Source organism: Nerophis ophidion, unplaced genomic scaffold, assembly GCF_033978795.1.
Source record: "Nerophis ophidion isolate RoL-2023_Sa unplaced genomic scaffold, RoL_Noph_v1.0 HiC_scaffold_92, whole genome shotgun sequence".
Lineage (NCBI taxonomy): Eukaryota > Metazoa > Chordata > Actinopteri > Syngnathiformes > Syngnathidae > Nerophis > Nerophis ophidion.
This window is the reverse complement of record NW_026907014.1, coordinates 21,974-94,062: the sequence shown is the minus strand read 5'-3', so window position 1 is coordinate 94,062 and position 72,089 is coordinate 21,974. Positions and strand designations below refer to the sequence as shown.

Sequence of the window (72,089 nt, the reverse complement as noted above, 5' to 3'; positions counted from 1 at the left end):
ACACATGTTGGAATGTACAACATAATAACACCTGTTGGAATGTACAACATAATAACACCTGTTGGAATGTACAACATAATAACACCTGTTGGAATGTACAACATAATAACACCTGTTGGAATGTACAACATAATAACACCTGTTGGAATGTACAACATAATAACACCTGTTGGGATGTACAACATAATAACACCTGTTGGAATGTACAACATAATAACACCTGTTGGAATGTACAACGTAATAACACCTGTTGGAATGTACAACATAATAACACCTGTTGGAATGTACAACATAATAACACCTGTTGGAATGTACAACATAATAACACCTGTTGGAATGTACAACATAATAACACCTGTTGGAATGTACAACATAATAACACCTGTTGGAATGTACAACATAATAACACCTGTTGGTCAGCTTGGTCAGCTGTGCTGATTGATTTAGTTTCAGTTAAGGTATCCATAAACTTAAGTTGAAAAACTTATTGGGGTGTTACCATTTAGTGGTCAATTGTACAGAATATGTACTGAACTGTGCAATCTACTAATAAAAGTTTCAATCAATCAATCAATAGTGCGTAATCAGAGCGCATGTGTAAAAAAAAAAAAAAATTCCCAGTCCACAACTATCCTCATTCACAACACGTTCTCTTAGATTTCCATGTTATGATACATGTTCACATTATTTATTGACTGTATCTAAAAAGTATTTAAAAAAATATGGTATCATTTAAATGAAGATATGAAATAATCCTAAATGAAATTCAATGACTTGGTTTATATTATTGGATATACTCGGTCATAAAATCAGTGTCAGTTGAGTTGGTCCATAGATTTCCTGTAGGGAATTTTAATGTCCAGCAGATGTCAGTATTTAGTGACACAGGATCAATACAGTTTATAAATGTGTCAAAAGGCTGTGCAACGCCTCATCAACCCATCACTAACAATCACACAGGTCAGGTAATGTCAAGACTTTAATCTACACTGGACATAGGCAGTCTTCTTTACTGTCAAAGACTTTTTGACAAATCAATCAAACAGAACCCCCGGTCAAATGACAAATTCAGTATTACTTCTCAACAGACATTTATTTAATCTTGTTGTTTGTGGTCTAGACATTTGACACAGGAATTTAACTTTTCCACACACCATCCTGAATCACGGTTTCAATCGTAGTCCATGTTAACTACCAAACCGTAACTTAAAAGGGTTGGTTGAACAACTATAAGGACTAGCAGGTGATTGCTAATGTTGCTAATAGGCACAGTACTCATGGACTAAGTTTTGGGGAAATTCCTATTGAAATCAATGGGACATCCTTCAAAGTTCCACTTATTCCATCTGATTCCAACTGTTCCAACTTCAAAATTTTCAGACTCTTCAGGAATCGTGTGTTTGATTTCAACAACGCTAAAATAATTTCGGGATTTCAGTTCATCATCAGCATTGGAGCAATCACACGCAATTCCTTCAGGAATTGCCTCATCTAGTTTTTAATGTTTAATAAAAAAAATAAAATAAATAATGACAAATAAAGATACAACAATACAACTTTTCGAGGTTTTAACCTATTCAAACCATTCCACCTTCGAACTTTCTTCAGCCTCACAATACTTGTGCTATAGTTGTAGGAAATGTCTCAAAACCTCTTCAGAAGTGCCGACAAAATCCAAAAAGGGCAGAAAATGCATATTTTTGGAAAACTTTTTTTCTCGAAAATGTCGTAAGGGGGGGGGGGGGCCTTACGCAAAAATTCACAAAAACGAACTTTCTTCCGTCGCACAATACTTGTGCTATAGTTGTAGGAAATGTCTCAAAACCTCTTCAGAAGTGCCGATAAAACCCAAAAAGGGCAGAAAATGCATAATTTTGGAAAAAAGAAATTCTCGAGAATGTCGTAAGGGGGGGGCCTTACGCAAAAATTCCCAAAAACGAACTTGATTCAGCCGCACAATACTTGTGCTATAGCTTTTTCTGGCGACTACTCCTTCCACATTTTTCAACGCGTTTTAACTGTTCCACCGTCGAAGCTTTCTTCTGCATAAGAAGTGGAAAAATTCTCTGTTTTCCCGAAATTCCGTATTACAATTTGTCATTTCAACATGTTATTACTTCAATAATTCTCCACCGATTGAAAAATTGTCCAAGACATCAATAAATTTAGATTAGATAGTACTTTATTTATTCTTTCAGGAGAGTAAATGCCTTGGCAGAAGACACCTCCTGCCAAAGATGCCTATACCGCAGGATTTTTAATTTTTCAAATGATCATCAAATGTTGCCGTTGACATCAGCGATGCTGTTTGGAACAGAAATGATATATTAAGTAAGTAGAAAGAAAACACAAGGAGCCCGGGCAACAGCCCATGCATGCTGTGCCCTCCGGGCAACAGCAGCGAAGGTCTGCCCGGCCGCAGACTGGCTGCGTAGTCCTTATAGCTGTTCAACCAACCTTTTTAAGTTACGGTTGGGTAGTTAACATGGGCGCCAATTGCCTCGTACCTTGGTAGCTGTTTAGCCAACCCTTTTAAGTTACGGTTTTAAGAAGTACCAAGTGTTGAAACCGTGGGTCAGAATGGTGTGTGTAAAAGCAAAATGCCTGTGTCAGTCTCCCAGCATTGGAGCATTTGTACACAATTCCCTCAGGAATGGCCTCATTTACTTTTAAATGTTTAATAAAAAAGGAGAATACCTACAAATAAAGGTACAACAATACAATGTTTCCACATTTTTTAACCTATTACACCATTTTGGAAAGTCCAGGATTTTCCAAAATTCTTGCTTCTACAAAGCCTTCTTAGCAGCGACTACTCTTTTCAACATGTTACAACTTTAAGAGTCCAAGGGTTTTGCTATTAATAGAACATTGACGGTCTACTTAACTGTCTGGGCAGCATATCAAAATCACCGGTCGGGGGTAAAACCAATATTGAATGTCACATTTTAATAGAGCATTCATAAAAAAGTTTGCTTTCACAATTTTATTATAAGTGAGACTGACACGGGCATTTAGCTTTTCCACACACCATCCTGACTCACGGTTTCAACGTTTGGTACTTGTTAAAACTGTAACTTAAAATGGTTTGCTGAACTGCTATCAAGGTTCGATGCAATCGGCGCCCCTGTTAACTACCCAACCGTAACTTAAAAAGGTTGGTTGAACAGCTATAACGACTATGCGGCCAGACTCCCAGGTGACTGGGCATTTCATTGCTACTGTTGCCCAGAGGGCACAGTATGCATGGGCTGCCTGTGTAATATCTCAAATCCTGGCTATTCTGAATGATAATTAGTGGGAGACCCGACAACACTGATGCATCGACAGTAAACAGTAAAAAAATGTATGATTTATTTTTTAACACTTTAATGAGTAGGACACTTTTCGATCCCCAATTATTTTAGTGTGATTTGTTTTGAAGTGTCATTGCTCCAAAAATAATAATGAATCAAAATCCAAAATGAAGGCTTCAATTATTATATCATCTCAAATATTCCACCTCAAAAAGTTATTGGATGAAAATATTGCATATTTTCTGTTTTTTCCATTTTTTCCCTAATGTTGATCTAGAGATTTAAAACATGAATAATAATGAAAACAATACTAATAATACTGAATAATGACACATTTTTAATATATTTTTTTGACCAAAACCCTAACTGAGTGGAGGCCTAAATGTATATTTTTGATACATATATTGTATTGGTTTTTCAAATCAAAAATATGAAAATGGCCCCCGCTTGCTTTGATTTTTCAGTGGAAAAAGTTTGGACACCCCTGCCATATGGTCTCCACATCAAAGGTCCATTTCCCTACGAAGACCATGCATCCTGCCCATCAACCAATGGCCTCAGCAGCCAAGTTTGATCACTCTATGGAGGCTGTACACCCCTCCCATCCCCACACCGCTGGCCCATCACCAAATGTCCACACCTATGGTCCTTCACCCGGCGTACACAATAGCTTGCTACCTGAATCCACCTGAGAATAAAAAGGCAGCTTTCCTGGCACCAGACAGGAGAGATGCAGGCAACCCATCTATTGAGGACACTATCTGTTATCAACCACAGGCAGAAAAATCATGGACGCCATGTGATGGAAAAAATGTGGGCAGAAAAAGAAGGAATTGAAGAAGTCCTCTTGAAAATAGGTAAGTAGCATTCATGATGTCATTGTTTTGTTGACTTCAACTTTGAACACATTTTCTCCTTCTGCTATTGTTTGTGCTCTTTTTTCCCTTTCAGATCCGGTCCAAGTCAGAGTACTTCAAACTCTCTGCGACTTGGTTGGAGACAAATACAGCGACGGCCCTCCTCAACAATCGGGCCAGCAAGAGCTCTTTCCTGAGAGCGGCGTATTCATATCATTGTTCCGCCTTGCTGCCATGAGACATGCTGCAGAGCCCAAATGTATGCCTTTATTTGGACCTCTTTTTTCTACGTGTCAAAATGCTGTCCCTTTTTGACGCCCTGGAAACAAACCTGCAGGAACACCAAAGCGCATCCTTAAGCGGAAAAAAGTGGAAGGAATCCTTAGTAAGTTTTCCCAAACAGAGGGTGTTTTCAGGCCAAAATTGGGTCACAATAATGAAATAGAAGTTCAATATGAGAAATGTTGATCCCTTTTCGATTACAGCAGACTGGAAGCATAACTGAATGTTACATCATTACAATTTGTTATCCACTCCAAACTAGCGTTATGATGAGCAATATAGTCTGATGTCCATCAACTTGAAGTGTGGTTGTGTGTATTAATGGTTTTGCGTAAATGAAGGCTTTAAAGGGCAATAAAAAAGCATTAAATGAGGCATTTAAAAAAGGGAATATGATTGTAGGACATGGCGGACAGTCAATATGTCAAACGGTAAAGGAAAATGAACTTAAGAAGGTTACAGTCGTTTCTTTTTTGAACTGCATACAAGAGGTATTGTAAGGTGGGAACACGACAAAAGCACTGCTTCAATCAAGCAAAATGAAACATCAACTTTTCCATTCTTTGGTCACTGTAGGCGTGTAGTCCTTAACTGTGACACCATGTCAGGATAATGGAGAAGCTGAGCCGACACGGAGTCGTTTATTTCAATCATCTCCACTTCAACACATATGAGCTAACTTGCCTAACATTAGCAACTGTTGTGACGCAATTCCCTCAAGTGATCTACGCTAGCCTAGGATGGACAAAAGAGGCCATTTTCACAGCAGACCACAACTATTTCATTCTCTGACATTCCCACAATAAATGAATACAAGTTCCTTCAGCTGCCGGACACTTGATACATACTTGCTGTTTACTGTAAACATTTGAAACAACAGAGAGGGTGTAAATACAAGAAATGCAATATGTTTCATTGCTATAGCTTTTTTCAAATGCATTTGATTGGCATTTTTACCAATATTATTCTGTATTTTTCTCAAATGTTTAAATCCATCATCCATTTCCAAACACATGCATCATTTGCAATCCTAGTATGATGTTCATTTATTTTTCCATAAAACCTTTGAACTATTTGAAAACAAATTGTATCCTGATTAAAATGGTTTGTGGCTGTTATAAGTCATCATTTCAGAGAATATATATATATATATATATATATATATACTTACAGCATGTTTCAAACAGACACAACTAAATAAATGGCTAATGGGTATATTATATTGATCATCTGATGCAGAATGGGATGTTTGTTTAGAGGCTTTAAGTGCAGTTCTCCTTTAATATTTTGGATAGTCGAACCTTTTAATGAGCGATTGTCTACGGCCACGCACACAGTCAAAACACCAGATGCTACTCCACAAAAATAAATCAATAAAAATACATTCTCCAATGAAACAGCTTTGTAATCCAATTCTAATACACTAGATAGTAACAGTTCATGTCAACTTTTCAACTCATTTACTTGTCTAATGCTTGCAACTGTGTGTATACAGATCATTGGAAGCTTTTGATGATGTAAAAAAAACAACTAAATGCAGTCGCACATGGGCATTACATTTTTTGAAGTAGCAACAAAATGGCATTAAAAAGCATTACATTTGATTTGCATTATTATTGTTATTGCATTGCATAGATTTGATACAGTAGAAGCATTTAAGTCTCACCTTAAAACTCATCTGTATACTCTAGCCTTTAAATAGACCTCCTTTTTAGACCAGTTGATCTGCCGCTTCTTTTCTTTCTCCTATGTCCCCCCCTCCACAGGGGGTCCGGTCCGATGACCATGGATGAAGTACTGGCTGTCCAGAGTCGAGACCCAGGATGGACCGCTCGCCTGTATCGGTTGGGGACATCTCTACGCTGCTGATCCGCTTGAGATGGTTTCCTGTGGACGGGACTCTCGCTGCTGTCTTGGATCCGCTTGAACTGAACTCTCGCGGCTGTGTTGGAGCCACTATGGATTGAACTTTCACAGTATCATGTTAGACCCGCTCCACATCCATTGCTTTCGGTCCTCTCCAAGGTTTCTCATAGTCAGCATTGTCACTGGCGTCCCACTGGATGTGAATTCTCCCTGCCCACTGGGTGTGAGTTTTCCTTGCCCTTTTGTGGGTTCTTCCGAGGATGTTGTAGTCGTAATGATTTGTGCAGTCCTTTGAGACATTGGTGATTTGGGGCTATATAAATAAACATTGATTGATTGATAGCTGTAGAAACTGATGTGGCAAAATGACGAATGGCTGATGATTATGTTCTTGCCTTGCAGCGTATGTCCTGAGATGCAGTACCCTTCCTGATTGGGACGATATTGAGGAGGTCAAGCTCAAGAAAGCTTTGGTAAACAAAAGTCAGGCCAGAGAGGGTTTGAAGTAGGCCCTTGTACCTGTCAAGTTCATTCTATGGTAGGATGTTCAATATTTTGGTCTAGGTTTGCGCAGTATATGTTGTCAAAAATGGCCCTATGATGTAGCTTTTAGTACCAGGTTATACTGTGATAATGCATATTGAGCTGTGCTGTGCCAAGCAAATTTGGCAGTGATGCAACCTCACTAACAAGCTAGCGGCTAATATCCTTTTACAGTTCAAAGTTGTTTCCAAATCCCCCAAAAAATGACGCAGTACGTTACTGCTTACATAATCAGGTATATTAGTAGCTTTTGTAACCAATTTCAACATGTTTCAATGATCATTTGTGTAGCAAATGTTCTATTGTTATGGCAGGAGGCTGTTCTATTGTTTACAACAGTGTTTCTTAATCCTAGGGCTGGGGCCCACTGTTTGGCTGCGAGTACCCCTTGGAAGCCGCCAATAAATATCTGTTTCTTAGCTGTGGTCCGTCCATATGGGCCGCAATGGTACTCGCTTGTAATCCACTTTAGTGTAGAAGGACTCATTCAGTGTTTATATTTCATTTGGCCCCAGACCCCTCTGTAGTGGAACATTCTGAGACCCCTCTGTGGTGGAAAAGTTGGTCGTGCCCCAAGGTTAAAAATGTTAAGAATCCCTGCTTTTCAATGTGTGATTATTTTTTGGTATGTAGACCAGTTCCAGACAGCACGGTTACAATTTTATAAATGTATTTCAGTTTTTGCTTGGAATATTTCAAAAATGGAAATGTTGTCATTTACTCACCTTCTTACTGAGATGAAGTCAAGTGTTTTTTGAACTAAGGTACCTGCTTTGCTCAACAAGGAGTTCAAAAAACTACACCTGACTTTTTCACAATAACAAAGTGAGTACTTCAGGTCAAATTCATTTATTTTTGTATTTGTTTTCTTTTCTCTATATTGTTTTCTATGTTGTTTTAAGTATTGTAAATGACAATATGTACATGATGTATGTACTAATTTACTACATTTACATTTTGTTATTTCATCTATTTTTAAATTATATTTTAAAATAAAGTGATACACCTTTCAATATTTGAGTATTTGTTTAGTGCTATTTCTAATGAAGTCAGATGAATATTTAAATTGCACTCTCAATTTGTTCTCATGATTCTCAAATTTGAGATATGATAATAAATTGAAGAGAAATAATCAAGACATGAAAAAGACATACATAAGATCTCTTTTATTGCTCACACATCTCATTTCTTTCTCTTTTGATCATCCTTCCAAATAAATGAGACATGATTGAGAACAATGGAGCTCTCGTCAGTGTATCCCACTTCTCAAATATTGCTCAAAGGGTTGTCTCAAATCAACCTCCTTTGTCTCAGTGACGTCTTGTCTCTTTTTAGCTTCTTTATTGCTCCTAAGGGTCCCTTAGGAGCAATAAAGGAGAAGCAATTGATCACAAAATGAGACAGATATGAGAAGCTCAAAATGTTCTCAAGATACGAGATTAAGCAACAGATGAGCAAGCACATTTTTGCTGTGGCCACGCTCCCTCCACCCCAGTGGACGATGGTGTGGAACAGCGCAGAGACCACCACAGTGTCTATGTTTCTTTTAGTTGTTATTCATAGCTGGATGTAGAAGTGTCTGCTTGTATCCGCTGCTGTAATGTCTTTCATGTCCTTTGTCTTCTTTGATGTTTACCTCTTACACACATGTGAGAGGGATGTGTACTATGGCTATGAGTTGTTGTTGTTTTTCCCCTTGGCCTCAGTCTGGACCCCCCTTCTCCAGGGCCCAGGTTTAGACCATTTTTTTTTTAGTATATTTTATTTTATATTAATATTCTATTTTTTTCACCCATTCCCAACCTCATTATACTTTACAGAGCCAGGAGTCCTCGATTACATTTATGTATGGAACACAATCTTATTGTCACAAGACCCAGGGTAGACTAGGGGTTGAGTCTGCTGACTTTGAATGAAAAGTACCGAGTTCAAACCTCACTCTGGTTGATAGTATTTTTTTTTTTACCTCATCATACTTTACTAAGGCCGGGAGTCGTCGATTACATTTGTGTATGGACTAAAATCCTACCTTTACAAGACTGAAAGTAGCCCAGTGGTTAAGACTGTTGCATGGGAACAAACTGTACAGAGTTCAAACCCCCCTCCGGTCAGCAGTATTTTTTCCACCTCATCTTACTCCAGTGAGTCAGGGGTCGTAGATAACATTTGTGTATGGAAATAAATCCTCTCTTCAAAGGACCAGGGATAGCCCGGTGTTTAAGACTGCTGACTCTGAATGACAGGTACTGGGTTCGAATCCCACTCATGTTGACAAAATTTAGTTTAAGCTTGTCATACTTTACTGAGCCAGGAGTCCTCGATTACATTTGTGTATAGAACATAATCTCCTCTTTACGAGACCCAGGATAGACCAGGTGTTAAGACATCTGACTCGGAATGAAAAGTACTGGGTTCAAGTCCCACTCAGGTTGACTGCATTTTGTTCTACCTCATCAAACTTTACTGGGCCATCAGTCCTCGATTACATTTGTGTATGAAAAAAAAAATATCTCATCAAGACCCAGGATAGCGCAGTGGTTAAGACCGCTGACTCTGAATGACAGGTACTGGGTTCGAATCCCACTCATGTTGACCAAATTTTGTTTAAGCTTGTCATACTTTACTGAGCCAGGAGTCCTCGATTACATTTGTGTATAGAACACAATTTTCTCTTCAAGAGACCCAGGATAGACCAGGGGTTAAGACATCTGACTAGGAATGAAAAGTACTGGGTTCAAGTCCCACTCGGGTTGACTGTATTTTGTTTTACCTCATCAAACTTTACTGGGCCACAGTCCTCGATTACATTTGTGTATGAAAATAAATTGTCTCATCAAGACCCAGGATAGCCCAGTGGTTAAGACTGCTGACTCTGAATGACAGGTACTGGGTTCGAATCCCACTCATGTTGACAAAATATTGTTTAAGCTTGTCATACTTTACTGAGCCAGGAGTCCTCGATTACATTTGTGTATAGAACACAATCTTGTCTTCACAAGACCCAGGATAGACCAGGGGTTGAGACATCTGACTCGGAATGGAAGGTACTGGGTTCAAATCCCACTCAGGTTGACTGTATTTTGTTCTACCTCATCGAACTTTACCGGGCCATCAGTCCTCGATTACATTTGTATATGAAAATAAATTGTCTCATCAAGATCCAGGATAGCCCAGTGGTTAAGACTGCTGACTCTGAATGACAGGTACTGGGTTCGAATCCCACTTATGTTGACAAAATTTAGTTTAAGCTTGTCATACTTTACTGAGCCAGGAGTCCTCGATTACATTTGTGTATAGAACACAATCTTCTCTCCACAAGACCCAGGATAGACCAGGGGTTAAGACATCTGACTTGGAATGAAAAGTACTGGGTTCAAGTCCCACTCAGGTTGACTGTATTTTGTTCTACCTCATCAAACTTTAGTGGGCCATCAGTCCTCGATTACATTTGTGTATGAAAAAAAATTGTGTCATCAAGACCCAGGATAGCCCAGTGGTTGAGACTGCTGACTCTGGTTGAAGAGTGTGGGGTTCGACTCCTGCCTGGGTCGATGTGTAATTTAAAAGATCAGCTGGAGGCTGCAAGTTGACAAATATTGTAACTGTGTCATTTCTCCCATGTAATGTTAAAATAATAATTTAATTTACTTTTTTTTTTTTCCAATTACAATTAACCTATTTTATTTTATTTGTACCCAGGAGAGCTCATTGGTCAACGCTCTTTATTTATCCTATTCCCACCCACCTCAGGAGTTACACTCACTCGCACACACTCCTACACACACGCGCACTCATTCTCTCTCACACACACACACACACACAGGTAACCCCTGAGGTGTCATCATTGACTATTTGACATTTTATTTTGGATTATTATTAGCTTTAATGTTGACTTAATTTTTCAACTATATGTTAGTCAAAGAAGTAGCACATAACATTAGTCTGTGTGGGGGAGAAGAAGCAGCCCACAATGTATGTCGTCTTGACGCCATACTGCCAAATTACTGACTCCATGTATGGGATTTGAACTCACTACTCCTGTATTAGGAGCCCACAGTGTTGATCATTGAGCTATCCTGGGTCCCAACAAAGTTTGGTTTTCGCTCATATACAAATTTTATCAGTGAACTATGATCAGGCAAAACAAAGAACAAGAACTTCCCAGATGTGGATTTGAACCCAGTAGTACTGCGTGTGAGGCAGCAGTGTTAACCATTGAGCTATCACAGGTCCCACTAAGTATTGTTTTTCACTCATATACAAATGTAATCAGTGAACTATGATCAAGGCAAAACAAAAAACTAGCTCTTCCTACAAATGGATTTGAACCCAGTAGTTCTGCATGAGAGGCAGCAGTCTTAACCATTGAGCTATCCTGAGTCTTGTTGGAAGTGTAGTCTGGCTCCTTCATTAATGGAATCGTGACATCTGTCCCAGTAAACTACGATTGAGGTGGAGCTCAATTTTGAACTGAAGTTACATATCAAACCAATTGGGATTCAAACCCAGTACCCCCATATTTGAAGCTCACAGTGTTGACCATTGAGGTATCCTGGGTTCCATCAAGACATGATTTTCACTCATATACAAATGCAATCATTTAACAATGATAGAGATGAAACAAAAAACAAGACCTCCCATCTTGTGGATTTGAACCCAGTAGTACCGTGTGAGAGGCAGCAGTCTTAACCATTGAGCATTTTGGGTTCTACTACTTCATGATCTGGATCAATATACCAATGTTACATACCTGTTGTTGAGTAGTTGGTGTGTGCCATGTCTCTCAGGTGTGACATACCTGTTGTTGGTTTGTGCCATGTCTCTCAGGTGTGACATACCCGTTGTTGGTGTGTGCCATGTCTCTCAGGTGTGACATACCTGTTGTTGGTGTGTGCCATGTCTCTCAGGTGTGACATACCTGTTGTTGGTGTGTGCCATGTCTCTCAGGTGTGACATACCTGTTGTTGTCATACCTGCCAGCTTGTCTGCAGCAATAAACAAGTCATCAATTGAGTCCACAACATGTTTGATGTTTATTCCTCTCATGTTGAAGTAGTTCCCATCTGCAGTTCGCCCACTGCACTCTATCGCCACCATGTGGTCATACCTGCAACAACTTCATAGTTCTTTGAAACTATCGCCACCATGTGGTCATACCTGCATCAATTTCATAGTTCTTTGAAACTATCGCCACCATGTGGTCATACCTGCAACAACTTCATAGTTCTTTGAAACTATCGCCACCATGTGGTCATACCTGCAACAACTTCATAGTTCTTTGAACCTAAAATCTATTGAGATATATATCGTATATATGGAGCGGAAAACACAACCCAAAATTCAAAGTTTCTTCATGCGACGTAGCCGGCCTACTTCACCACAGTCTGTAGTCTATTGCCCCCCCCCAGGCAAAGATGAGATGGAGATGTGATGGTGACGACTAACACATTTTCTGGGGGGGAAATCACTGCATAGATAACATTTGTGTATGGAAAGAAATCTATTCTTTACAAGACCAAGGATAGCTCAGTGGTTAAGACTGCGGACTCTGAATGAGAGGTACAGGTTTCGAATGCCAATCTAGTTGACATCATTTTGTTCAAACTCATCATACTTTACTGAGCCAGGAGTCCTCAATTACATTTGTGTATGGAACACAATCATAGCTTCACAAGACCCAGGACAGTCCAGTGGTTAAGACTTCTCACTTGGAATTAAGCGCACTGGGTTCAAATCCAGCTCTAATTGATTTTTTTTTTTTTTCCCCCAAGATGGCGCTGCTGTAGTGGCTGCTGTTGGCAGGAGCTCCGTGCTCTTGTGTCATCATTTTGTGTTTCCCTCTTGTTTTCATGTCTTATTATATTTTTTTGCCTTTTGGTCCGGGACCCTTTGGGACTGTGTGACAAGGGGTGGCACTTTCGTGACCTCTGTGGTGCTTTTTGTGGACTTCTGGATCTTCCTCCCGGGAGCCTTTTGACCATGGAGACCAGCTGCTGGGTGTCTGCCACACCGGAGTCGCTTTGGAGGGACTGGAGGAGATGCGGATGAAGGGACAGGTCTGCGGAGCAAGCTCTGAGCGCTGGGACGGAGAGGCTTGGCGGTGTCTTGGCTGGGTGAGCAGGTGTCGTACACCTCAGTCTCCTTGGACGTATCCTCGCTCATCCATGCGGACTGGACACTGGCCGAGAGTTGGTTGGCGGCTTAGAGTGGAGTCAGTTCTCTTGGTTGCTTTGTTGGGTCTGCTCCTGTTTCTGGCCACGCTCCCTCCACCCCAGTGGACGATGGCGTGGAACAGCGCAGAGACCACCACAGTGTCTATGTTTCTTTTAGTTGTTATTCATAGCTGGATGTAGAAGTGTCTGCTTGTATCCGCTGCTTTAATGTCATTCATGTCCTTTGTCTTCTTTGATGTTTACCTCTTACACACATGTGAGAGGGATGTGTACTATGGCTATGAGTTGTTGTTGTTTTTTCCCTTGGCCTCAGTCTGGACCCCTTCTCCAGGGCCCAGGTTTAGACCATTTTTATTTTAGTATATTTTATTTTATTTTATTTTAATCTTCTATTTTTTTCACCCATTCCCAACCTCATTATACTTTACAGAGCCAGGAGTCCTCGATTACATTTATGTATGGAACACAATCTTATTGTCACAAGACCCAGGGTAGACTAGGGGTTGAGTCTGCTGACTTTGAATGAAAAGTGCTGAGTTCAAACCTCACTCTGGTTGATAGTATTTTTTTTTTTACCTCATCATACTTTACGAAGGCCGGGAGTCATCGATTACATTTGTGTATGGACTAAAATCCTACCTTTATAAGACTGAAAGTAGCCCAGTGGTTAAGACTGTTGCATGAAAACAAACTGTACACAGTTCAAACCCCACTCCGGTCAGCAGTATTTTTTCCACCTCATCTTACTCCAGTGAGTCAGGGGTCGTAGATAACATTTGTGTATGGAAAGAAATCCATTCTTCACAGGACCAGGGATAGCTCGGTGGTTAAGACTGCTAACTCTGAATGACAGGTACTGGGTTCGAATCCCACTCATGTTGACAAAATTTTGTTTAAGCTTGTCATACTTTACTGAGCCAGGAGTCCTCGATTACATTTGTGTATAGAACACAATCTTCACTTCACAAGACCCAGGATAGACCAGGGGTTAAGACATCTGACTCGGAATGAAAAGTACTGGGTTCAAGTCACACTCAGGTTGACTGTATTTTGTTCTACCTCATCAAACTTTACTGGGCCATCAGTCCTCGATTACATTTGTGTATGAAAAAAAATATATCTCATCAAGACCCAGGATAGCTCAGTGGTTAAGACTGCTGACTCTGAATGACAGGTACTGGGTTCAAATCCCACTCATGTTGACAAAATTTTGTTTAAGCTTGTCATACTTTACTGAGCCAGGAGTCCTCGATTACATTTGTGTATAGAACACAATCTTCTCTTCACAAGACCCAGGATAGACCAGGGGTTAAGACATCTGACTCGGAATGAAAAGTACTGGGTTCAAGTCCCACTCAGGTTAACTGTATTTTGTTCTACCTCATCAAACTTTACTGGGCCATCAGTCCTCGATTACATTTGTGTATGAAAAAAAAAATATCTCATCAAGACCCAGGATAGCCCAGTGGTTAAGACTGCTGACTCTGAATGACAGGTACTGGGTTCGAATCCCACTCATGTTGACAAAATTTTGTTTAAGCTTGTCATACTTTACTGAGCCAGGAGTCCTCGATTACATTTGTGTATAGAACACAATCTTCTCTTCACAAGACCCAGGATAGACCAGGGGTTAAGACATCTGACTTGGAATGAAAAGTACTGGGTTCAAATCTCACTCAGGTTGTGTGTCTTTTGTTCTACCTCATCAAACTTTACTGGGCCACAGTCCTCGATTACATTTGTGTATGAAAAAAAATTGTGTCATCAAGACCCAGGATATCCCAGTGGTTAAGACTGTTGACTCAGGTTGAAGAGTGTGGGGTTCGACTCCTGCTTGGGTCGATGTGTAATTTAAAAGATCAGCTGGAGGCTGCAAGTTGACAAATATTGTAACTGTGTCATTTCTCTCATGTAATGTTAAAATAATAATTTAATTTACTTTTTTTTTATCCAATTACAATTAACCTATTTTATTTTATTTGTACCCAGGAGAGCTCATTGGTCAACGCTCTTTATTTATCCTATTCCCACCCACCTCAGGAGTTACACTCACTCGCACACACTCCTACACACACACACACACACGCGCACTCATTCTCACACACACACACACACACACACACACAGGTAACCCCTGAGGTGTCATCATTGACTATTTGACATTTTATTTTGGATTATTATTAGCTTTAGTGTTGACTTAATTTTTCAACTATATGTTAGTCAAAGAAGTAGCACATAACATTAGTCTGTGTGGGGGAGAAGAAGCAGCCCACAATGTATGTCGTCTTGACGCCATACTGCCAAATTACTGACTCCATGTATGGGATTTGAACTCACGACTCCTGTATTAGGAGCCCACAGTGTTGACCATTGAGCTATCCTGGGTCCCAACAAAGTTTGGTTCTCGCTCATATACAAATGTTATCAGTGAACTATGATCAAGGCAAAACAATAAACTAACGCCTCCTAACAATGGATTTGAACCCAGTAGTTCTGCATGAGAGGCAGCAGTGTTAACCATTGAGCTATCCTGAGTCTTGTTGGAAGTGTAGTCTGGCTCATTCATTAATGGAATCGTGACATCTGTCCCAGTAAACTACGATTGAGGTGGAGCTCAATTTTGAACTGAAGTTACATATCAAACCAATTGGGATTCAAACCCAGTACCCCCATATTTGAAGATCACAGTGTTGACCATTGAGGTATCCTGGGTTCCAGCAAGACAGGATTTTCACTAATATACAAATGCAATCATTTAACAATGATAGAGATGAAACAAAAAACAAGATCTTGTGGATTTGAACCCAGTAGTACCGTGTGAGAGGCAGCAGCCTTAACCATTGAGCATTTTGGGTTCTACTACTTCCTGATCTGGATCAATATACCAATGTTACATACCTGTTGTTGAGTAGTAGGTGTTTGCCATGTCTCTCAGGTGTGACATACCTGTTGTTGGTGTGTGCCATGTCTCTCAGGTGTGACATACCTGTTGTTGGTGTGTGCCATGTCTCTCAGGTGTGACATACCTGTTGTTGGTGTGTGCCACGTCTCTCAGGTGTGACATACCTGTTGTTGGTGTGTGCCACGTCTCTCAGGTGTGACATACCTGTTGTTGGTGTGTGCCACGTCTCTCAGGTGTGACATACCTGTTGTTGGTGTGTGCCACGTCTCTCAGGTGTGACATACCTGTTGTTGGTGTGTGCCACGTCTCTCAGGTGTGACATACCTGTTGTTGGTGTGTGCCATGTCTCTCAGGTGTGACATACCTGTTGTTGGTGTGTGCCACGTCTCTCAGGTGTGACATACCTGTTGTTGGTGTGTGCCACGTCTCTCAGGTGTGACATACCTGTTGTTGGTGTGTGCCACGTCTCTCAGGTGTGACATACCTGTTGTTGGTGTGTGCCACGTCTCTCAGGTGTGACATACCTGTTGTTGGTGTGTGCCACGTCTCTCAGGTGTGACATACCTATTGTTGGTGTGTGCCACGTCTCTCAGGTGTGACATACCTGTTGTTGGTGTGTGCCATGTCTCTCAGGTGTGACATACCTGTTGTTGGTGTGTGCCACGTCTCTCAGGTGTGACATACCTGTTGTTGGTGTGTGCCACGTCTCTCAGGTGTGACATACCTGTTGTTGGTGTGTGCCATGTCTCTCAGGTGTGACATACCTGTTGTTGGTGTGTGCCATGTCTCTCAGGTGTGACATACCTGTTGTTGGTGTGTGCCACGTCTCTCAGGTGTGACATACCTGTTGTTGGTGTGTGCCACGTCTCTCAGGTGTGACATACCTGTTGTTGGTGTGTGCCATGTCTCTCAGGTGTGACATACCTGTTGTTGGTGTGTGCCATGTCTCTCAGGTGTGACATACCTGTTGTTGGTGTGTGCCATGTCTCTCAGGTTTGACATACCTGTTGTTGGTGTACCAAAAAGTTCTATCTTGGTTTCATCTGACCACATGACATTCTCCCAATCCATGTATCCATTTTGTTATAAACTCAACTCGTCGTATTTGGAGAATACTAAGTTGCATCCCAAGAACACCATACCTACTGTGAAGCATGGGGGTGGAAACATCATGCTTTGGGGCTGTTTTTCTGCTAAGGGGACAGGACGATTGATCCGTGTTAAGGAAAGAATGAATGGGGCCATGTATCGTGAGATTTGGAGCCAAAACCTCCTTCCATCAGTGAGAGCTTTGAATGGTTGACCAAATACTTATTTTCTACCGTAATTTACAAATAAATTATTTAAAATTCCTACAATGTGAATTCCTGGATTTTTTTTCCACATTCCGTCTCTCACAGTTGAAGTGTACCTATGATGAAAATGACAGACCTCTGTCATCATTTGAAGTGGGAGAACTTGCTGACTAAATACTTTTTTGCCCCACTGTATGTATACATTTTACAGGACTCTCATCGTCTGCCTCAGAGACCCAAGTAGTTTTTAGTGTATTATGCAAATGAGCCATGTTAGTCATTGTAGGAGCCAGATCATGTGTGTATGTCACGTGGTGTTTGTGGATGTGTACACAAGGAACAGAAGCATGTGTCACGTGACATAGGTGGCCGTCACCATAAAGAAGGTTTTTTTACCTGTACTCAAGAGGGAGAGAGGAAAGAGTAGAGCTCGGTAGCCATCATTTCTGCTCGGTTGGTAGAGTGGCCGTGCCAGCAACCTGAGGGTTCCAGGTTCGATCCCCGCTTCTGCCAACCTAGTCACTGCTGTTGTGTCCTCGGGCAAGACACTTTACCCACCTGCTCCCAGTGCCACCCACACTGGTTTCAAAATGTAACTTAGATATCGGGCTACACAATGTAAAGCGCTTCGAGTCACAAGAGAAAAGCGCTATATAAATATAATTAACTTCACATTAAATCAAATAATTTACTGTATTGTGAATTGTGATTGAAAAGTATGCCAAGAATAAACGTGTGGAATGTTTATTAAAAATATGTATCATGGAATAAAAACAGTATTTTCCAATAGATGTCCTTTACTTGACATTCTGTCTTGTCAGTCTCCCGCTACGTGTCTTGAAGCCTGCAACAAAAAGTAAGTTTACCACACTTACAGTATAATCTACAAAAGGTTTATGTGTATCAAAACACATGCAAACTTGTTAGCACACGCAAAGCTGATCTAAATATTTGTCGATTAATGAGCAAAATAAGGAGTGCAATCCATCCCATCCATCCATTTTCTACCGCTTATTCCCTCCATTTAACATATTTGTCTTAATGATGTATGCAGAATATATGTTGATTATCAGAATGCCCACAATACTGGGAGGAGAAAATGCAAATACAAATCACTCAACATGAACAGTGAGATTTATCAATGCTGAAAGTGTCCTGCAGGCAGTATCGTGCCTCTTAAAAAGTCTGAAATCTGCGTGCAAACTGACATAGTTGCACACAGGGCTGTGAGAAAGGAGGCCATCACGCTGCAAAGACAACTGACATAGTTGCACACAGGGCTGTGAGAAAGGAGGCCATCACGCTGCAAAGACAACTGACATAGTTGCACACAGGGCTGTGAGAAAGGAGGCCATCACGCTGCAAAGACAACTGACATAGTTGCACACAGGGCTGTGAGAAAGGAGGCCATCACGCTGCAAAGACAACTGGCATAGTTGCACACAGGGCTGTGAGAAAGGAGGCCATCACGCTGCAAAGACAACTGACATAGTTGCACACAGGGCTGTGAGAAAGGAGGCCATCACGCTGCAAAGACAACTGACATAGTTGCACACAGGGCTGTGAGAAAGGAGGCCATCACGCTGCAAAGACAACTGACATAGTTGCACACAGGGCTGTGAGAAAGGAGGCCATCACGCTGCAAAGACAACTGACATAGTTGCACACAGGGCTGTGAGAAAGGAGGCCGTCACGCTGCAAAGACAACTGGCATAGTTGCACACAGGGCTGTGAGAAAGGAGGCCATCACGCTGCAAAGACAACTGACATAGTTGCACACAGGGCTGTGAGAAAGGAGGCCATCACGCTGCAAAGACAACTGACATAGTTGCACACAGGGCTGTGAGAAAGGAGGCCATCACGCTGCAAAGACAACTGACATAGTTGCACACAGGGCTGTGAGAAAGGAGGCCATCACGCTGCAAAGACAACTGACATAGTTGCACACAGGGCTGTGAGAAAGGAGGCCATCACGCTGCAAAGACAACTGACATAGTTGCACACAGGGCTGTGAGAAAGGAGGCCATCACGCTGCAAAGACAACTGACATAGTTGCACACAGGGCTGTGAGAAAGGAGGCCATCACGCTGCAAAGACAACTGACATAGTTGCACACAGGGCTGTGAGAAAGGAGGCCATCATGCTGCAAAGACAACTGACATAGTTGCACACAGGGCTGTGAGAAAGGAGGCCATCACGCTGCAAAGACAACTGGCATAGTTGCACACAGGGCTGTGAGAAAGGAGGCCATCACGCTGCAAAGACAACTGACATAGTTGCACACAGGGCTGTGAGAAAGGAGGCCATCACGCTGCAAAGACAACTGAACAGAGAAGCCTTTGTTCTACGTGTGCATGTCATATTTGGACTGTTAGAAATAAAAAGAAGAAGATATATATTCAGCAATATCATTTTATAGCTGCTGGACAACTTAAAGGGCCGATTAAACCAAAGTCTATTAATTTATGTTGTTTTTTAATGGTATTCCTTTTTTGATTTAGAAAATATGCACCGTATTTTTCGGACTATAAGTAGCAGTTTTTTTTTTCATAGTTTGGCCGGGGGTGCGACTTATATTCAGGAGCGACTTATGTGTGAAATTATTAACACATTACCGTAAAATATCAATATTATTTATCTCATTGATGTAAGAGACTAGACGTATAAGATTTCATGGGATTTATGGATTAGGAGTGAGAGATAGTTTGTTAAAGGTATAACATGTTCTATATGTTCTAGTTATTTGAATGACTCTTACCATAATATGTTAGCTTAACATAGCAGTTGCTTATTTATGCCTCATATAACCTACACTTATTCAGCCTGTTCTTCACTATTCTTGATTTATTTTAAATTGCCTTTCAAATGTCTATTCTCGGTGTTGGCTTTTATCAAATAAATTTCCCCCCAAAAATGCGACTTATACTCCAGTGCGACTTGTATGTTTTTTTTCCTTCTTTATTATGCATTTTCGGCAGGTGCGACTTATACTCCGAAAAATATGGTATTGAACAAATATATAAACGCAACACTTTTGTTTTTGCTCCCATTTATCATGAATTGAACTTAAAGATCTGAAACTTTTACTATACAGAAAATATATATTCCTCTCAAAAATTACTTACTGGGTGACATGTCCGGTGAGTATGCTGGTCATGCAAGAACTGGGATGTTTTTAGCTTCCAGATCCTTGCAACATGAGTTAGTAAATGTTATTTATAAAGGTGATGGCCTCGGGTGATTAGTACAACAATGGGGCTCAGGGTCTCGTGACGGTATCTCTGCGCATGGAAAATGCCATCAATAAAATGCACGTGGTTTCGCTGTCAATAATAACATACCAAAACCTCTGTATTGTGCCAGACGCCATTGAGTGTGAGCATTTGCCCACTCAAGTTGGTTAAGAAGACAAACTGCAGTTAGGTCGAGACCCCGATGAGGACCACGAGCATGCAGATGAGCTTTCTTGAGACAGATTGATTGATTGATACTTTTATTAGTAGATTGCACAGTTCAGTACATATTCCGTACAATTGACCACTAATTGGTAACACCCCAATACGTTTTTCAACTTGTTTAAGTCGGGGTCCACGTTAATCAATTCATGGTAGTTTCTTACAGTTTGTGCAGAAATGCTATGGTTAAGCAAACCAATTGTTGTAGCAGCTGTCCGGGTGGCAGGTCTCAGCCAATCAATATGGTCTGCGGCTGTGAGGCCAGTTGGATGTATTGCCAAATTCTCTGAAACACCGTTGGAGGCGGCTTATACTAAACGGCCTGGGCTACTGGGTGTGAAGTTGGAGAAGATGCAGGTGGAGGCCCCCTTGGTGTCCTGGGTTGTAGATTACCTGACTGACAGACCACAGTATATGCCACTGCAGGACTGTGTGTCTGACAGGCTGGTCAGCAACACCGGGGCCCCGGAGGCTACAGTACTCTTCCCCCTTCCTCTACACCATTTACACCACCCATTTCCACTATCAATCAGAGTCCTGCCACCTTCAGAAGTTTTCTGATGACTCTGCGATAGTGGGGTGTATTGAGGAAGGTGATGACGAGGAATACAGGACACTGGTGGAGGACTTTGTCACATGGTGTGGAAAGAACCACCTCCAGCTCAATGTTACGGAGACCAAGGAGCTGGTTGTGGACCTGGGAAGGAGGAGGAGTACTCTGGCGACCCCTCTTTCCATCAAGGGGGTGGATGTGGACATGGTAGAGGATTATAAATACCTCGGAGTACACATGGACAACAAGCTGAATGGGTCAAAACACGCTGAGGCCCTCTACAAGAAGGGACAGAGCCGAATCTATATTTCCTTTGGAGGCTAGGATCCTTCAACGTCTGTACAAAGATGTTGAAGATGTTCTACGAGTCGCTGGTGGCAGGCGCCCTCTTGTACGCCGTGGCCTGCTGGGGCAGTGGGCTGAGAGTGAGGGACACATACAGACTGGACAAGTTGGTAGAGAAGGCCAGTAACAAGATGGGAGTGGAGCTGGACTCTCTGGCGGTGGTGTCAGAGAGAAGTCTAGCAAAACTCCTAGCCATTATGGACAACACCTCCCACCCACTACACTCGGACCTTGCAGAGAGAATGAGCACATTCAGTGGAAGGCTCAGACTCCCAAAATGCAACACGGAACGACACAGGAGGTCCTTCACACCGACAGCCATCAGACTGTATAACGCATATGTTCCTTGACTGCACTTAAATGTAGAATATATTTATATTATTCATATATATTATTATCATTGTTTATTGTGAGCGAACTGTGGTGCTGAATTTCCCCCAGGGATCAATAAAGTACTTTCTATTCTATTCTATTCTTATGGCGGAGAAATAAACATTTAATTGACGGGCAACAGCTCTGGTGGACATTGCTGCAGTCAGCATGCCTACTGCACGCTCCCTCAAAACTTGCGACATCTGAAGCATTGTGTTGTGTGATAAAACTGCACATTTCACAGTGGCCTTTTATTTTGGACAGCTCAAGGCACACCTGTCAGGTGGGATGGATTATCTTGGCAAAGAAAAAATGCTCACTAACAAATGTATACAGATTTGTGAACAATATTTGAGAGGAACAGGTATTTTGTGTTTATAGTCAAAGTTTTCGATCTTTGAGTTCATTTAAATTGGGAACAAGAACAAAAGCGTTGCGTTTTTTTTTTTTTGTATTTAGTATAACTCCTAAAAAAATGTCTTGCAATATGCAGTTTGATCATTCCTGCTGCAAATAGTATACATACTGTGATTCACCACCCATAGCAGGGGCCATAGAGGTCGGGTGCATTGTGAGCTGGGCGACAGCCGAAGGCAGGGCACTTGGCGGTCCGATCCTCGGCTACAGAAGCTAGCTCTTGGGACGGGGAACGTCACGTCACTGGGGGGGAAAGAGCCTGAGCTAGTGCGCGAAGTCGAGAAATTCCGGCTGGATATAGTCGGACTCACTTCGACGCACAGCAAGGGCTCTGGAACCACTTCTCTCGAGAGGGATTGGACTCTCTTCCACTCTGGCGTTGCCGGCAGTGAGAGGGGACGGGCTGGGGTGGCAATTCTTGTTGCCCCCCGGCTCAAAGCCTGTACGTTGGAGTTCAACCCGGTGGACGAAAGGGTAGCTTCCCTCCGCCTTCGGGTGGGGGGACGGGTCCTGACTGTTGTTTGTGCTTATGCACCAAACAGCAGTTCAGAGTACCCACCCTTTTTGGGAACACTCGAGGGAGTACTGGAAAGTGCTCCCCCGGGTGATTCCCTTGTCCTACTGGGAGACTTCAACGCTCACGTTGGCAACGACAGTGAAACCTGGAGAGGCGTGATTGGGAGAATGGCCGCCCGGATCTGAACCCGAGTGGTGTTTTGTTATTGGACTTTTGTGCTCGTCACAGTTTGTCGATAACAAACACCATGTTCAAACATAAGGGTGTCCATATGTGCACTTGGCACCAGGACACCCTAGGCCGCAGTTCCATGATCGACTTTGTAGTTGTGTCATCGGATTTGCGGCCTCATGTTTTGGACACTCGGGTGAAGAGAGGGGCGGAGCTTTCTACCGATCACCACCTGGTGGTGAGTTGGCTGCGATGGTGGGGGAGGATGCCGGACAGACCTGGGAGGCCCAAACGCATTGTGAGGGTCTGCTGGGAACGTCTGGCAGAGTCTCCTGTCAGACAAAGTTTCAATTCCCACCTCCGGAAGAACTTTGAACATGTCACGAGGGAGGTGCTGGACATTGAGTCCGAGTGGACCATGTTCCGCACCTCTATTGTCGAGGCGGCAGATCGGAGCTGTGGCCGCAAGGTAGTTGGTGCCTGTCGGGGCGGCAATCCTAAAACCCCTTGGTGGACACCAGCGGTGAGGGATGCCGTCAAGCTGAAGAAGGAGTCCTATCGGGTCCTTTTGGCTCATAGGACTCCGGAGGCAGTGGACAGGTACCGACAGGCCAAGCGGTGTGCAGCTTCAGCGGTCGCGGAGGCAAAAACTCGGACATGGGAAGAGTTCGGGGAAGCCATGGAAAACGACTTCCGGACGGCTTCGAAGCGATTCTGGACCACCGTCCGCCGCCTCAGGAAGGGGAAGCAGTGCACTATCAACACCGTGTATGGTGCGGATGGTGTTCTGCTGACCTCGACTGCGGATGTTGTGGATAAGTGGAAGGAATACTTCGAAGACCTCCTCAATCCCACCAACACGTCTTCCTATGAGGAAGCAGTGCCTGGGGAATCTGTGGTGGACTCTCCTATTTCTGGGGCTGAGGTCGCTGAGGTAATTAAAAAGCTCCTCGGTGGCAAGGCCCCAGGGGTGGATGAGACCCGCCCGGAGTTCCATAAGGCTCTGGATGCTGTGGGGCTGTCTTGGTTGACAAGACTTTGCAGCATCGCGTGGACATCGGGGGCGGTACCTCTGGATTGGCAGACCGGGGTGGTGGTTCCTCTCTTTAAGAAGGGGGACCGGAGGGTGTGTTCCAACTATCGTGGGATCACACTCCTCAGCCTTCCCGGTAAGGTTTATTCAGGTGTACTGGAGAGGAGGCTACGTCGGATAGTCGAACCTCGGATTCAGGAGGAACAGTGTGGTTTTCGTCCTGGTCGCGGAACTGTGGACCAGCTCTATACTCTCGGCAGGGTTCTTGAGGGTGCATGGGAGTTTGCCCAACCAGTCTATATGTGCTTTGTGGACTTGGAGAAGGCATTCGACCGTGTCCCTCGGGAACTCCTGTGGGGAGTGCTCAGAGAGTATGGGGTATCGGACTGTCTTATTGTGGCGGTCCGTTCCCTGTACGATCAGTGCCAGAGCTTGGTTCGCATTGCCGGCAGTAAGTCGAACACATTTCCAGTGAGGGTTGGACTCCGCCAAGGCTGTCCTTTGTCACCGATTCTGTTCATAACTTTTATGGACAGAATTTCTAGGCGCAGTCAAGGCGTTGAGGGGTTCCGGTTTGGTAACCGCAGGATTAGGTCTCTGCTTTTTGCAGATGATGTGGTCCTGATGGCTTCATCTGACCGGGATCTTCAGCTCTCGCTGGATCGGTTCGCAGCCGAGTGTGAAGCGACCGGAATGAGAATCAGCACCTCCAAGTCCGAGTCCATGGTTCTCGCCCGGAAAAGGGTGGAGTGCCATCTCCGGGTTGGGGAGGAGACCCTGCCCCAAGTGGAGGAGTTCAAGTACCTAGGAGTCTTGTTCACGAGTGAGGGAAGAGTGGATCGTGAGATCGACAGGCGGATCGGTGCGGCGTCTTCGGTAATGCGGACGTTGTACCGATCCGTTGTGGTGAAGAAGGAGCTGAGCCGGAAGGCAAAGCTCTCAATTTACCGGTCGATCTACGTTCCCATCCTCACCTATGGTCATGAGCTTTGGGTCATGACCGAAAGGATAAGATCACGGGTACAAGCGGCCGAAATGAGTTTCCTCTGCCGTGTGGCGGGGCTCTCCCTTAGAGATAGGGTGAGAAGCTCTGCCATCCGGGAGGAACTCAAAGTAAAGCCGCTGCTCCTCCACATCGAGAGGAGCCAGATGAGGTGGTTCGGGCATCTGGTCAGGATGCCACCCGATCGCCTCCCTAGGGAGGTGTTTAGGGCACGTCCAACTGGTAGGAGGCCACGGGGAAGACCCAGGACACGTTGGGAAGACTATGTCTCCCGGCTGGCCTGGGAACGCCTCGGGATCCCCCGGGAAGAGCTAGACGAAGTGGCTGGGGAGAGGGAAGTCTGGGTTTCCCTGCTTAGGCTGTTGCCCCCGCGACCCGACCTCGGATAAGCGGAAGATGATGGATGGATGGATGGATGGATGGATATAACTCCTACAAAAATGTCTTGCAATATGCAGTTTGATCATTCCTGCTGCAAATAGTATACATACTGTGATTCTATATTGCAGAAAAGGTGTTAGATGATCGATATGTGCTATAATCTAATATAAGCCCCCCTCCAGTGTGGAGAGCATAATAACATGAATGTAGAGGGAAAGAAGTGTTTCCAAGGGCACATAATGCTTCTAGTACACAAAAATAGGGTGATCTGTGCCACTTTTGCTGCTATCAATTGCACAAAGTAGATCACATACAACACGTCCACCAACAGTACATGCAATTTTATAGTTTGCGCACACAGATAAGTGTGTGGGAATTGGATCCTCAAAGATCAGGCTCTTAATATTTTCAGAAAATGGAAGTATTATTAGAATCAGACCTGCAGCTGGCTCTGTATTGTTCTTTTTCCTCCTGCCTGACGTGGATTCGGTTCTTGCTGAGGTGTGTTTGCTGATCTTCTTCTGGGTGTGGCTTCTTCTTGAGGTCCATTTTCTTCTTCCTTTGCTGCTTTTGTGGGCTTTTTGGCTGCTTTTTTCTTCACTGTGCTGTCAGAGTTGTGTTTCCTGGACACCTGAAGTACAGCCACAATGGGGTTAGATTTCTATGTGCTGGTGGTGATTACCTACTGAATATACCTTTTTCTTGCGGGGGTAATCATGGTCTGCATCTGTATCTTTTCTCTTTTTGGCCTTTGGAGACTTTGATTCTGGTGTGTGAGAAAAGATAAAGACACACTAAGCTTTCTCTTATGTGTAATGGTATCTCAACTATTTTTTCTGGCGTTTACCTTTAGGAGCCATAGGACCTGGATCGCCCTGAAATGACACCATTTTATATTAGTCAATACGTGCTACAAATATAGTTGTTACGTATGAAAATGTGTTTGCATACTTTGAACCACATAGTCCTGCCATTGTGGTCGCGTACAGACTTCATTCCATCCACATAGTAACACTGCAACCAGGCCTCAAAACCTGAGTAGTCTTTCTTCTCTGGATCGTAACCTTTCCCACCTCCATAAACAAAAAGTCTAAATAAGAGGAGCACCTTTGTGTCGTTGTCTTCCCCCCACCCAGATCAACCTTGAAACATGGATTCTTACCTAAGTTCACCACCTCCAGCGGTACTGTGTGGCAAAGTCTGAGCAGGTCTGTATTCTCCTCTTCCATTTTGTCCTTTTTGGCTCCCTTAACATTTTTGGGCAAAATAAACTGTTAATAATCGAGGTAAAATACTTGTTTGTACTTATTTGACCTTTTTGCTATGGATCTCCTTTTTTACAGCTTTCTTGTCTTCACACGCATCCTCTGACTCGAGGCCTTCCAGCACAGTCCGGGCAGGCACAAAGGGTGGAATGTTCAACCTGGAAGACACACATGGGCATCTTTCCAAAAACAGAAGGTATTTTGTGTGGAAACAGTGCTACACTTTTATAGTAAACACATTTCCAAGTGAAATTAGGAATTGCTTGTTTATTCATCCAAGATGATTAGAATCTGGGGAATACAAAAACATTCTTCACTCTCCTTTTCAGATCACGGTGACCTGAGTATGTATCTTCATTCAATGGTCATTTCTTTTACAGCAGGCTCTTTGGTGAAGTGTAATATTATTGCTAGGAGTCTTGCAAAAGTACTTCACACAGTGGGCACGGCTGTAACAAAATAACACTGCAATGTACTGTCAACATGTACAAAACCCCAAACCAGTGAAGTAGCACGTTGTGTAAATGGTAAATAAAAACAGAATACAATGATTTGTAAATCCTTTTTAACTTATATTCAATTGAATAGACTGCAAAGACAAGATATTTGATGTTGGATCTGAGAAACTTTTTTTTTTGCAAATATTAGCTCATTTTGGAATTTGATGCCTGCAACAAGCTTAAAAAAAGCTGGCACGAGTGTCAAAAAAGACCGAAAAAGTTGAGGAATGCTCATCAAACACTTGTTTCCCATAGCAAAGCAAAATTGAAGATGAGATCTCATGTATGTCTTATATCTATCTCCTAGACATAAAAGAGCACTAATGGAGACCAAAGTAGTTTTCTCATTCTTCTCAAATGTATCTCCTGAGAAATAAGGCTCACAGTGAGCACTATGAGAGATCTCATAGTTGTCTAATAGTTATCTCTTTTCCCCATTTCAACTAAGACCAAAATGAGAGATGAATGAGCTGGTCTCCAATATGTCTCAATTATGACTCAGTGAGAGAAACACCTGGTTTTGTTTCTCACTACTCACTGTTTGAGTTCTCAGATGTCTCTTTTCTATTTCGGCAAAAAGACAATTGATGAGTATTGGTTTCAATATGTCTCAATGATGTCTCAGTGAGAGATATACTTGGTTTTGTCTCTCACTGCTCACTATTTGAGTTGTTAGATATACCCGTTTTCTAAAAAAATGCATTTTAATGGGCTCAATTTAGTTATACCTCAATCATATTCCAGTTGATCTTATGCCAACATTGGGAGAAAATAATGAATTCAGACAATATGGATATATGGTCTGTAATCTAAATGGTTTATTTAAATAAAGTTGGACTTAATTTGTTGATTTCTTATCCACACGTCATGTACAGTAACTCAGTGACTACAATTGTGAGATTTAAAACTGAACCCAAACAATACTGATATGATCACAAGACACTTTGTAAGAGCTTTTAACATTTGTGAACTTTCTAGAGCAGTGGTTCTCAAACTCTTTTAACAAAGTACCACTTCAGAAGATATTTGGCTCTCCAACCACCATCATAAGGACTAATATTAAAATGCAGTAGCATAGTAGGCCTATGTATTCATTAAAAAAGACAGTGGCTTTATTAAACAAGTAAATGTAATATATTTGCCACTGAAATATTACACACAATGCAAAAACATCATCAACAATGATACTCCATATACAGTACATATTTACAGAATCCACGGCAACATCACATCAGTGTGTATTTTCAGAGCATTTATAACAATGATTAAAGATTTGATTTGTGGCTTCTTAGGCCAGTTCAGTTCTTCATTATTTCAAACTTTTCAAGTGTGTTGGGGAAATGAACTGCAATCACTATGCCAGGCATAGATGTGAAGTCAAGGAAAACAACTTTACCCAACATGTCATCCAAGAATACTACTGTACTGCAGAGGTTTCCAATAGGGGAATAACATGAATGCATGTCTCATATGTTACACTATCTTGCAGCAAAGAAAAACCTGCATGTTTATATTCACCAACGAGGGCCCATTTGGCACATGAATGTGCTGTGGTAAACAAGAAATCAATCTGTACATACTTTAAAAAAAGGATTAGAACCTTTCTTCTGACACACTGGTCCCACAAAGCAGGCATTTTATTTGTTTACTTTCTATTGGCCCAAAACAATTCTTGGAGGATTTATGTAATATAGTAGGCGATGATGCAGAGTGGGATAAAAAAAAGTTTTGGAACTTCTGCACACTGTTTAAGCAGTCTGTGTTCAGACTATCGGGATAAAGCAACTTGAACATTTTGAGCATATGGCTTAGGGCCTTACCTGTGACTTTAGGACAGTTTACATAACCCATGCTGATCAGAAGGCACTCTGCCATGGTTTCTGATGCATTGTCATGTATTGGTTTGTCTGTTGTGTCCTTGAAATTGGACTCTTCTGCACACTCCTCACTCAAACCATCTTCAAATCCTTCATTAAACGTATGTCCGTCATTGTACATCCAATCCCCTATATCAGGGAGAGCTTCCTCAAATGATTGAAATGGATCATACTCAGCATCGACATGTCATTCAGTTGTTAGGCCATCAGGAGGATGTATGAGGGCTGATCTGGAAAATGGTTTTCCATTCTCTTCGATGGTCAGAAGTAGAAATATTTTCATGTGCTGAAATTAAAATAGAATACAAATCACTAAAGGTTTTTTGATAACATTTTGTCACAAGGCAAAACGTATAACATCTCAGCATATCGCTCACATTCTTACACTCCAAAGTTTGTCACATTTGAGCAGGATTTGCTTTGTGACAAAATTCACAGCAAAACATTATTCAGCCACAGAAGACGGTGGGTGTACCTGGCAGGTGGGGAGAGGCTTGATGTTCCAGAGTGGTACATCCTGCACGGTCACCTGAAGGTTGGATGTGTTCCATTTGAAGAGCAGTGTTTTGGGCTCCTTCAGGGGGCACCGCCTCATGCAGTGTTACCCTGCTGCTACCCCCTGACACAAAGAAGAGGAACCAAAAAACTCTAAAGATTCAAATCATTGAAAAAAAAAACAGACAAAAACATGCAAAACAAGAAGGAAGTTGACATAAATTGAACACATTATACAAATCCAGCTAATGGAATGCATTTCCTTTTTCCCCACATCTTGAGCGCATTGTAGTTCATGTTTACGTATCTTCTGTGTTTGTGGTAACACATCATCCACAGTGTTAAATGTAACTCATCACAATACAACACACACTATAAAAAGAAAGTTGTGGATGCTAATGCCAATCATTAGTAAATACACAACAGCAAACCAAACCTATGAGAAAGGATCTTGACGAGGGATGCAACATTATTGTAAATATAACCTTATTTTGATTTCAAAATTGTCACAATAATGCCGTGATGTGTGACGCTATCAAACGAGAACACCAGTCGCTGTGTTTTTTTCTGACAATATTAAGTGGGCTCATCTGAGAAGTAAACTGGTTCTCCCATGAAAACCCGCCGTGTGGGAAAACAACGTTCAAACGGGACATTATAGAAGGGCGAAAAAGTGGAAGTGTGCAGGAGTGATGGGAACGTTTGTGCTTAGGTTAGCCGAGGAATTGTTGCTGTGAAATATTTCTGTGCCTATAACTGTCGTGTTAGTTGAACCTTAAACAAAGTCTGCATACTGCAAGGTAAAGCATGCCACGTTCATCCAGACCATTTCCAAATCGACCCAGAGCCCTTGCAGCTCACCAGAGGAAATGTGGACATGCACAAAATAAGACATTTGCTGACACTACACACCACAATGTCTACAATAAGTTAGGGAATAGGAGTAATATATTAGAATGAGTTATATGTTAGAAACGTTATTTGGAAAATATCGTTCATGTGAAACCAAGATGTCAGCAAGGGAAAATATGCATTTGTGAGGTATTTACATGATTAAAAGTCAAATTATTAGTTAACTCTTAAGAATCAGTATTCTACAAACTAATACAATTTGGACTGCAAAGGGCAATTTCTTAGGAAGTTCAAAGTTTAAAAACACTCAACTAAACAGCAGTGATGTAACAATATCAAAATGTCATATCACCGTTACTGTGACCAAAATGATCACTGTTTGCATTATAATGGCAGTATTGTTGAATGTGCTAAAAAGGTCATCAAACCCACAATAATACCAAGTTGTATTGAAAAAAAAACATACCGGACACACAGTATAGTTTCTTGGCAAAAGAAACATTATTGTTCTACATTAGTTACACTGGATGTTTACTGTTTATGTCAGTTTAAAGACACTTATTTGAAAATGTTGGTTTTTGTGTGTTACTTGAAATTCTGCACCATTCCTTTGCACCTAAAATACCTGTTTTTAATGATAAATATGATTACAACATATGAAAATGATGTTTGTGTTCAATTACAGTAAGTGTGTTTATCCTAAACATTCCTCCCACGTCATTTAACACACTTTGACATTTTTGTAACAATATCTTACCCTGGCTTTAACACTATGACGATATCATACCGTGAAATGTTGATATTGTTACATCCTTAGTCATGACCTGATGTTACCTACCAGCTTTAACTTGGAGGTGAAAGGTTCCAAAAACATGAATTACACATGCTGAGATAACTCCTATTTGAAGTTTCATTCTTCATATGTGCTAATGTAATCAGGGTCAAAGAAAGCAATATTTTCATGTTTGTTCCTGACAAACTGTGGACAGCTTTTTATCTGTAAATCTCAATCAGAACTAATTGACTTCAAGAAAGAACAGGCATATACATATAACTTACTTGGACATTGCTGGTCATTCTCCACATTCACATAGGTGCATGCTGCAGGACGGGATGACTGCAGGAAGAAAAAGAAAGTATCACATATTATATCTGCTGCCAGTTTAATGCACCACCACTATACCAGTCTACTCAGCAACTTTACAGTCCTTCTTGATCTTTTATTTGATTCCACTTCTTTACCAGTTCTTCTTCATCGTTTTCCAGCTTTTCCTTTTGTCATTTCGACACTCCAATACTATATAAATCAATCAATCAATCAATGTTTATTTATATAGCCCCAAATCACAAATGTCTCAAAGGATTGCACAAATCATTACGACTACAACATCCTCGGAAGAACCCACAAAAGGGCAAGGAAAACTCACACCCAGTGGGACGCTAGTGACAATGCTGACTATGAGAAACCTTGGAGAGGACCTCAGATGTGGGCAACCACCCCCCTCTCTAGGGGACCGAAAGCAATGGATGTGGAGCGGGTCTAACATGATACTGTGAAAGTTCAATCCATAGTGGCTCCAACACAGCCGCGAGAGTTCAGTTCAAAGCGGATCCAAGACAGCAGCAAGAGTCCCGTCCACAGGAAACCATCCCAAGCGGAGGCGGATCAGCAGCGTAGAGATGTCCCCAACCGATAGAGGCGAGCGGTCCATCCTGGGTCCCGACGAGCGGTCCATCCTGGGTCTCGACTCTGGACAGCCAGTACTTCATCCATGGTCATCGGACCGGACCCCCTCCACAAGGGAGGGGGGGACATAGGAGAAAGAAAAGAAGCGGCAGATCAACTGGTCTAAAAAGGAGGTCTATTTAAAGGCTAGAGTATACAGATGAGTTTTAAGGTGAGACTTAAATGCTTCTACTGAGGTGGCATCTCCAACTGTTACCGGAAGGGCATTCCAGAGTACTGGAGCCCGAACGGAAAACGCTCTATAGCCCGCAGACGTTTTTTGGGCTCTAGGAATCACTAATAAGCCGGAGTCTTTTGAACGCAGATTTCTTGCCGGGACATATGGTACAATACAATCGGCAAGATAGGATGGAGCTAGACCGTGTAGTATTTTATACGTAAGTAGTAAAACCTTAAAGTCACAGGAAGCCAGTGCAGGTGAGCCAGTATAGGTATATATGTATGTATATATGTATATAAAGGTATATACAGTATAGGTATATATGTATGTATATATGTATATAAAGGTATATACAGTATAGGTATATATGTATGTATATATGTATATACAGTATATATGTATGTATATACGTATATAAAGGTATATACAGTATATATGTATGTATATATGTAGATAAAGGTATATACAGTATATATGTATGTATATATGTATATAAAGTTATATACAGTATATATGTATGTATATATGTATATAAAGGTATATACAGTATATATGTATGTATATATGTATATAGAGGTATATACAGTATATATGTATGTATATATGTATATAAAGGTATATACAGTATATATGTATGTATATATGTATATAAAGGTATATACAGTATATATGCATGTATATATGTATATAAAGGTATATACAGTATATATGTATGTATATATGTATATAAAGGTATATACAGTATATATGTATGTATATATGTATATAAAGGTATATACAGTATATATGTATGTATATATGTATATAAAGGTATATACAGTATAGGCGTAATGTGATCAAACTTTCTTGTTCTTGTCAAAAGTCTAGCAGCCGCATTTTGTACCAACTGTAATCTTTTAATGCTAGACATGGGGAGACCCCAAAATAATAGGTTACAGTAATCGAGACGAGACGTAACAAACGCATGGATAATGATCTCGGCGTCTTTAGTGGACAAAATGGAGCGAATTTGAGCGATATTACGGAGATGAAAGAAGGCCGTTTTAGTAACGCTTTTAATGTGTGCCTCAAAGGAGAGAGTTGGGTGGAAGATAAATACAGACAAAGGTTGCTGGAATATAGGTGGAACTTCTTGTAAATGTAAAACTCTATATTATGTGTTCAGTAATGTATATTGTTCCACTTCAAATGTTCTCTGAACATTTATTTCTCTCATTGTTATTTCACTTCTTGTTATTATACTTACCTCGGTGGAGGTAACTATCACAACTTCTAGCAAGGTGCTTGCGGCGTTTATAGCTCTATTTCCGTAACTGCGTGACGTTCCAGTAGTTTAAAACAAATAACTGGTGTGTGTTAAAGTCATATAAATACCAAAAGAGAAACAATAAATGGTATTACTTACTTTCAGTTGTTATTCCTTCGATGCTGAATATTATTTCTTCCCATCGAAATCATTACATCCGCCCACTTAATGCGCATGCGTGTTTTTCAGGAAAAGCCAATCTGATTGGACAGATTCATGGAGTGCCGTGCCAAATCTCGCGATCTCAGGATTTACATCAAGTTCATTTTCTCCTTATATGTCCATCTGAAAATAGCCCTTTTTGGCTAGGACATCATTTTCAAATGATTTGAAAATGTATGCTTTCTATCAGACGGCGGCGGACATGACGCGTTATTTGCCATCAGTTAACGTCAGAAGAAGAAGAAGCGGGGAAACAGTAGGTGGCGTAACATTTGAAGGTTGTCAGTGCGCCTACCTTCAACTAAAACAAGGAAGAAAAAGAAAGCCAACACTTAGTTGTTTTTTTTAAAGGTTTATTTATAAATGTCAACAATTACAAACAGTAAGACAAACAACAATATACAACATTATAAAACATTATGAAAACAGTACAAAACAGCGCCAGGGGGTTGTAAGTTCGAAATAATAAAAAAAAAGAATAAAAACATATATATATAAATAATAAACAAAATGCAAAGCCGTAGGCTTATTCAGATTCATCAAACAACTTAAATGTGGAACACAGCATCATCGTTTTCACAGCTTTTTTGTTGTTGGAGGTAGAGAGCGTTTTAATGTAAAGTTCCAGATCTTTTTTAAAGGCACAAAAGATAGGACGGGTATTAAGAAACTTACATTTATGAATATAAAACTTAGCCAATAAAATAATGAGCTTGCAAAGGTAGAATTCCTTTTCAATTTTTTGTTCATACAGTGTAAAACCAAAAATCACATCTTTAAAGTAAAGCACAAATTTGTCATAAATATTGTCCAGGATGAAGCGACAGATGCCTGCCATAGTGATGGAGTGTTTTCACAAGTATAAAACAAGTGGTTAACAGTCTCTGGGTGCATGTTACAAAAGGTGCAGGTGACATCAATGTCCTTTTTGTATCTAACCATCACAGTCTTTACAGGGTAATAGCGATGGATGATTTTAAATGATATCTCTTTGACTTTGTTGCTAAGTAAATACCTGTTAGGAAGGGACCACGTTTTGGTCCAACAGATGTCATTTACAACATTATTCCATAAGGAAATGACTTAGGAGACAGACACACAATCATTTTGGAATAAGCTGCGGATTTTTCTGTTATTTTTTTGATCAAAGCAAAGTTTCCCCACGGGAGTGTCAAGTGGATCATTCACAATGTTTACAGCAGAAAGAGGAGGTGTGTAAGCCATGTACAACATAATAACACCTGTTGGAATGTACAACATAATAACACCTGTTGGAATGTACAACATAATAACACCTGTTGGAATGTACAACATAATAACACCTGTTGGAATGTACAACATAATAACACCTGTTGGAATGTACAACATAATAACACCTGTTGGAATGTACAACATAATAACACCTGTTGGAATGTACAACATAATAACACCTGTTGGAATGTACAACATAATAACACCTGTTGGAATGTACAACATAATAACACCTGTTGGAATGTACAACATAATAACACCTGTTGGAATGTACAACATAATAACACCTGTTGGAATGTACAACATAATAACACCTGTTGGAATGTACAACATAATAACACCTGTTGGAATGTACAACATAATGACACCTGTTGGAATGTACAACATAATAACACCTGTTGGAATGTACAACATAATAACACCTGTTGGAATGTACAACATAATAACACCTGTTGGGATGTACAACATAATAACACCTGTTGGAATGTACAACATAATAACACCTGTTGGAATGTACAACATAATAACACCTGTTGGAATGTACAACATAATAACACCTGTTGGAATGTACAACATAATGACACCTGTTGGAATGTACAACATAATAACACCTGTTGGAATGTACAACATAATAACACCTGTTGGAATGTACAACATAATAACACCTGTTGGAATGTACAACATAATAACACCTGTTGGAATGTACAACATAATAACACCTGTTGGGATGTACAACATAATAACACCTGTTGGAATGTACAACATAATAACACCTGTTGGAATGTACAACATAATAACACCTGTTGGAATGTACAACATAATAACACCTGTTGGAATGTACAACATAATAACACCTGTTGGAATGTACAACATAATAACACCTGTTGGAATGTACAACATAATAACACCTGTTGGTCAGCTTGGTCAGCTGTGCTGATTGATTTAGTTTCAGTTAAGGTATCCATAAACTTAAGTTTAAAAACTTATTGGGGTGTTACCATTTAGTGGTCAATTGTACAGAATATGTACTGAACTGTGCAATCTACTAATAAAAGTTTCAATCAATCAATCAATAGTGCGTATTCAGAGCGCATGTGTAAAAAAAAAAAAAAATTCCCAGTCCACAACTATCCTCATTCACAACACGTTCTCTTAGATTTCCATGTTATGATACATGTTCACATTATTTATTGACTGTATCCAAAAAGTATTTAAAAAAATATGGTATTATTTAAATGAAGATATGAAATAATCCTAAATGAAATTCAATGACTTGGTTTATATTATTGGATATACTCGGTCATAAAATCAGTGTCAGTTGAGTTGGTCCATAGATTTCCTGTAGGGAATTTTAATGTCCAGCAGATGTCAGTATTTAGTGACACAGGATCAATACTGTCTATAAATGTGTCAAAAGGCTGTGCAACGCCTCATCAACCCATCACTAACAATCACACAGGTCAGGTAATGTCAAGACTTTAATCTACACTGGACATAGGCAGTCTTCTTTACTGTCAAAGACTTTTTGACAAATCAATCAAACAGAGCCCCCGGTCAAATGACAAATTCAGTATTACTTTTCAACAGACATTTATTTAATCTTGTTGTTTATGGTCTGGACATTTGACACAGGAATTTAACTTTTCCACACACCATCCTGAATCACGGTTTCAATCGTAGTCCATGTTAACTACCAAACCGTAACTTAAAAGGGTTGGTTGAACAAGTATAACGACTAGCAGGTCGTTGCTAATGTTGCTAATAGGCACAGTACTCATGGACTAAGTTTTGGGGAAATTCCTATTGAAATCAATGGGACATCCTTCAAAGTTCCACTTATTCGATCTGATTCCAACTGTTCCAACTTCAGGAGTTGTGTGCTTGACTTCAACAATGCTAAAATAATTCTGAGATTTCAGTTCATCATCAGCATTGGAGCAATCACACGCAATTCCTTCAGGAATTGCCTCATCTAGTTTTTAATGTTTAATAAAAAACTAAATAACGACAAAAAAAGATACAACAATACAACATTTCGAAGTTTTAACCTATTCAAACCATTCCACCTTCGACTCATTGCACCATTCTGGAAATTCAAACTTCCCCTTTTCCTTGTCAAAAAAAGTTGAGGATTTTCCAGAATTCCTGGTAGAAAGTAGAAAGAAAACACAAGGAGAAAGAAAACACAAGGAGCCCGGGCAACAGCAGCGAAGGTCTGCCCGGCCGCCGGGCGGCCCATGCATGCTGTGCCCTCCGGGCAACAGCAGCGAAGGTCTGCCCGGCCGCCGGGCGGCCCATGCATGCTGTGCCCTCCGGGCAACAGCAGCGAAGGTCTGCCCGGCCGCCGGGCGGCCCATGCATGCTGTGCCCTCCGGGCAACAGCAGCGAAGGTCTGCCCGGCCGCCGGGCGGCCCATGCATGCTGTGCCCTCCGGGCAACAGCAGCGAAGGTCTGCCCGGCCGCCGGGCGGCCCATGCATGCTGTGCCCTCCGGGCAACAGCAGCGAAGGTCTGCCCGGCCGCAGACTGGCTGCGTAGTCCTTATAGCTGTTCTACCAACCTTTTTAAGTAACGGTTGGGTAGTTAACATGGGTGCCAATTGCCTCGTACCTTAGTAGCTGTTTAGCCAACCCTTTTAAGTTACGGTTTTAAGAAGTACCAAATGTTGAAACCGTAGGTCAGGATGGTGTGTGTAAAAGCAAAATCCCTGTGTCAGTCCACAGCATTGGAGCCTTCGCACACAACTCCTTCAGGAATTGCCTCATCTACTTTTAAATGTGTTTGATAAAAAAGGAAAATAACTACTAAAAAAAAGATACAACAATATAACGTTTCCACATTTTTTAACCTATTACACCATTCTGGAAAATCCAGGATTTTCCAAAATTCTTATTTCTACAAAGCCTTCTTTGCAGCAAATATTCTTTTCACAGTTTTCAACATGTTATAACTTTCAAAGTCCAAGGGGTTTGCTATTAATAGAACATTGACAAACCTCTCCAAGGTTTCTCATAGTCATCATTGTCACTGTCACCGAAGTCCCACTTGGGTGAGTTTTCCTTGCCCTTATGTGGGTCCTACAGAGGATGTCGTTGTGGTTTGTGCAGCCCTTTGAGACACTTTTGATTTAGGGCTGTATAAATAAACATTGATTGATTGATTGATAAATGTGTATCTATATGTGTGTGTATATATATATATATATATATATATATATATATATATATATGTGTGTGTGTATATATGTGTATGTGTGTGTGTATATATATATATATATACACATATATGTGTATGTGTGTGTGTGTGTATATATATACATACACATATGTGTATATACACACATATATAAATATGTGTATATATATATATATATATATATATATATATATATACACACACATGTATATATATGTATACACACACACGCACATATATATATATGTGTGTGTATACATCCATCCATCCATTTTCTACTGCTTATTCATATCTGTATGTATATATATATACACATGTGTATATATATATATATATATATATGTATACACATATATATGTGTGTAAACATACATCCATCCATTTCTATCGCTTATTCATGTGTATGTATATATACACATATATATATATATATATATATATATGTGTGTATATATATATATGTACACACACATATATACGTATGTATATATATATATATATATATATATAAATATGTATATATATATATATATATGTATACGTATATATATGTATATACACACACACATATATATAGATATGTATATGTATACACATATATATGTATATATATACATATATATGTATACAGACACATATGTACACACACACATATATATATGTACACACACACACACACACACACACATATATATATATATATATATATATATATATATATATATATATATATATATATATATATATATATATATATATATATATAAAAGCAACCACATATTTATAAAAATATCACTAGTGCAGAAATCTGCCTTTAACGCTGCTATCATGTTTATTTGCGCTGTAAACAAGCCCCGCCCACTCCGCCCGTGTCGGGTCCTTTTCATGCTGGTTTGGTAACACTCGTGTCACGTGATTTCAAAACTGACGTCTCATTGGCTGGTTCCCACGCAGGCGCGATTTATGCAAAAGAAGCCCATTTTTCCACGCTGATTTGCTTTTGTCCAACACATCTGCGGAGGTGAGTAGTAACGTGCGACATTTACTCCGTTACATGCACTTACGTCACTTTGAAAACAAAAATGTACTCGTCAGAGTAGTTTTACTGCAACATACTTTTTGTGCTGATAGTTGTCTTACATAATGGCGCCACTAGATGACGCGCTAGCATAAAGCAGCAGGTGTATGTCATTAGCTGATGGCGTGTTTGGGAATGATCAAATAATTGTCTTGCATTTGTTTTCACTGAAAACAGAAGACTTTTTACTTTGACTTGAGTAGTATTGTGAAGAAGAAACCCTGCTTTATTTCCCTTCCGTGTACTTACATCAGAATTATCAACCATTAGGCCAGGGGAGTCCAAACTTTTTCCACTGAGGGCCGCACAGGGAAAAATAGAAGTATGCGGGGGCCATTTTGATATTTGTCATTTTCAAACCATAACAAAATACCGTATTTCCTGGAATTGCCGCCGGGGCGATAATTCATTTAAAGCCTCTTCTCACTCCTGCGCTTACCAAAGGCATACGGTAAAAGTAAGCATGCGCTAATTATTTTAAAACCTCTTTCACTCCGGCACTTACCAAAGGCATGCAGTAAAAATATGACTGTGATGTAAGCTTGGACCTTAAATCCTACTGAATAGCTGTTCATCTTCTTCCCTTTATGCGATTTCAAATGACCGTTATTGAAATCAGCCTCCTCCATTTTCAAAATGATGACAGGGGAAGTGTCACCAGTTTGACCAGGCGGTAATACTAAGCATGCACTAATTATTTTGCGAAGGCAGTAATTCAAGGCAGGCGCATACTATATGTCCTGCGGCAATTCAAGGAAATACGGTATATAGATTTTTAAAGATTATTTTACCTTTATGGGTCCCGGGGACCATAAAGGGTCTCAGTTAATAACATGTTAAAAATAAGTCAAAGTTTTATATTTTATTTAATGCTTGCAGTAAATCTTTATGTCAACATTTAAAAAAAAAAAAAAGGTTTTATGGCATTTCTGTCAAAAACGTCTTTGTTTTTTTAATAGTAAAACAGAAATATGCAGTATTTAGTAATTAGAGCCCTAAAAGATCAATAATTCAGGACACCATTGATTTGAATTCTTTATTATTTTGGAGTCATCACAGTGAAAAGATAAATAAAATACCAGTAAATATATTTGGGATCAAAAAGGTGCCCCACTCAGAAAGTGATACATTTTTATTAGGTTTTTTTTTTTATAACTTAAGTTACGAGATCAACTTCAGATATATCTGTTGAGTTTACATTTGAACTATTATTTTGTTTGTTTTATGCTCTTTTGTCAAAGAAAACTTGGTTTTTATATGGCAACTGCACAATATATGCAATATTTACCACATAAAACATTTTAAAGTGAATATTTTGAACTAATTGTAGCTTTGAAAATAATTAATTATAACATGGCTTTTTTTTTGTCATTATTTTTTGTTTAGAGCAATGGCAAAAAATACTTTAAATTGTATTTATTTACTAGCAAGCTGGTCTCGCTTTGATCGACATTTTTAATTCTAAGAGAGACAAAACTCAAATAGAATTAAAAAATCCAAGAAAATATTTTAAAGATTTGGTCTTCACTTGTTTATAAATTCATTTATTTTTTTTACTTTGCTTTTAAATAAATTCATTTATTTTTTTTACTTTGCTTCTTATAACTTTCTGAAAGACGATTTTAGAGAAAAAATACAACCTTAAAAATGATTTTAGGATTTTTAAACACATATACCTTTTAAATTCTTTCCTGAAAATTGAAATCAATGTTCAAAATAATGTATTATTTTTTATTGTAAATAATAATAAATACATTTTAATTTAATTCTCCATTTTAGCTTCTGTTTTTTACAAGGAAAAATATTTGTGAAATATTTCTTCAAACTTATTATGATTGAAATTCCCCAAAAATTATTCTGGCAAATCTAGAAAATCTGTAGAATCCAATTTAAATCTTATTTCAAAGTCTTGAATTTCTTTTTTAAAAATGTTGTTCTGGAAAATCTAGAAGAAATAATGATTTGTCTTTGTTAGAAATATAGCTTGACAGGGAAGGTTTTTTCCCATTTAAATTCATTAAAAGCAGATGTTGTATTCTTACAAGAAACACATCTCTGTAAAGACAACCAACACAAACTTCAAACAAGCTGGATATCTCAGGTTTATCACGCAACCTTTACTTCACAAGCTAGAGGTGGAGCTATTTTATTTCATAAAAATGTGCCTTTCATACTTACATCAAAAATAATTGACCCTAATGGAAGATTTATTTTATTGAATGGTCATATTACATCCTAGCCAGTAACTTTTTGGAATATCTATGGACCAAACACTGATGACTCAAACTTTTATCATGGAGTCTTTGGTCTACTTCCTGATGATAGCTCCTCTCATATCTACATTGGTGGTGATTTTAACTGCCTTTTGGACCCCACTTTAGATAGATTGTCAACTAAATCTCATGTCATTGCTAACTCAACTAAAACTATTAATAATCTTATGAGATCAAGAAATATCATAGACATATGGAGAGTAAAACACCCTAATAAAAGGGAGTATTCATTTTACTCCGCTGTACACAATTCCTACACGAGAATTGATTACTTTTTAGTGGAAGCCTCTGCCCTCTCCAATGTCAGTAATCCTGAGTACCATAGTAGAATCATCTCAGATCACAGTCCTGGGAGTTTGCAGATTCAAATTGATCTCCTTAAAATCAAACAAAAATGGAGATTTAATCCACAACTATTATTATCTGAAGATTTTAAAGAGTATATAAACAAGATTATCCAAGATTTTATTGAGGTGAATGATAACGGAGAGGTCTCAGACTCCACATTGTGGGAAGCTCTTAAAGCTACTGTGAGAGGATATATCATTTCATTTGAAATCTCAAAACAAAGAGAAACAAGAAAAAGGCAGAGAGAATTAGAAAAAGAAATGGAAAAAATTCATATCAATTCTCTTTTGCAGTCTGATTACAATAAGATGCTGGAACTGAAAAATGAATACAACTCTCTTCTTCTTCATGGGGAAGTATCTAAACTCCTGCTGAAAAAGAAACAAAAACATTTTGAAATATCCGATAAACCACAAAAACTTCTATCTAGACAGCTCAAAGGAGATCAAGCCAAAGCTGCTATTCACAAAATATGCTCAAAAACAGGTGAAACATGTACAGATCTAAAGGATATCAATAATGTCTTCAAAGACTTTTATTCAGAATGATATCAATCTAATTCAGCTATATCGGTTAATGATTTCAATGATTTTTTTACCACATTAAACTTACCTCAACTGAGTCCAAATCATCAGAATTCTTTAGACAACACTATTTCAACTGAAGAACTGCAAAAAGCACTGAAATCTTTCTCCTTGAATAAAAGCCCTGGTCCAGATGGATTTGGTGCGGAGTTTTATCAAGCTTTCAGTGAAATACTATCCCCTATAATACTTAGAATGTTAAATGATTCTTTTGTGAACAACAAACTTCCAAGTTCTTTGTATGAAGCCCATATATGTATAATACCAAAAAAGGGAAAAAATCCACTTGATCCAGCCAATTCTAGACCTATCTCCCTGCTCAATTTAGACCATAAGATTCTAACTAAGGTACTCGCAACCACATAACAGAAATGATTCATCCAGATCAGGTGGGTTTCATCCCGGACAGACCTTCTTTTGGCAATGTACGGAGATTACTGAACGTATTGTACTCTGACTGCACAGGAAACAAAAAGGCTGCCGTCCTGACTCTGGATGCTCATAAAGCTTTTGATTCAATTGAGTGGGCTTATCTTTTTCATGTTCCCAAATTATTTGGATTGGGAGAACATTTCATAAAATGGGTTCAAATCATTTATTCTGCACCAAAATCATATGTCATAACTAATAATGTAATATGGGATAGTTTTGAATTACACCGCGGAGTGAGACAGGGTGACTGCCTTTCGCCCTTACTCTTCAATTTGGCCCTCGAACCACTGGCTATTGGTTTAAGAATGAAGTCTAATATTAAAGGATTTTCAGTGGGCTCATCAGAGAGTCTCATCTCACTTTATGCAGATGATGTACTTGTTACACTTACTGAGCCAGAAGTTGCACTACCACTTCTTTTAGAATATGTAGACTCTTTTGGTAGAATATCTGGTTATAAAATAAACTGGTCCAAAAGTGAGCTTATGTTCCTAGGAGATCATGTTGAGATCAGTCAAAATCCAGTTAAAGTCGCAGAAAATGACATATCCTATCTTGGCTTAAAAATATCTCAAAATGATGAATCATTACTAAAGTTGAACTTTATTGAAGCCTTTGAGAGACTGAAAGTGTGTATTGAGTATTGGAAGACCCTACCTCTCTCTATGTTAGGCAAGGTGAATGCTATCAAAATGATCACCTTGCCAAAATGTATTTATCTTTTTCAAAATTGACCAATTGTAATTCCTGTAGATTTTTTCCAAAAACTTGAATCTTTAGTTCTAGATTTTGTGTGGGGATGTAAAAAACGCAGAATATCCAAAAAGCACTTATTTAGATCTACAGAGGAAGGGGGACTGGATCTTCCAATGTTCAAAAATTATTATTGGGCATCAAATCTGAACGCATTGACCTATTGGAAGATGGGGTCCCCAAATAATGAATCTCTTAATTCTGCTCCCTTATGGCTGAAATTGGAACTGCAGTCATTAGTGAAACCTTATACATCATTGCTATCGCTACTTTTGACTAAACCAGTCTCTTCAATTAAATCAATACGTCATAGTGTTGTAGTACGAAATTCTATCAAAATTCTTTCTCAAATTAAAAAACAATTGAATATTTCCAATGTGACTATGTATTCACCAATATATCACAATCATGCATTTATTCCATCGATAACAGATACAACATTTTTTGACTGGTACTCAAATGGAATTAAATGCATCAAAGACATTTATGTCGAGGAAAGTCTTGTGTCATTTGAGCATTTGCGAATCAAATTTAATTTGTCCCAATTCAGTTGGTTTTGCTATTTGCAGGTAAAAACATTTATCAAAGAAAACATTTCAAAGTCTCAGCTGGTAAATGAAAAACATCCTCTTTTAGAAGTATTAAATTTACCACCCACAAGTAAAAAGTCTATCGCTAAATTTGTCAGCTGCTTCATTATGTCCATGACATCAGCAGACAGTGTTCAAAGAGCATGGGAACAGGAACTAAGAACAACAATACCCAATCAGCAATGGGAACAGACACTCTCAAATTCACAAGTGCTCAATTAACAGCAGACATAGGCTCATACAGTTTAAAGTGATTCATCCTTTTTACTATTCGAAAGTTTTATTACACACATTTTATCCTGATACATCTCCACTTTGTGATAAATGTAAATCTGCTGAAGGATCATTGTCTCACTCCTTTTGGGGATGTCCAATTATTCAATCATTTTGGTCCAGCATTTTCTTTTTTTACTCGGGGGTATATCAGAGACAAATTGTCCCTGATAGGGATATGATCTTATTTGGGTGGTCTTCAGAAACACAAAAGCTTCCAAAACATATTAGAAGTGTGTTGCTGCTTGGGACGGTTTTGGCCAAAAGACTCATTCTCAGAGACTGGAATAGTCTATCTGCACCCAACTTCAGGAACTGCTTAAATGAACTTGTGAATGTAATGACTCTTGAAAAAATAAGATTTATAAACTCTACAAATATGAACAAATGGGAATTAACCTGGAAACCTTTACTGACATATATTGAAGCATAACTTATAGACATTTCAAGAAAAACTAAACTGCCATCTTATTGTAGTTGTATTCCTTTTTTATCTTTATTGTTATTATCTTTTGTACTGATTCAACACTACACTTGTTTTTCTTGTGTCACTTCTGATATGGTTTTGTCATGGTTTACTTGCTTTTTTGTTCAGTTTTTTTTGTATTGATCAAGCCCTGTAACTTTTCCTTTTTTTCCCCTCTAAGTGTGTACGGTGGACAGGCCCTCGGGAGGTGATCTTGTGAACACTTGCTGAGGATCCTTGATGCCGAGGTATGTTCATCCATTTTGCTGTGATCTGGATAGCCTGCTGATCGTGAGCCGCAGCAGGATGGATGGATATATGTATATATATATGTATGGATATATATATGTGTGTGTGTATGTGTATATATATATATATATACAATATTTGGGTATATTTTCTAATAATGTCTGTATTGTAAACCTTGAGTTGTTAAAGTTCATGTGCACCTCTCTCCTCAAGTGTGTATGTGTGTGTGTATGAGTGGATGTGACTGTTTGTCATTTTAACTGTAAAATCAAATCAAATATATTTGCACAAAAAAAAAAGTAAGATGAAATGTTTCAAATAAGGGTGATATTTGCTTCTTTTCTGTCTGATAAGATCATTCTTCTCACTAAGCAGATTTGATGTTAGTGTTTCACTTGTTTTAAGGGTTTTGCTCCTAAATGATCTCAGTAAGATATTACAGCTTGTTGCTGAGATGTTATAGAATAGAATAAAATACAATAGAATGGACTTTATTGTCATTATATTTGCATAGAACGAGATTAAGGACTCCAACTTAAGGTGCGGTAGTGGAAACAAATATGGGCACGAGAGGTAATAAAGGAAAAACTATCAATTGAAATAAACAGACTACAATCCAATAAAAATAAGAAGCAATCCTGTACAATATACAAAACACTATAGAAATACAAAATACTGTACAATATACAGAACAAGACAAGAGTACCAAAGTATTAAATAATAATCAGTGTCGGACGTATTGCACTTGAAGGGAATAAGCGGTAGAAAATGGATGGATGGGTAGTATTGCACAGTAGGGTATTAGGGTAGGATATTGTATAGGGGTGAATTATTATTATTATTATTATTATTTTTATTATTATTATTATTAAGTTAGAGTTCAACATGGTGACAGCTCTGGGAAAGAAGCTGTCTCTGAGTCTGTTTGTTCTGGCTCTGATGCACCTGAAGCGCCTGCCCGATGGTAGCAGGTGGAACAGGTGGAAGCCGGGGTGTGTGCTGTCCTTGGTGATGCTTTTTGCTTTGTTGAGGTACCGGGAGTTATGTCAATCCTTCAAGGAGGGCAGGGGGCAGCCGATGATTTTTTGTGGAGACTTTATGACCCTCTGAATCGCCTGTTTGTCTGCTTCGGTGCAGCTGGCGTACCACACTCTTATGACCTATATTGAGTAAAACATGCTTGAAACTAGAATATCAACTGTTGCAAATCTGTGTCCTCAGCACAAGTAGAAAACTGCTTTTTTAAAGTAAAAAATGTCTTACTTCAAGCATGAAAAAAAAAATCATGATGCCGAACGCATATCGTTACGTCAAGATAATGGCCTTAGCGTTTACTTCATGTAAGAATACTCTTCAACATATTGAGGAAAAAGGTCTCTTTTTTTCTACCAAGAAAAGTGCACTTGTTATTAGTGAGAATATACTTATTTTAAAGGTATTTTTTGGTCCATAGAGGTTTGCTAATTTGACCTGTTTTGGAAAGTCTTGACAAGATAAACCTTCTTCTTTTATTGGCAGATAATATTGCTAAATACCCCTAATTTTAGTTTGTTTTTTTCTCGTTTTTGAACACTGACTTTTTGCAGTGCAGGATGTTTCCTACCAGTTTGAAGCCATGTCTGAAGGGTTCCGAGGTGGAATGTTCTGCGCTGGCCGATGGCGGCGTCGGGGGGGGGGGGGCACTGCACCGCATGCCCATGGTGACGAGGAAACAGCTGACGCAGGCAACAACGGCATAGACCAACATCTGAAGGATGACAGGTGAACATTTATTTTTACCTTGAGATCCTTTAATCAGCTATTCAGTAATTCTATATAACTCACCAAAAGTGGGAGTTGTGCCGTGCGAGCGATCTTTGGAGACGCCATGTTGGCGATGAGGATGCCCAGCGGGTTGGCTGTGGAGGAACAGCGGGCTAAAGATGATCACCTCCATGTCAAGTGTCTCCCATAAAATTGCTCATAGACACCTTGTAACTCACTTGGTCTGCCAGAGCATAAGACCATGTAGCAGGAAGGGATCAGTGTTGCCAACGTAACCACTTTCTTGCTATATTGCGTAATCAGACCTCTTTTTCCAAAAAGTGACTCATCCATTGGAAAGACTTTTGTAGACCATGAATGCATGTGACCAGCGAGTGCATCTGTGGGCCCCTCCCACATCTAAAATCACTCTAGGGATGTAACCATGAATGGTATTAATGATAACCGCGGTAAAACACCCCACAGTTAGTATTACCATTTTAAAGGGCGGTACAGCTTGGTTGGTAGAGCGGCCGTGCCAGCAACTTGAGGGTTCCAGGTTCGATCCCCGCTTGCGCCATCCTGGTCCAGTGGTTCTCAAATAATAGGACCTCTTTAAATACTTGACAGTTTGAAGCAGTTTTCAATAGAAGTAGTGAATTCAATAATGAATTAATGTTTTACAATATATATTTACATATGTAATAATATTGACCAATATTCTTGTAAATTTATAGTGAATTTAAAAGTACATTCGTTAATTGTGGAACTGTGACAACACTCATTCTAAACATGAATGTTTTGCATTTCATGTTTTTTTACAGCCATTTATGCAAAATAGTGGATTATTCCAAGGCAAACCACCGCCGCCAACAAATACACTATATTGCCAAAAGTATCTGGCCACCTGCCTTGACTCACATATGAACTTGAAGGGCCATATCATTCCTAACCCATAGCGTTCAATATGATGTGGGTCCACCTTTTGCAGCTATTACAGCTTCAACTTTTCTGGGAAGGCTGTCCACAAGGTTGCCGAGTGTCTTTATAGGAATTTTCCACCATTCTTCCAAAAGCGCATTGGGGAGGTCACACACTGATGTTGGTGGAGAAGGCCTGGCTCTCAGTCTCCATTCTAATTCATCCCAAAGGTGTTCTATTGGGTTCAGGTCAGGACTCTGTGCAGGCCAGTCAAGTTCAGCTGCATCAGACTCTGTCATCCATGCCTTTATGGCCCTTGCTTTGTGCAGTGGTGCACAATCATGTTAGGAGCGTGGAATTGTCCAAAAGGTTTTGGTATCCTGGAGTATTCAAAGTTCCTTTCACTGGAACTAAGGGGCCAAGCCCAACTCCTGAAAACCAACACCACACCGTCATTTCTCCGCTGACCCCTCTCTGTCAGTTTACATGGTCTACTGATTGGTGGCTGAGTTGATGTTGTTCCCAAACTCTTCCATTTTCTTATAATAAAGCCGACAGTTGACTTTGGAATATTTAGGAGCGAGGAAATTTCGCCACTGGATTTGTTGCAAAGGTGGCGTCCAATGACAGTTCCACGCTGGAAATCACTGAGAGCGGCCCATTCTTTCACAAATGTTTGTAAAAACAGTCTCCATGCCTAAGTGCTTGATTCTATACACCTGCGGCCGGGCCAAGTGATTAGGACACCTGATTCTCATCATTTGGATGGCTGGCCAAATACTTTTGGCAATATAGTGTAGATTGCAGTCCTGTGGGGGAAACACTTCCACATTTCTCACTCACCCATGGAGGCCATCATGTTGGCCGTGGCTCGCTGGTGATCGGGGAACCACAACGCCGCCATCTTGGTGGGCGTGAAGATGATGAGCGGCTGCGCCACCGCTGCCAGCGTCTGACCGAAAAACACCACCGTCGAAGCTTTCTTCTGCATAAGAAGTGGAAAAATTCTCCGTTTTCCCGAAATTCCGTATTACCATTTGTCATTTCAACATGTTATTACTTCAACAATTCTCCACCGATTGAGAAATTGTCCAAGACATCAATAAATTTAGATTAGATACTACTTTCTTTATTCCTTCAGGAGAGTAAATGTGCAACGCCTCATCAACCCATCACTAACAATCACACAGGTCAGGTAATGTCAAGACTTTAATCTACACTGGACATAGGCAGTCTTCTTTACTGTCAAAGACTTTTTGACAAATCAATCAAACAGAACCCCCGGTCAAATGACAAATTCAGTATTACTTTTCAACAGACATTTATTTAATCTTGTTGTTTGTGGTCTGGACATTTGACACAGGAATTTAACTTTTCCACACACCATCCTGAATCACGGTTTCAATCGTAGTCCATGTTAACTACCAAACCGTAACTTAAAAGGGTTGGTTGAACAACTATAAGGACTAGCAGGTCATTGCTAATGTTGCTAATAGGCACTGTACTCATGGACTAAGTTTTGGGGAAATTCCTATTGAAATCAATGGGACATCCTTCAAAGTTCCACTTATTCCATCTGATTCCAACTGTTCCAACTTCAAAATTTTCAGACTCTTCAAGAATCTTGTGTTTGATTTTAACAATGCTAAAATAATTTCGGGATTTCAGTTCATCATCAGCATTGGAGCAATCACACGCAATTCCTTCAGGAATTGCCTCATCTAGTTTTTAATGTTTAATTAAAAAAAAATAAATAAATAATGACAAATAAAGATACAACAATACAACTTTTCGAAGTTTTAACCTATTCAAACCATTCCACCTTCGAACTTTCTTCAGCCTCACAATACTTGTGCTATAGTTGTAGGAAATGTCTCAAAACCTCTTCAGAAGTGCCGACAAAATCCAAAAAGGGCAGAAAATGCATATTTTTGGAAAACTTTTTTTCTCGAAAATGTCGTAAGGGGGGGGGCCTTACGCAAAAATTCACAAAAACTAACTTTCTTCCGTCGCACAATACTTGTGCTATAGTTGTAGGAAATGTCTCAAAACCTCTTCAGAAGTGCCGACAAAACCCAAAAAGGGCAGAAAATGCATATTTTTGGGAAAAAAAATTCTCGAAAATGTCGTAAGGGGGGCGCCTTACGCAAAAATTCCCAAAAACGAACTTTCTTCAGCCGCACAATACTGGTGTCATAGTTGTAGGAAATGTTTCAAAACCTCTTCAGAAGTGCTGACAAAACCCAAAAAGGGTGGAAAATGCATATTTTTGGAAAAAAAAAATTCTCGAAAATGTCGTAAGGGGGGGCCTTACGCAAAAATTCCCAAAAAGCAGCACAATACTTTTTCTATAGTTGTAGGAAATGTCTCAAAACTTCTTCAGAAGTGCCGACAAAACCCAAAAAGGGCAGAAAATGCATATTTTTAGAAAACTTTATTTCACGAAAATGTCGTAAGGGGGGGGGGCCTTACGCAAAAATCCCCAAAAACGAACTTGCTTCAGCCGCACAATACTTGTGCTATAGTTGTAGGAAATGTCTCAAAACCTCTTCAGAAGTGCCGATAAAACCCAAAAAGGGCAGAAAATGCATAATTTTGGAAAAAAGAAATTCTCGAGAATGTCGTAAGGGGGGGGCCTTACGCAAAAATTCCCAAAAACGAACTTGATTCAGCCGCACAATACTTGTGCTATAGCTTTTTCTGGCGACTACTCCTTCCACATTTTTCAACGCGTTTTAACTGTTCCACCGTCGAAGCTTTCTTCTGCATAAGAAGTGGAAAAATTCTCTGTTTTCCCGAAATTCCGTATTACAATTTGTCATTTCAACATGTTATTACTTCAATAATTCTCCACCGATTGAAAAATTGTCCAAGACATCAATAAATTTAGATTAGATAGTACTTTATTTATTCCTTCAGGAGAGTAAATGCCTTGGCAGAAGACACCTCCTGCCAAAGATGCCTATACCGCAGGATTTTTAATTTTTCAAATGATCATCAAATGTTGCCGTTGACATCAGCGATGCTGTTTGGAACAGAAATGATATATTAAGTAAGTAGAAAGAAAACACAAGGAGCCCGGGCAACAGCAGCGAAGGTCTGCCCGGCCGCCGGGCAGCCCATGCATGCTGTGCCCTCCGGGCAACAGCATGCATGGGCTGCCCGGCCGCAGACTGGCTGCGTAGTCCTTATAGCTGTTCAACCAACCTTTTTAAGTTACGGTTGGGTAGTTAACATGGGCGCCAATTGCCTCGTACCTTGGTAGCTGTTTAGCCAACCCTTTTAAGTTACGGTTTTAAGAAGTACCAAGTGTTGAAACCGTGGGTCAGAATGGTGTGTGTAAAAGCAAAATGCCTGTGTCAGTCTCCCAGCATTGGAGCATTCGTACACAATTCCTTCAGGAATGGCCTCATTTACTTTTAAATGTTTAATAAAAAAGGAGAATAACTACAAATAAAGGTACAACAATACAATGTTTCCACATTTTTTAACCTATTACACCATTTTGGAAAGTCCAGGATTTTCCAAAATTCTTGCTTCTACAAAGCCTTCTTTGCAGCGACTACTCTTTTCAACATGTTACAACTTTCAGAGTCCAAGGGTTTTGCTATTAATAGAACATTGACGGTCTACTTAACTGTCTGGGCAGCATATCAAAATCACCGGTCGGTGGTAAAACCAATATTGAATGTCACATTTTAATAGAGCATTCATAAAAAAGTTTGCTTTCACAATTTTATTATAAGTGAGACTGACACGGGCATTTAGCTTTTCCACACACCATCCTGACTCACGGTTTCAACGTTTGGTACTTTTTAAAACTGTAACTTAAAATGGTTTGCTGAACTGCTATCAAGGTTCGATGCAATCGGCGCCCCTGTTAACTACCCAACCGTAACTTAAAAAGGTTGGTTGAACAGCTATAACGACTATGCGGCCAGACTCCCAGGTGACTGGGCATTTCATTGCTACTGTTGCCCAGAGGTCACAGTATGCATGGGCTGCCTGTGCAATATCTCAAATCCTGGCTATTCTGAATGATAATTAGTGGGAGACCCGACAACACTGATGCATCGACAGTAAACAGTAAAAAAATGTATGATTTATTTTTTAACACTTTAATGAGTAGGACACTTTTTGATCCCCAATTATTTTAGTGTGATTTGTTTTGAAGTGTCATTGCTCCAAAAATAATAATGAATCAAAATCCAAAATGAAGGCTTCAATTATTATATCGTCTCAAATATTCCACCTCAAAAAGTTATTGGATGAAAATATTGCATATTTTCTGTTTTTTCCATTTTTTCCCTAATGTTGATCTAGAGATTTAAAACATGAATAATAATGAAAACAATACTAATAATACTGAATAATGACACATTTTTAATATATTTTTTTGACCAAAACCCTAACTGAGTGGAGGCCTAAACGTATATTTTTGATACATATATTGTATTGGTTTTTCAAATCAAAAATATGAAAATGGCCCCCGCTTGCTTTGATTTTTCAGTGGAAAAAGTTTGGACACCCCTGCCATATGGTCTCCACATCAAAGGTCCATTTCCCTACGAAGACCATGCATCCTGCCCATCAACCAATGGCCTCAGCAGCCAAGTTTGATCACTCTATGGAGGCTGTACACCCCTCCCATCCCCACACCGCTGGCCCATCACCAAATGTCCACACCTATGGTCCTTCACCCGGCGTACACAATAGCTTGCTACCTGAATCCACCTGAGAATAAAAAGGCAGCTTTCCTGGCACCAGACAGGAGAGATGCAGGCAACCCATCTATTGAGGACACTATCTGTTATCAACCACAGGCAGAAAAATCATGGACGCCATGTGATGGAAAAAATGTGGGCAGAAAAAGAAGGAATTGAAGAAGTCCTCTTGAAAATAGGTAAGTAGCATTCATGATGTCATTGTTTTGTTGACTTCAACTTTGAACACATTTTCTCCTTCTGCTATTGTTTGTGCTCTTTTTTCCCTTTCAGATCCGGTCCAAGTCAGAGTACTTCAAACTCTCTGCGACTTGGTTGGAGACAAATACAGCGACGGCCCTCCTCAACAATCGGGCCAGCAAGAGCTCTTTCCTGAGAGCGGCGTATTCATATCATTGTTCCGCCTTGCTGCCATGAGACATGCTGCAGAGCCCAAATGTATGCCTTTATTTGGACCTCTTTTTTCTACGTGTCAAAATGCTGTCCCTTTTTGACGCCCTGGAAACAAACCTGCAGGAACACCAAAGCGCATCCTTAAGCGGAAAAAAGTGGAAGGAATCCTTAGTAAGTTTTCCCAAACAGAGGGTGTTTTCAGGCCAAAATTGGGTCACAATAATGAAATAGAAGTTCAATATGAGAAATGTTGATCCCTTTTCGATTACAGCAGACTGGAAGCATAACTGAATGTTACATCATTACAATTTGTTATCCACTCCAAACTAGCGTTATGATGAGCAATATAGTCTGATGTCCATCAACTTGAAGTGTGGTTGTGTGTATTAATGGTTTTGCGTAAATGAAGGCTTTAAAGGGCAATAAAAAAGCATTAAATGAGGCATTTAAAAAAGGGAATATGATTGTAGGACATGGCGGACAGTCAATATGTCAAACGGTAAAGGAAAATGAACTTAAGAAGGTTACAGTCGTTTCTTTTTTGAACTGCATACAAGAGGTATTGTAAGGTGGGAACACGACAAAAGCACTGCTTCAATCAAGCAAAATGAAACATCAACTTTTCCATTCTTTGGTCACTGTAGGCGTGTAGTCCTTAACTGTGACACCATGTCAGGATAATGGAGAAGCTGAGCCGACACGGAGTCGTTTATTTCAATCATCTCCACTTCAACACATATGAGCTAACTTGCCTAACATTAGCAACTGTTGTGACGCAATTCCCTCAAGTGATCTACGCTAGCCTAGGATGGACAAAAGAGGCCATTTTCACAGCAGACCACAACTATTTCATTCTCTGACATTCCCACAATAAATGAATACAAGTTCCTTCAGCTGCCGGACACTTGATACATACTTGCTGTTTACTGTAAACATTTGAAACAACAGAGAGGGTGTAAATACAAGAAATGCAATATGTTTCATTGCTATAGCTTTTTTCAAATGCATTTGATTGGCATTTTTACCAATATTATTCTGTATTTTTCTCAAATGTTTAAATCCATCATCCATTTCCAAACCCATGCATCATTTGCAATCCTAGTATGATGTTCATTTATTTTTCCATAAAACCTTTGAACTATTTGAAAACAAATTGTATCCTGATTAAAAATGCTTTGTGGCTGTTATAAGTCATCATTTCAGAGAATATATATATATATATATATATATATATATATACTTACAGCATGTTTCAAACAGACACAACTAAATAAATGGCTAATGGGTATATTATATTGATCATCTGATGCAGAATGGGATGTTTGTTTAGAGGCTTTAAGTGCAGTTCTCCTTTAATATTTTGGATAGTCGAACCTTTTAATGAGCGATTGTCTACGGCCACGCACACAGTCAAAACACCAGATGCTACTCCACAAAAATAAATCAATAAAAATACATTCTCCAATGAAACAGCTTTGTAATCCAATTCTAATACACTAGATAGTAACAGTTCATGTCAACTTTTCAACTCATTTACTTGTCTAATGCTTGCAACTGTGTGTATACAGATCATTGGAAGCTTTTGATGATGTAAAAAAAACAACTAAATGCAGTCGCACATGGGCATTACATTTTTTGAAGTAGCAACAAAATGGCATTAAAAAGCATTACATTTGATTTGCATTATTATTGTTATTGCATTGCATAGATTTGATACAGTAGAAGCATTTAAGTCTCACCTTAAAACTCATCTGTATACTCTAGCCTTTAAATAGACCTCCTTTTTAGACCAGTTGATCTGCCGCTTCTTTTCTTTCTCCTATGTCCCCCCCTCCACAGGGGGTCCGGTCCGATGACCATGGATGAAGTACTGGCTGTCCAGAGTCGAGACCCAGGATGGACCGCTCGCCTGTGTATCGGTTGGGGACATCTCTACGCTGCTGATCCGCTTGAGATGGTTTCCTGTGGACGGGACTCTCGCGGCTGTGTTGGAGCCACTATGGATTGAACTTTCACAGTATCATGTTAGACCCGCTCCACATCCATTGCTTTCGGTCCTCTCCAAGGTTTCTCATAGTCAGCATTGTCACTGGCGTCCCACTGGATGTGAATTCTCCCTGCCCACTGGGTGTGAGTTTTCCTTGCCCTTTTGTGGGTTCTTCCGAGGATGTTGTAGTCGTAATGATTTGTGCAGTCCTTTGAGACATTGGTGATTTGGGGCTATATAAATAAACATTGATTGATTGATAGCTGTAGAAACTGATGTGGCAAAATGACGAATGGCTGATGATTATGTTCTTGCCTTGCAGCGTATGTCCTGAGATGCAGTACCCTTCCTGATTGGGACGATATTGAGGAGGTCAAGCTCAAGAAAGCTTTGGTAAACAAAAGTCAGGCCAGAGAGGGTTTGAAGTAGGCCCTTGTACCTGTCAAGTTCATTCTATGGTAGGATGTTCAATATTTTGGTCTAGGTTTGCGCAGTATATGTTGTCAAAAATGGCCCTATGATGTAGCTTTTAGTACCAGGTTATACTGTGATAATGCATATTGAGCTGTGCTGTGCCAAGCAAATTTGGCAGTGATGCAACCTCACTAACAAGCTAGCGGCTAATATCCTTTTACAGTTCAAAGTTGTTTCCAAATCCCCCAAAAAATGACGCAGTACGTTACTGCTTACATAATCAGGTATATTAGTAGCTTTTGTAACCAATTTCAACATGTTTCAATGATCATTTGTGTAGCAAATGTTCTATTGTTATGGCAGGAGGCTGTTCTATTGTTTACAACAGTGTTTCTTAATCCTAGGGCTGGGGCCCACTGTTTGGCTGCGAGTACCCCTTGGAAGCCGCCAATAAATATCTGTTTCTTAGCTGTGGTCCGTCCATATGGGCCGCAATGGTACTCGCTTGTAATCCACTTTAGTGTAGAAGGACTCATTCAGTGTTTATATTTCATTTGGCCCCAGACCCCTCTGTAGTGGAACATTCTGAGACCCCTCTGTGGTGGAAAAGTTGGTCGTGCCCCAAGGTTAAAAATGTTAAGAATCCCTGCTTTTCAATGTGTGATTATTTTTTGGTATGTAGACCAGTTCCAGACAGCACGGTTACAATTTTATAAATGTATTTCAGTTTTTGCTTGGAATATTTCAAAAATGGAAATGTTGTCATTTACTCACCTTCTTACTGAGATGAAGTCAAGTGTTTTTTGAACTAAGGTACCTGCTTTGCTCAACAAGGAGTTCAAAAAACTACACCTGACTTTTTCACAATAACAAAGTGAGTACTTCAGGTCAAATTCATTTATTTTTGTATTTGTTTTCTTTTCTCTATATTGTTTTCTATGTTGTTTTAAGTATTGTAAATGACAATATGTACATGATGTATGTACTAATTTACTACATTTACATTTTGTTATTTCATCTATTTTTAAATTATATTTTAAAATAAAGTGATACACCTTTCAATATTTGAGTATTTGTTTAGTGTTATTTCTAATGAAGTCAGATGAATATTTAAATTGCACTCTCAATTTGTTCTCATGATTCTCAAATTTGAGATATGATAATAAATTGAAGAGAAATAATCAAGACATGAAAAAGACATACATAAGATCTCTTTTATTGCTCACACATCTCATTTCTTTCTCTTTTGATCATCCTTCCAAATAAATGAGACATGATTGAGAACAATGGAGCTCTCGTCAGTGTATCCCACTTCTCAAATATTGCTCAAAGGGTTGTCTCAAATCAACCTCCTTTGTCTCAGTGACGTCTTGTCTCTTTTTAGCTTCTTTATTGCTCCTAAGGGTCCCTTAGGAGCAATAAAGGAGAAGCAATTGATCACAAAATGAGACAGATATGAGAAGCTCAAAATGTTCTCAAGATACGAGATTAAGCAACAGATGAGCAAGCACATTTTTGCTGTGGCCACGCTCCCTCCACCCCAGTGGACGATGGTGTGGAACAGCGCAGAGACCACCACAGTGTCTATGTTTCTTTTAGTTGTTATTCATAGCTGGATGTAGAAGTGTCTGCTTGTATCCGCTACTTTAATGTCTTTCATGTCCTTTGTCTTCTTTGATGTTTAACTCTTACACACATGTGAGAGGGATGTGTACTATGGCTATGAGTTGTTGTTGTTTTTCCCCTTGGCCTCAGTCTGGACCCCTTCTCCAGGGCCCAGGTTTAGACCATTTTTTTTTTAGTATATTTTATTTTATATTAATCTTCTATTTTTTTCACCCATTCCCAACCTCATTATACTTTACAGAGCCAGGAGTCCTCGATTACATTTATGTATGGAACACAATCTTATTGTCACAAGACCCAGGGTAGACTAGGGGTTAAGACGTCTGACTCGTAATGAAAAGTACTGGGTTCAAATCCCACTCAGGTTGAGTGTATTTTGTTCTACCTCATCAAACTTTACTGGGCCACAGTCCTCGATTACATTTGTGTATGAAAAAAAATTGTCTCATCAAGACCCAGGATAGCCCAGTGGTTGAGACTGCTGACTCTGGTTGAAGAGTGTGGGGTTCGACTCCTGCCTGGGTCGATGTGTAATTTAAAAGATCAGCTGGAGGCTGCAAGTTGACAAATATTGTAACTGTGTCATTTCTCCCATGTAATGTTAAAATAATAATTTAATTAACTTTTTTTTTATCCAATTACAATTAACTACTTTATTTTATTTGTACCCAGGAGAGCTCATTGGTCAACGCTCTTTATTTATCCTATTCCCACCCACCTCAGGAGTTACACTCACTCGCACACACTCCTACACACACACGCACTCATTCTCACACACACACACACACACACACACACTCACAGGTAACCCCTGAGGTGTCATCATTGACTATTTGACATTTTATTTTGGATTATTATTAGCTTTAGTGTTGACTTAATTTTTCAACTATATGTTAGTCAAAGAAGTAGCACATAAGATTAGTTAGAAGCAGCCCACAATGTATGTCGTCTTGACGCCATACTGCCAAATTACTGACTCCATGTATGGGATTTGAACTCACTACTCCTGTATTAGGAGCCCACAGTGTTGACCATTGAGCTATCCTGGGTCCCAACAAAGTTTGGTTTTCGCTCATATACAAATGTTCTCAGTGAACTATGATCAGGCATAACAAAGAACAAGAACTTCCCGGATGTGGATTTGAACCCAGTAGTACTGCGTGTGAGGCAGCAGTGTTAACCATTGAGCTATCACAGGTCCCACCAAGTATTGTTTTTCACTCATATACAAATGTAATCAGTGAACTATGATCAAGGCAAAACAAAAAACTAACGCCTCCTAACAATGGATTTGAACCCAGTAGTTCTGCATGAGAGGCAGCAGTCTTAACCATTGAGCTATCCTGAGTCTTGTTGGAAGTGTAGTCTGGCTCCTTCATTAATGGAATCGTGATATCTGTCCCAGTAAACTACGATTGAGGTGGAGCTCAATTTTGAACTGAAGTTACATATCAAACCAATTGGGATTCAAACCCAGTACCCCCATATTTGAAGCTCACAGTGTTGACCATTGAGGTATCCTGGGTTCCATCAAGACAGGATTTTCACTCATATACAAATGCAATCATTTAACAATGATAGAGATGAAACAAAAAACAAGACCTCCCATCTTGTGGATTTGAACCCAGTAGTACCGTATGAGAGGCAGCAGCCTTAACCATTGAGCATTTTGGGTTCTACTACTTCATGATCTGGATCAATATACCAATGTTACATACCTGTTGTTGAGTAGTTGGTGTGTGCCATGTCTCTCAGGTGTGACATACCCGTTGTTGGTGTGTGCCATGTCTCTCAGGTGTGACATACCCGTTGTTGGTGTGTGCCATGTCTCTCAGGTGTGACATACCCGTTGTTGGTGTGTGCCATGTTTCTCAGGTGTGACATACCTGTTGTTGGTGTGTGCCATGTCTCTCAGGTGTGACATACCTGTTGTTGGTGTGTGCCATGTCTCTCAGGTGTGACATACCTGTTGTTGGTGTGTGCCATGTCTCTCAGGTGTGACATACCTGTTGTTGGTGTGTGCCATGTCTCTCAGGTGTGACATACCTGTTGTTGGTGTGTGCCATGTTTCTCAGGTGTGACATACCTGTTGTTGGTGTGTGCCATGTCTCTCAGGTGTGACATACCTGTTGTTGGTGTGTGCCATGTCTCTCAGGTGTGACATACCTGTTGTTGGTGTGTGCCATGTCTCTCAGGTGTGACATACCTGTTGTTGTCATACCTGCCAGCTTGTCTGCAGCAATAAACAAGTCATCAATTGAGTCCACAACATGTTTGATGTTTATTCCTCTCATGTTGAAGTAGTTCCCATCTGCAGTTCGCCCACTGCACTCTATCGCCACCATGTGGTCATACCTGCAACAACTTCATAGTTCTTTGAAACTATCGCCACCATGTGGTCATACCTGCAACAACTTCATAGTTCTTTGAAACTATCGCCACCATGTGGTCATACATGATATATGATGTGTGATACATGATGTGTGATACATGATGTGTGATACATGATGTGTGATACATGATGTGTGATACATGATGTTTGATACATGATGTGTGATACATGATGTGTGATACATGATGTGTGATACATGACGTGTGATACATGATGTGTGATACATGACGTGTGATATATGATGTGTGATACATGACGTGTGATACATGATGTGTGATACATGACGTGTGATACATGATGTGTGATACATGATGTGTGATACATGATGTGTGATACATGATGTTTGATACATGATGTGTGATACATGATGTGTGATACATGATGTGTGATACACAATGTGTGATATATGATGTGTGATACATGATGTGTGATACATGATGTGTGATACATGATGTGTGATACATGACGTGTGATACATGATGTGTGATACATGATGTGTGATACATGATGTGTGATACATGATGTGTGATACATGACGTGTGATACATGATGTGTGATACATGATGTGTGATACATGATGTGTGATATATGATGTGTGATACATGATGTGTGATACATGATGTGTGATATATGATGTGTGAGACATGACGTGTGATACATGATGTGTGATACATGACGTGTGATACATGATGTGTGATACATGATGTGTGATACATGATGTGTGATACATGATGTGTGATACATGATGTGTGATATATGATGTGTGATACATGATGTGTGATACATGATGTGTGATATATGATGTGTGATACATGATGTGTGATACATGATGTGTGATACATGATGTGTGATATATGATGTGTGATACATGACGTGTGATATATGTTGTGTGATACATGACGTTTGATATATGATGTGTGATACATGATGTGTGATATATGATGTGTGATATATGATGTGTGATACATGATGTGTGATATATGATGTGTGATACATGATGTGTGATATATGATGTGTGATATATGATGTGTGATACATGATGTTTGTTCCCTGATGTGTGATATATGATGTGTGATACATGACGTGTGATATATGATGTGTGATACATGATGTGTGATACATAATATGTGATATATGATGTGTGATATATGATGTGTGATACATGACGTGTGATATATGTTGTGTGATACATGACGTGTGATATATGATGTGTGATACATGATGTGTGATATATGATGTGTGATACATGATGTGTGATATATGATGTGTGATACATGATGTGTGATACATGATGTGTGATACATGATGTGTGATACATGATGTTTGATACATGATGTGTGATACATGATGTGTGATACATGATGTGTGATACATGATGTGTGATACATGATATGTGACACATGATGTGTGATACATGATGTGTGATACATGATGTGTGATACATGATGTGTGATACATGATGTGTGATACATGATGTGTGATACATGATGTTTGATACATGATGTGTGATACATGATGTGTGATACATGATGTGTGATACATGATGTTTGATACATGACGTGTGATACATGATGTTTGATACATGATGTGTGATACATGATGTGTGACACATGATGTGTGATACATGATGTGTGATACATGATGTGTGATACATGATGTTTGATACATGATGTGTGATACATGATGTGTGATACATGATGTGTGATACATGACGTGTGATACATGATGTGTGATACATGACGTGTGATACATGATGTGTGATACATGACGTGTTTTACATGATGTGTGATACGTGATGTGTGATACATGATGTGTGATATATGATGTGTGATACATGATGTGTGATACATGATGTGTGATACATGATGTGTGATACATGACGTGTGATACATGATGTGTGATACATGACGTGTGATACATGATGTGTGATACATGACGTGTTTTACATGATGTGTGATACGTGATGTGTGATACATGATGTTTGATACATGACGTGTGATACATGATGTGTGATACATGATGTGTGATATATGATGTGTGATACATGACGTGTGATACATGATGTGTGATACATGACTTGTGATACATGATGTGTGATACATGATGTGTGATACATGACGTGTGATACATGATGTGTGATACATGACGTGTGATACATGATGTGTGATACATGATGTGTGATACATGATGTTTGATATATGACGTGTGATATATGATGTGTGATACATGACGTGTGATACATGATGTGTGATACATGATGTGTGATACGTGATTTGTGATACATGATGTGTGATACATGACGTGTGATACATGATGTGTGATACATGATGTGTGATACATGATGTGTGATACATGATGTTTGATACATGATGTGTGATACATGATGTGTGATACATGATGTGTGATACATGACGTGTGATACATGATGTGTGATACATGATGTGTGATACATGATGTGTGATACATGATGTTTGATACATGATGTGTGATACATGATGTGTGATACATGATGTGTGATACATGATGTTTGATACATGATGTGTGATATATGATGTGTGATACATGACGTGTGATACATGATGTGTGACACATGATGTGTGATACATGATGTGTGATACATGATGTGTGACACATGATGTGTGATACATGATGTGTGATACATGATGTGTGATACATGATGTGTGATACATGACGTGTGATACATGATGTGTGATACATGACGTGTGATACATGATGTGTGATACATGACGTGTTTTACATGATGTGTGATACGTGATGTGTGATACATGATGTTTGATACATGACGTGTGATACATGATGTGTGATAAATGATGTGTGATATATGATGTGTGATACATGACGTGTGATACATGATGTGTGATACATGACTTGTGATACATGATGTGTGATACATGATGTGTGATACATGACGTGTGATACATGATGTGTGATACATGACGTGTGATACATGATGTGTGATACATGATGTGTGATACATGATGTTTGATATATGACGTGTGATATATGATGTGTGATACATGACGTGTGATACATGATGTGTGATACATGATGTGTGATACGTGATTTGTGATACATGATGTGTGATACATGACGTGTGATACATGATGTGTGATACATGATGTGTGATACATGATGTTTGATACATGATGTGTGATACATGATGTGTGATACATGATGTGTGATACATGACGTGTGATACATGATGTGTGATACATGATGTGTGATACATGATGTGTGATACATGATGTTTGATACATGATGTGTGATACATGATGTGTGATACATGATGTGTGATACATGATGTTTGATACATGATGTGTGATATATGATGTGTGATACATGACGTGTGATATATGATGTGTGATACATGATGTTTGATACATGATGTGTGATATATGATGTGTGATACATGATGTGTGATACATGATGTGTGATACATGATGTGTGATACATGATGTTTGATACATGATGTGTGATACATGATGTGTGATACATGATGTGTGATACACAATGTGTGATATATGATGTGTGATACATGACGTGTGATACATGATGTGTGACACATGATGTGTGATACATGATGTGTGATACATGATGTGTGATACATGATGTGTGATATATGATGTGTGATACATGATGTGTGATACATGATGTGTGATACATGACGTGTGATACATGATGTGTGATATATGATGTGTGATACATGATGTGTGATACATGATGTTTGATACATGATGTGTGACACATGATGTGTGATACATGATGTGTGATACATGATGTTTGATACATGATGTGTGACACATGATGTGTGATACATGATGTGTGATACGTGATGTGTGATACATGATGTTTGATACATGATGTGTGATACATGATGTGTGATATATGATGTGTGATACATGATGTGTGATACATGATGTGTGATACATGACGTGTGATACATGATGTGTGACACATGATGTGTGATACATGATGTGTGATATATGATGTGTGATACATGATGTGTGATACATGATGTGTGATACATGACGTGTGATACATGATGTGTGATACATGATGTGTGACACATGATGTGTGATACATGATGTGTGATACGTGATGTGTGATACATGATGTTTGATACATGATGTGTGATACATGATGTGTGATATATGATGTGTGATACATGATGTGTGATACATGATGTGTGATACATGATGTGTGATACATGATGTGTGATACATGACGTGTGATACATGACGTGTGATACATGATGTGTGATACATGATGTGTGATACATGATGTGTGATACATGATGTGTGATACATGATGTGTGATACATGACGTGTGATACATGACGTGTGATACATGATGTGTGATACATGATGTGTGATACATGATGTGTGATACATGATGTGTGATACATGATGTGTGATACGTGATGTGTGATACATGATGTTTGATACATGACGTGTGATACGTGATGTGTGATACGTGATGTGTGATACATGATGTTTGATACATGATGTGTGATACATGATGTGTGATATATGATGTGTGATACATGATGTGTGATATATGATGTGTGATACATGATGTGTGATACATGACGTGTGATACATGATGTGTGACACATGATGTGTGATACATGATGTTTTATACATGATGTGTGATATATGATGTGTGATACTTGATGTGTGATACATGATGTTTGATACATGATGTGTGATACATGATGTGTGATACATGATGTTTGATACATGATGTGTGATACATGATGTGTGATACATGATGTGTGATACATGATGTGTGATACATGATGTGTGATATATGATGTGTGATACATGACGTGTGATACATGATGTGTGACGCATGATGTGTGATACATGATGTGTGATACATGATGTGTGATACATGATGTTTGATACATGACGTGTGATACATGATGTGTGATACATGATGTGTGATACATGATGTGTGACACATGATGTGTGATACATGATGTGTGATACACAATGTGTGATATATGATGTGTGATACATGATGTGTGATACATGATGTGTGATACATGATGTGTGATACATGACGTGTGATACATGATGTGTGATACATGATGTGTGATACATGATGTGTGATACATGATGTGTGATACATGACGTGTGATACATGATGTGTGATACATGATGTGTGATACATGATGTGTGATATATGATGTGTGATACATGATGTGTGATACATGATGTGTGATATATGATGTGTGAGACATGACGTGTGATACATGATGTGTGATACATGACGTGTGATACATGATGTGTGATACATGATGTGTGATACATGATGTGTGATACATGATGTGTGATACATGATGTGTGATACATGATGTGTGATATATGATGTGTGATACATGATGTGTGATACATGATGTGTGATATATGATGTGTGATACATGATGTGTGATACATGATGTGTGATACATGATGTGTGATATATGATGTGTGATACATGACGTGTGATATATGTTGTGTGATACATGACGTTTGATATATGATGTGTGATACATGATGTGTGATATATGATGTGTGATATATGATGTGTGATACATGATGTGTGATATATGATGTGTGATACATGATGTGTGATATATGATGTGTGATATATGATGTGTGATACATGATGTTTGATACATGATGTGTGATATATGATGTGTGATACATGACGTGTGATATATGATGTGTGATACATGATGTGTGATACATAATATGTGATATATGATGTGTGATATATGATGTGTGATACATGACGTGTGATATATGTTGTGTGATACATGACGTGTGATATATGATGTGTGATACATGATGTGTGATATATGATGTGTGATACATGATGTGTGACATATGATGTGTGATACATGATGTGTGATACATGATGTGTGATACATGATGTGTGATACATGATGTTTGATACATGATGTGTGATACATGATGTGTGATACATGATGTGTGATACATGATGTGTGATACATGATATGTGACACATGATGTGTGATACATGATGTGTGATACATGATGTGTGATACATGATGTGTGATACATGATGTGTGATACATGATGTGTGATACATGATGTTTGATACATGATGTGTGATACATGATGTGTGATACATGATGTGTGATACATGATGTTTGATACATGACGTGTGATACATGATGTTTGATACATGATGTGTGATACATGATGTGTGACACATGATGTGTGATACATGATGTGTGATACATGATGTGTGATACATGATGTTTAATACATGATGTGTGATACATGATGTGTGATACATGATGTGTGATACATGACGTGTGATACATGATGTGTGATACATGACGTGTGATACATGATGTTTGATACATGATGTGTGATACATGATGTGTGACACATGATGTGTGATACATGATGTTTGGTACATGATGTGTGATACATGATGTGTGATATATGATGTGTGATACATGATGTGTGATACATGATGTGTGATACATGATGTGTGATACATGACGTGTGATACATGATGTGTGATACATGACGTGTGATACATGATGTGTGATACATGACGTGTTTTACATGATGTGTGATACGTGATGTGTGATACATGATGTTTGATACATGACGTGTGATACATGATGTGTGATACATGATGTGTGATATATGATGTGTGATACATGACGTGTGATACATGATGTGTGATACATGACTTGTGATACATGATGTGTGATACATGATGTGTGATACATGACGTGTGATACATGATGTGTGATACATGACGTGTGATACATGATGTGTGATACATGATGTGTGATACATGATGTTTGATATATGACGTGTGATATATGATGTGTGATACATGACGTGTGATACATGATGTGTGATACATGATGTGTGATACGTGATTTGTGATACATGATGTGTGATACATGACGTGTGATAAATGATGTGTGATACATGATGTGTGATACATGATGTTTGATACATGATGTTTGATACATGATGTGTGATACATGATGTGTGATACATGATGTGTGATACATGACGTGTGATACATGATGTGTGATACATGATGTGTGATACATGATGTGTGATACATGATGTTTGATACATGATGTGTGATACATGATGTGTGATACATGATGTGTGATACATGATGTTTGATACATGATGTGTGATATATGATGTGTGATACATGACGTGTGATACATGATGTGTGATACATGACGTGTGATACATGATGTGTGATACATGATGTGTGATACATGATGTGTGATATATGATGTGTGATACATGATGTGTGATACATGATGTGTGATACATGATGTGTGATATATGATGTGTGATACATGACGTGTGATATATGTTGTGTGATACATGACGTTTGATATATGATGTGTGATACATGATGTGTGATATATGATGTGTGATATATGATGTGTGATACATGATGTGTGATATATGATGTGTGATACATGATGTGTGATATATGATGTGTGATATATGATGTGTGATACATGATGTTTGATACATGATGTGTGATATATGATGTGTGATACATGATGTGTGATATATGATGTGTGATACATGATGTGTGATACATAATATGTGATATATGATGTGTGATATATGATGTGTGATACATGACGTGTGATATATGTTGTGTGATACATGACGTGTGATATATGATGTGTGATACATGATGTGTGATATATGATGTGTGATATATGATGTGTGATACATGATGTGTGATATATGATGTGTGATACATGATGTGTGATACATGATGTGTGATATATGATGTGTGATATATGATGTGTGATACATGATGTTTGATACATGATGTGTGATATATGATGTGTGATACATGATGTGTGATACATGATGTGTGATACATGATGTGTGATACATGACGTGTGATATATGATGTGTGATATATGATGTGTGATACATGATGTGTGATACATGATGTGTGATACATGATGTGTGATACATGACGTGTGATACATGATGTGTGACACATGATGTGTGATACATGATGTGTGATACATGATGTGTGATACATGATGTGTGATATATGATGTGTGATACATGATGTGTGATACATGATGTGTGATACATGACGTGTGATACATGATGTGTGATATATGATGTGTGATACATGATGTGTGATACATGATGTTTGATACATGATGTGTGACACATGATGTGTGATACATGATGTGTGATACATGATGTTTGATACATGATGTGTGACACATGATGTGTAATACATGATGTGTGATACGTGATGTGTGATACATGATGTTTGATACATGATGTGTGATACATGATGTGTGATATATGATGTGTGATACATGATGTGTGATACATGATGTGTGATACATGACGTGTGATACATGATGTGTGACACATGATGTGTGATACATGATGTGTGATATATGATGTGTGATACATGATGTGTGATACATGATGTGTGATACATGACGTGTGATACATGATGTGTGATACATGATGTGTGACACATGATGTGTGATACATGATGTGTGATACGTGATGTGTGATACATGATGTTTGATACATGATGTGTGATACATGATGTGTGATATATGATGTGTGATACATGATGTGTGATACATGATGTGTGATACATGATGTGTGATACATGATGTGTGATACATGACGTGTGATACATGACGTGTGATACATGATGTGTGATACATGATGTGTGATACATGATGTGTGATACATGATGTGTGATACATGATGTGTGATACATGACGTGTGATACATGACGTGTGATACATGATGTGTGATACATGATGTGTGATACATGATGTGTGATACATGATGTGTGATACGTGATGTGTGATACATGATGTTTGATACATGACGTGTGATACGTGATGTGTGATACGTGATGTGTGATACATGATGTTTGATACATGATGTGTGATACATGATGTGTGATATATGATGTGTGATACATGATGTGTGATATATGATGTGTGATACATGATGTGTGATACATGACGTGTGATACATGATATGTGACACATGATGTGTGATACATGATGTTTTATACATGATGTGTGATACTTGATGTGTGATACATGATGTTTGATACATGATGTGTGATACATGATGTGTGATACATGATGTGTGATACATGATGTGTGATACATGATGTGTGATACATGATGTGTGATACATGATGTGTGATACATGACGTGTGATACATGATGTGTGATACATGATGTGTGATACATGATGTGTGATACATGATGTGTGATACATGATGTGTGATACATGATGTGTGATACATGATGTTTGATACATGACGTGTGATACATGATGTTTGATACATGATGTGTGATACATGATGTGTGACACATGATGTGTGATACATGATGTTTGGTACATGATGTGTGATACATGATGTGTGATATATGATGTGTGATACATGATGTGTGATACATGATGTGTGATACATGATGTTTGATACATGACGTGTGATACATGATGTGTGATACATGATGTGTGATACATGATGTGTGATACATGATGTGTGATACATGATGTGTGATACATGATGTGTGATACATGACGTGTGATACATGATGTGTGATACATGATGTGTGATACATGATGTGTGATACATGATGTGTGATACATGACGTGTGATACATGATGTGTGATACATGACGTGTGATACATGATGTTTGATACATGATGTGTGATATATGATGTGTGATACATGATGTGTGATACATGACGTGTGATACATGATGTGTGATATATGATGTGTGATACATGATGTGTGATACATGATGTGTGATACATGATGTGTGATATATGATGTGTGATACTTGATGTGTGATACATGATGTTTGATACATTATGTGTGATACATGATGTGTGATACATGATGTGTGATACATGATGTGTGATACATGATGTGTGATACATGATGTGTTATACATGATGTGTGATACATGATGTGTGATACATGATGTGTGATACATGATGTGTGATACATGATGTGTGATATATGATGTGTGATACATGATGTGTGATATATGATGTGTGATACATGATGTGTGATACATGATGTTTGATACATGATGTGTGATACATGATGTGTGATACATGATGTGTGATACATGACGTGTGATACATGATGTGTGATACATGATGTGTGATACATGATGTGTGATACATGATGTTTGATACATGATGTGTGATACATGATGTGTGATACATGATGTGTGATACATGATGTTTGATACATGATGTGTGATATATGATGTGTGATACATGACGTGTGATACATGATGTGTGATACATGACGTGTGATACATGATGTGTGATACATGACGTGTGATACATGATGTTTGATACATGATGTGTGATATATGATGTGTGATACATGATGTGTGATACATGACGTGTGATACATGATGTGTGATATATGATGTGTGATACATGATGTGTGATACATGATGTGTGATACATGATGTGTGATATATGATGTGTGATACTTGATGTGTGATACATGATGTTTGATACATTATGTGTGATACATGATGTGTGATACATGATGTGTGATACATGATGTGTGATACATGATGTGTGATACATGATGTGTTATACATGATGTGTGATACATGATGTGTGATACATGATGTGTGATACATGACGTGTGATACATGATGTGTGATACATGATGTGTGATACATGATGTGTGATACATGATGTGTGATACATGATGTGTGATACATGATGTGTGATACATGATGTTTGATACATGACGTGTGATACATGATGTTTGATACATGATGTGTGATACATGATGTGTGACACATGATGTGTGATACATGATGTTTGGTACATGATGTGTGATACATGATGTGTGATATATGATGTGTGATACATGATGTGTGATACATGATGTGTGATACATGATGTGTGATACATGATGTTTGATACATGACGTGTGATACATGATGTTTGATACATGATGTGTGATACATGATGTGTGACACATGATGTGTGATACATGATGTTTGGTACATGATGTGTGATACATGATGTGTGATATATGATGTGTGTTGATGTGTGATACATGATGTGTGATACGTGATTTGTGATACATGATGTGTGATACATGACGTGTGATACATGATGTGTGATACATGATGTGTGATACATGATGTGTGATACATGATGTTTGATACATGATGTGTGATACATGATGTGTGATACATGATGTGTGATACATGATGTGTGCTACATGATGTGTGATACATGATGTGTGATACATGATGTGTGATACATGATGTTTGATACATGATGTGTGATACATGATGTGTGATACATGATGTGTGATACATGATGTTTGATACATGATGTGTGATACATGATGTGTGATATATGATGTGTGATACATGATGTGTGATACATGATGTGTGATACATGATGTGTGATACATGACGTGTGATACATGATGTTTGATACATGATGTGTGATATATGATGTGTGATACATGATGTGTGATACATGACGTGTGATACATGATGTGTGATATATGATGTGTGATACATGATGTGTGATACATGATGTGTGATACATGATGTGTGATACATGACGTGTGATACATGATGTGTGATATATGATGTGTGATACATGATGTGTGATACATGATGTGTGATACATGATGTGTGATACATGATGTGTGATACATGATGTGTGATACGTGATGTGTGATACATGATGTTTGATACATGACGTGTGATACATGATGTGTGATACGTGATGTGTGATACATGATGTTTGATACATGATGTGTGATACATGATGTGTGATACATGATGTTTGATACATGATGTGTGATACATGATGTGTGATACATGATGTGTGATGTATGATGTGTGATACATGATGTGTGATACATGATGTGTGATACATGATGTGTGATACATGACGTGTGATACATGATGTGTGATACATGATGTGTGATACATGATGTGTGATACATGATGTGCTATACATGACGTGTGATACATGATTTGTGATACATGATGTGTGATACATGATGTGTGATATATGATGTGTGATACATGATGTGTGATACATGATGTGTGATATATGATGTGTGAGACATGACGTGTGATACATGATGTGTGATACATGACGTGTGATACATGATGTGTGATACATGATGTGTGATACATGATGTGTGATACATGATGTGTGATATATGATGTGTGATACATGATGTGTGATACATGATGTGTGATACATGATGTGTGATATATGATGTGTGATACATGACGTGTGATATATGTTGTGTGATACATGACGTTTGATATATGATGTGTGATACATGATGTGTGATATATGATGTGTGATATATGATGTGTGATACATGATGTGTGATATATGATGTGTGATACATGATGTGTGATATATGATGTGTGATATATGATGTGTGATACATGATGTTTGATACATGATGTGTGATATATGATGTGTGATACATGAT

At 39.1% G+C, this 72,089-nt stretch overlaps 4 long non-coding RNA genes across 4 annotated transcripts; 2 read left to right on the top strand and 2 right to left on the bottom strand.

Moving 5' to 3' along the window:
- Positions 1-3,703: 3,703 nt before the first annotated feature.
- On the top strand, positions 3,704-5,086 carry LOC133547377 (uncharacterized). Its single transcript, XR_009805474.1, has 2 exons — positions 3,704-4,153; positions 4,248-5,086. It is a non-coding gene; the product is annotated as an uncharacterized LOC133547377 (long non-coding RNA).
- A 12,856-nt stretch (positions 5,087-17,942) lies between these two features.
- LOC133547381 (uncharacterized) lies at positions 17,943-26,587 on the bottom strand. The gene is made up of 2 exons (XR_009805476.1): positions 25,901-26,587; positions 17,943-18,058 (listed from the first exon to the last, which is right to left on the bottom strand). It is a non-coding gene; the product is annotated as an uncharacterized LOC133547381 (long non-coding RNA).
- Positions 26,588-26,973: 386 nt separating this feature from the next.
- Positions 26,974-34,121, bottom strand: LOC133547382 (uncharacterized). The gene is made up of 2 exons (XR_009805477.1): positions 33,763-34,121; positions 26,974-32,243 (listed from the first exon to the last, which is right to left on the bottom strand). It is a non-coding gene; the product is annotated as an uncharacterized LOC133547382 (long non-coding RNA).
- Positions 34,122-39,209: 5,088 nt separating this feature from the next.
- LOC133547375 (uncharacterized) lies at positions 39,210-53,816 on the top strand. The gene is made up of 5 exons (XR_009805471.1): positions 39,210-39,291; positions 45,249-45,315; positions 46,903-47,077; positions 52,491-52,883; positions 52,978-53,816. It is a non-coding gene; the product is annotated as an uncharacterized LOC133547375 (long non-coding RNA).
- The last annotated feature ends 18,273 nt before the right edge of the window (positions 53,817-72,089 follow it).